The sequence below is a fragment of the Lactuca virosa genome, chromosome 2 (assembly GCF_052849685.1).
Source record: "Lactuca virosa cultivar CGN04683 chromosome 2, Lactuca_virosa_CGN04683_v6, whole genome shotgun sequence".
Lineage (NCBI taxonomy): Eukaryota > Viridiplantae > Streptophyta > Magnoliopsida > Asterales > Asteraceae > Lactuca > Lactuca virosa.
The window spans coordinates 212,134,936-212,203,629 of NC_136427.1; the positions used below are offsets into that span (position 1 = coordinate 212,134,936).

At 38.4% G+C, this 68,694-nt stretch overlaps 5 protein-coding genes and 1 non-coding gene across 6 annotated transcripts; 5 read left to right on the top strand and 1 right to left on the bottom strand.

Moving 5' to 3' along the window:
• Nucleotides 1-400: 400 nt before the first annotated feature.
• LOC145160137 (uncharacterized) lies at nucleotides 401-7,611 on the top strand. Its single transcript, XM_079079245.1, has 10 exons — nucleotides 401-1,059; nucleotides 1,244-1,323; nucleotides 2,406-2,593; nucleotides 2,684-3,557; nucleotides 3,652-3,779; nucleotides 3,860-3,919; nucleotides 4,007-4,057; nucleotides 4,176-4,246; nucleotides 4,460-4,611; nucleotides 4,685-7,611. Exons 1-10 carry the CDS (start codon nucleotides 767-769, stop codon nucleotides 7,342-7,344), a joined length of 4,557 nt encoding a protein of 1,518 aa, XP_078935371.1. The 5' UTR covers nucleotides 401-766; the 3' UTR covers nucleotides 7,345-7,611.
• Nucleotides 7,612-8,301: 690 nt separating this feature from the next.
• On the top strand, nucleotides 8,302-12,186 carry LOC145160138 (transmembrane and coiled-coil domain-containing protein STS1-like). Its single transcript, XM_079079246.1, has 15 exons — nucleotides 8,302-8,658; nucleotides 8,812-8,890; nucleotides 8,988-9,551; nucleotides 9,631-9,796; nucleotides 9,885-10,037; nucleotides 10,130-10,227; nucleotides 10,491-10,582; nucleotides 10,647-10,717; nucleotides 10,813-10,948; nucleotides 11,035-11,094; nucleotides 11,167-11,246; nucleotides 11,334-11,410; nucleotides 11,487-11,557; nucleotides 11,677-11,734; nucleotides 11,839-12,186. The coding sequence occupies exons 1-15, from the start codon at nucleotides 8,441-8,443 to the stop codon at nucleotides 11,959-11,961; spliced, it is 2,046 nt and encodes a 681-aa protein (XP_078935372.1). The 5' UTR covers nucleotides 8,302-8,440; the 3' UTR covers nucleotides 11,962-12,186.
• Nucleotides 12,187-26,001: 13,815 nt separating this feature from the next.
• On the top strand, nucleotides 26,002-28,230 carry LOC145160139 (altered inheritance of mitochondria protein). The gene is made up of 5 exons (XM_079079247.1): nucleotides 26,002-26,337; nucleotides 26,986-27,155; nucleotides 27,236-27,308; nucleotides 27,712-27,787; nucleotides 27,887-28,230. The coding sequence occupies exons 1-5, from the start codon at nucleotides 26,127-26,129 to the stop codon at nucleotides 28,005-28,007; spliced, it is 651 nt and encodes a 216-aa protein (XP_078935373.1). The 5' UTR covers nucleotides 26,002-26,126; the 3' UTR covers nucleotides 28,008-28,230.
• Nucleotides 28,231-29,535: 1,305 nt separating this feature from the next.
• On the top strand, nucleotides 29,536-29,608 carry TRNAK-CUU (transfer RNA lysine (anticodon CUU)). The gene has a single exon. It is a non-coding gene; the product is annotated as a tRNA-Lys (tRNA).
• Nucleotides 29,609-29,735: 127 nt separating this feature from the next.
• Nucleotides 29,736-31,501, top strand: LOC145160140 (coiled-coil 90B-like protein (DUF1640)). Its single transcript, XM_079079248.1, has 7 exons — nucleotides 29,736-30,203; nucleotides 30,325-30,456; nucleotides 30,548-30,607; nucleotides 30,704-30,780; nucleotides 30,899-30,955; nucleotides 31,070-31,136; nucleotides 31,230-31,501. The coding sequence occupies exons 1-7, from the start codon at nucleotides 29,967-29,969 to the stop codon at nucleotides 31,347-31,349; spliced, it is 750 nt and encodes a 249-aa protein (XP_078935374.1). The 5' UTR covers nucleotides 29,736-29,966; the 3' UTR covers nucleotides 31,350-31,501.
• Nucleotides 31,502-35,550: 4,049 nt separating this feature from the next.
• GATA6 (GATA transcription factor 6) lies at nucleotides 35,551-37,030 on the bottom strand. The gene is made up of 3 exons (XM_079079249.1): nucleotides 36,920-37,030; nucleotides 36,505-36,826; nucleotides 35,551-36,428 (listed from the first exon to the last, which is right to left on the bottom strand). The coding sequence occupies exons 2-3, from the start codon at nucleotides 36,808-36,810 to the stop codon at nucleotides 35,784-35,786; spliced, it is 951 nt and encodes a 316-aa protein (XP_078935375.1). The 5' UTR covers nucleotides 36,811-36,826; nucleotides 36,920-37,030; the 3' UTR covers nucleotides 35,551-35,783.
• Between the last annotated feature and the right edge of the window lie 31,664 nt (nucleotides 37,031-68,694).

The window sequence follows — 68,694 nt, forward strand, 5'->3', positions numbered from 1 at the left end:
TATATACTTATGGATTTACTTGATGTTGATGTATTTTCATTGTTCAAAGAAGAAACACGTTCGCGAAAATATGTTGCCCTCCCTCCTAGAGGTTAAGAGTTCAAGTCTCATTGGAGACATAGTTGATATTATGATTAGTTTAGGAGTGGTGTAGATTTGCCATTCTAAAAAAAAAAATTTAACCTAAATTGTTTCACGAAATTAATTTTCGTGTCAGGAAAAAAACCAACCCGCGGATTCACATTTAACATGGTTATTTATTTATTTTCTTATATTACATATATATTAATATTAATATTATTGATATTTTAGTGAGTAACTCTTTTTTATACGGTATAATGGAACCGGATTGGGTGTTTTAGAATCTGTGTACTCATAATTCCTTTTTTAAAGAAAAAAAAAATCTGTCCACGTGTTGCCGAGTATCGGAAAGAATCCCCGGAGCTCCGATCGACGTTCTCTCTTTAGTCTCTAGTCAGATAAAGTCGTATCTCCGATAGGTAAAACCCACCCTGCCCAACATCTACACTCTCACAAGTCACAATTAGTCCCAAGCACTCTCTTTTTGGGGTTTCGTAAATCTCCCAACTTCGCCCTTGGAAAACGACCCACTAATCACGTACTTCCCCCAATCCATTTCTATGCATCTACGCAACCAGACCTCCTACGACACCACCACTACGCGATTTCAAGCTCTAGGGTTTTCATTATCTCTGCTAATGGTCAACCGATGAACTGATTTTTAGCTTAGGTCATTCAATTTTCCATGATGGAAGTTCAAAATTCGGGAGCTGAGAGTCAAAGCCTTGACCGGAGTCAACCGATTCAGAAAACTGATGGAGGACAGGTGGGTGTCGTTGCAGATGGTGGCGGTGGAGGAGTGAAGGTTGAGGTAGGTAATGCCGTTGGAGGAGCTCAAGTGGTGAAGAGGAAGCGAGGGCGGCCGCCTAGGGCTCAGGCGAACCAGCCGTCTGCTAAGAAGATTAAAGAAGAGGATGAGGATGAAGACGTTTGTTTTATTTGCTTCGATGGTGGGAGTCTCGTGCTGTGCGATCGCCGGTTTGTGCTCATATCTTTTGCTTCATCCATACAGCTGTTATGTTCGTGTTCTTTGGGGATTTGATAAATGTCTGCATTTGTTGCACTACATGAGATGATGGGATTAGTACTTTCATTCAAAGAATTAACTTTTGTCAATCGATGATAAGATGAAGATTAGTTATGCTTTATCTGTTGGGTGCAGGGGCTGTCCAAAGGCATACCATCCGGCCTGTATCAAGCGCGATGAAGCATTTTTTCAAACCAAAGCTAAATGGAATTGCGGTATGTTTGCTGTTCATGTTTGTTACACTATTCTCTTTGTAATTCTTTGCATTTCCTTCATTATCAAAAGTTGCCCCCTCTCAATGGTACATCACGTCTTGTAGCTTTAAGGTTATGCTATTGCTAACACCCTTCGTCCTAGGGTAGTTGTAAGTTGTAACACTGTATTACCACTTATACTTTTAACCAGGAGCATTCCTTCCATGTATTTTAATCCCCTGTTGTCATATAATACTAGTAAACATGCAAGAGCACTCTTGTAAATTGCTTAACATATATTATACTGTCCTAAAAAGGAATGAACTAACTTATGGAATTAACAATAGTTATCACTATTGAGCTGTGGAGAAGGCATACTAATTAAAGCTCATCAAGGCTGACCTAAATTCAATTTCCATTCTCACACGCCTACTTCTTGAGGATGAAGAGTTTGCCTAAACATGTCATATCTATTGTAATGTTTTTCTCCATCAATATTGTGGTATTGGTCTAGCAAACCCGAATTGTGCATCTCTTTTTTGAGACTACCATTATCTGCTTGACATCATGAGATGCAAAAATTCTATACAGCAACAACAATACCTAAAATCCAATGTGAATGAGATAAGGGCCTAAGGGGCAGGTTAGTTGTATGCAGACCTCTGCTATATAAATTTGTGGGGGGGGGGGGGGGTAAGCGTATACAAGCAATAAAGCATAAATTAGGTGTACGTATAATAAACCATAAAGCAGGAACTAACAATAAGGCTAAGATAAAAGGGGGTAAATATTCTATGAAAGGCATAACCCTATATGAAAGTAACTGTGACATGTACTACTCCACCACCATGATTTTAAACCTCCACAACCTCCTATTGAAGATCATGCCTTTGGAAAGTGCCAATTCCTTCATGTTTAACCCCATGCTATACCCGGATTTGGTATCCTGTCCAACAATGTTCTACTGTATGTCCACAACAACAACAGATTTTAATGTAAATGATGCTTTTCCATGAATTAAAATTACATGTTGGGCAAGGTAGATATGAATTAGGTATCAAGGGGTAGATATAATTTAATCATTCAATCTTTATTCTTTTTAGGTTGGCATATCTGTAGCGTATGTGAGAAGACATCATATCATATGTGCTACACGTGTACTTATTCATTGTGCAAAGGGTGCAGTAAAAAGGCTGACTTTATGTGTGTGAGAGGTGATAAAGGCTTTTGTACAATATGCATGAAAACAATCACGCTCATTGAAAATAGCGCACAAGGGAAGGAAGTAAAGGTATGCAAAATCATACTTTTTCAAGATTCTTGATTTTACAGTGAAAAATCAAGATTCTTGCTTATATGTTTTCATCTGCAAGTTTTCCAGGTGGATTTTGATGACAAGACTAGTTGGGAGTATCTTTTCAAGGTATACTGGAACTACTTAAAAGGAAAGCTATCTCTAACTTTTAGTGAGATTATAGCAGCTCAAAGTCCATGGGAAAGATCCGAAACAATCCCTTCAATCGAATCAACTTCACACATCAGTGCCAGTGGTAGAAGAAGCATTACATTAGATACATCTTTTGGAAATCACGAGGCTAATAATATTTCCAAAAGTAGCAAAACATCTGAGCAAACTAATGAACCCACAAAAGAAACTCCATCTGTAGTTGAATCCAAAGAGTGGGCAAGCAAAGAGTTACTAGATTTTATTTCACACATGAAAAATGGTGACGTGTCCGTTTTATCTCAGTTTGATGTCCAGGCACTTTTGCTAGATTACATAAAAAGAAATAATCTGCGGGACCCACGAAAGAAAACCCAAATCATATGTGATACGAGGTTAAAGAATCTGTTTGGTAAACCACGTGTTGGTCATATTGAAATGTTAAAGCTTCTGGAATTACATTTTTTTCTAAAAGAGGATGATAGTTCACAGAAGAATTCAATTGAGAATAATACTGTATCTGTAAAACAAGTGGATGCAGATTGCAAGCCTGATAATATGGTGATGGTGAGTAACAAGGAACGTAGAAGTCACAGGAAGGCTGAACAACGTGTAACACAGAATAAATTGGATGAATATGCTTCGATTGATGTGCATAATATGAATTTGATATACCTGAGGCGTAATTTGATGGAGAAAATGTTTGAAGATAGTGAAAAGTTTCATGAAAAGGTTGTTGGATCGATTGTGCAAATTAGGATATCGGGTAGTGATCAGAAGGATGATATGTACAGGCTTGTGCAAGTAGTAGGTAATGCAATGGAATTTTTTTAATTTATCATCATTTGTGGGAATTATTATTACCATCTTTTATCACCTAAAAATTACAATATTGTATTTATTAGGTACGACTAAGGCGGATGTACCCTATAAAGTTGGTGATAAATTAGTTGATGTTATGCTTGAAGTATCAAATTTAGACAAGAAGGAGACTGTGCCAATTGATACAATTTCAAATCAAGAATTATCCGAGGTGACTAATTAGTTCTTCATAATAATTAATAACTAGTTTATGGTTTTTTTTTTCTTTGATAATTAGCGGGGTTTTTTTAGGATGAATGCAGACGGCTGAGAGAGAGTATAAGATGTGGACTTGTGAGATGTTTTACTGTAGTAAGTTTTTATGCCAATTTTTATTTTAAATTTTGTACCCTGTGTTGATTATGATGATGACAAGTTTTGTGGCTGTGGTTGTGGTAGGGTGAGATACAAGAAAAGGCAATGGCTCTTCAGTCACTTCTGGTTGATGATGTGAGTTATTTGGCTTCAAGATAAAAATGTGATTGCCTATTTATGGTAGAAATGTACCTGTTACCATATTTTTATTTGTTGCTTTAATTAATTGGTTTTCTTATTTTGTATAATTTAGAGAATGGAAGCCGAGATGTTGCGGCTTAATCATCTTCGGGATCGAGCAAGTGAAAAACGGCAGAAAAAGGGATATCCTTTGGTCTATTGAAATTTATTTTTGTTTATTTATTACTAAATGTATTTTTGGTATATTAATAAAAAAGAGGAAGAATGGAATTGAATTATAGGAATGATAAAATCCATCAAACATGGAATTTGAAGGATTCCGATGGAACGGAATCTCGAAAAATTCCAATTCCGTTGGAATGCCCAAAAGTGTTGGAATTCCTTGACAAATTCCACCCTTAGAGAATGTGTACAGAAACTCCAACTTCTAAAGACACCTGAGGAGCGTGAACGCAGATTACGTGAAGTCCCAGAGGTTCATACTGATCCAAAAATGAATCCTGATTATGAATCCGATGACACCGAAGAGTATTTCAACAACGAACACGGTTTGTTATTCAACACCTTTCTACAGTTTCATTTCCTTCCTACTTTGACTAACAATGTCATCAAAATCTCCAGGAGAACATCAGAAGCCCAAGTTTTCTTGGGTCACTGCCACAAACACAATCTCTCCTCAAAAGAGAGCCGAAGATCAAAATCAACCCAAAGACATGGGAACCCCCAACGTTGAGGAGGATTCCATCAAGTCTACGGAGACATCGGAAATGGAAAAAGACATGATGGAATCAAATCGCTCAGTGGAATCACCAAAAGAGGCCAATTGTAACGGTTCAACAATCCCGGAATCCAATCCCGAACCTCCTGTGAGCTCGTCGCTACCCACCATTGTAGTACCGGAATTCAAGATTGAAACTCCTGTGAGGTCATCGGTACCCACCATTGTAGTACCGGAATCCAACATTGAAACTCCTGTGAGGTCATCGGTACCCACCATTGTTGTACCGGAATTCAAGATTGAAACTCCTATGAGGTCATTGGTACCCACCATTGTTGTACCGGAATCCAAGATTGAAACTCCTGTGAGGTCATTGTTACCCACCATTGCACCGGAATCCAAGATTGAAACTCCTGTGAGCTCATCGGTACCTGCCATTGTAGTACTGGAATCCAAGATTGAAACTCCTGTGAGGTCATCAGTACCCACCATTGTATCGGAATCCAAGATTGAAACTCGTGTTAGCTCATCACTACCCACTATTGAACCGGAATCAACACATTCTTCATTTCTGTCCATGTTGGAAGTCCCATCTCCCAATGATGACATGTGGCACTACCGGGACCCGAGTGGAAACGTCCAAGGCCCGTTTTCTATGGTACAGTTGCAGCAATGGAATATCCGTGGATACTTTCCCAATGATATGAGGGTATGGGCAGGTCGAGAGGCCGATTCTGTACTTCTAAACGATGTATTGCAACAACAGTTTAATAATCCCTACAATGACCCATGGTCCGGGAATGTAGCTAGCAATGAAAAAGTCAATAATCAAATCGAGGAAGTCAATGTTCCGGAAACTTCATATGCTATGGACTCGGTCAATCTAGAAAAGTTACCCGAGTCTGATGATAATAATTACAATTTGAACTGTAACCCCCCGAATATGCCCATTTCAAGCCCGAGCCCAAGCCCAAGCCCAAGCCCGAAGGGGCTGGATACTGATATCAATCAGCATGTTTCTCAAGTTTTTCCTGTTGCAGATGAAGCCCTTGTGGATTTGCAAAGTCAATTGTTGAAGAAGGAAAGTCATGAAAATGAAAAAGACAAACAACAATCTGCACAACCTTCCGGAAACCCAAACCCAAACCCAAACCCGACCCCGAACCCGCCTACGTGGAGTACTGCTTTAAGTTTAGTGATTGGTGGGGCCCAATTACCCGAAACAAGCGATGAATGGGGTCGATATCCTCCTAAGCCCGAGGATTGGGGGTCGGCCCGGGTATCGGTTTCTCCTTTAAAGCCTCTAGAAGTATTGGATCATCAAGTTGGTAGTACTAATATGGATCAAATTATGCATCATCATTCATCGCCTCCCCAATCATCACAACCGTATCACAGTTTGCCAGCATGGCATGGACTTGGTGTTGGTGAAACCATTGAGTTTGCCACGTTGGCGGAGGAATCCGTTTCCGATCTTTTGGCGGAAGTTGATGCAATGGAATCCCGGAATGGAGTCCCGTCTCCGACATCTAGAAGGAATAGTTTTCTTGAAGATTTGTTTAATGGTTCCATGGATGATTTCAGCCCTACTGATCAAGATACAGATATGCATTTACATCGTCAATCACATCACTTCTCATTTGGCCTTGAGACTAAATCCATCGGAGCTGTTGCTATTCCAACCACAAATTCCGATCATATGGGGTTTAAATGGGCTGAGATGGGCGGTTCTGAGCTCCCACCGCCACCGCCACCGCAACCACCACCGCCTCGCCAAGACATGATCGATTTAAACGATTCCACTAGGGCTGAAACTGACGAGGGAGAAAGAGATGATCTAGTTGAAGAAAAGTCAAGAAATGGTATACTTCCACTGCCGCCACCGCCACCGCCACCGCCACTGTCTCCGCCGCCTCCACCGCCAGAATCACGTGGAGGAAGGAAGTCGAAAGGCGTTGTATCAGGTTGGCCGGGTGAACGGATAAAAGCGGTGGCAGCAAGGAAATTTAGTGGGTTTCCGGACGTGGAGGAGGAAGAAGGTGAGTTTATCCAGCCGGATGCACCACCACCACCACCACCGCCACAATCACAACCGCCGCTGCTTCCGCTGCCACTGCCGCTGACGATGGGATTTGACGTTGTGGATTCACGAAGAATGGGGTCAGAAAAGTATACAGGAAGAGCATCTCAGGGAGCCACCAGCGGAAGTAGATCCTCCCATAGCCGGAGTGTGAATGTAGGGCGGGAGTCCTCCTCCCACCATAGGAGGTCTAGTGGAGGGGACAGATATAACAACAGTACCAGCAACAGTAACAGTATCAGTAAAAGTATCAGTCCAAGAGAGAGGACACATCATGGTGAGGATTCAGGACATGGTAGAAGCAGTAGTAGAGCTTCATGGGGTAGGCAGTCTTCATTCAGTAGTGGCGGCAGTGGTGGCGGTGGCGCTGGTGGTTATTCAAGGGCGCCGCCATCGAAAGGGCAGCGTATATGTAAATTTTATGAGAGTGGGAGGTGCAAGAAGGGATCTTCATGCAGCTATCTACACCAACAAGAGAGGTAATATTTTGGATTTTGAGAGGAGGTGGTAATGATTGAAATGGTGACATGTGTTTTTTTGTATAATCAATATATAATGTAATAGTGATTATGGTGTCTGCTGTCTATATTTTGGGAGTTGTGACTCTTGCCTATGATTCAATTTACTCAAGTTAGTCACTTGTTGTACAACAAAATTGAGCCATTGATATCTTTGATTGATCTCAATGATGCTTTTGCATTCGATAATATCACCCAAACTATTGTACAGGTTTGGGTGGAAGCTTTTCTATGGTCTTTCTTTTGTGTTGTCTATTTAGATATCAGATATGTGACAAGTTTGATCAGTTTAACTTAGAATTGGGATTATATTGTATCTCCTACATATCAAATATATAAATAGAAAAATGAAACCAGCCAAAAGGATTGAAAGTTGCTTTCAAGTGTTTTAGCCAACTTTCTAAGTTCTAAATCCTTGACTTAAAACAGACTCACTAATTTTTTTGAGAAATGCTATCATTAATATCCCATTTGCTTTTTGGATCGTTTATCTTTTAATTGTAGTTAATAGATCAATAAATAATGTTTTTGATTCTCATGACACAAATGGGGTGGGGGTTTCAGCCGGGTAAAAATATATTATATCATATGTTCGTTTATTGATGGTGACATGATGTCGATTGAAATCAAGAATTATCCAATTGAAATCAACTCCAATAAATTAATGTAATAAGAGCGAAAGAAAAATTAATTGGCATATTGAGTAAATTAAAAGATAAGTGACTTTAGCAGTTAAGTATGATCTATCATGAACTTACAACTTTGAAATTGAAATTGAAATCAAAATGTAACAAAATAGTTAGTTCAAGTGTGGGTACTGGTTAGTATGATCTTCAAAGTTGGAGGACAAAAAATGCATATTAGGAAATAACAAGGGACTATTAATGTAACTCACTCATTCTCTGATTCTCTCAATCAAAACGGTGGATCACGAGTCTTTGCCAACGAGTTGAAAATCCAGAAAACAAAGAGAAAATCTAACCGATCGGTGCACCAAACTTCCGACCAAATCAGCCGACACACACTCAAGTTTGATCATCTGTTCGAGTTCCGGCGTCAAAATGCCTTCGACGTTAACCCAGACGCAGAGGTATGCCGCCGGAGCTTTATTCGGGTTGGCCCTAAACCAAACGCAAATTCACCAAACCTTTCCGTTAGGGTCCTCCTCCGATGAACTAACCGAAGAACGTGGTAGCAATGCAAGCAGTACCGATTCGGTCAGCGAAGATCCTCAGCTATGGGTCAACGAGTCATGTGGTCTGCTCCGCCCTATTTTCAGGTTTTAGTCCGACTTATTTTATCAAACATCATTCATACTGCAATTCTAATCGTAGCCACTGCTAAATTTTATCTGCTAATTAAGAGACAACAGTTGTACTATAAGTTCTTGTGATGGCGATTTGTTACAAATAACAAATTTTGTCAACAACAGGTTTCTAGATATCGACAAATCAGCTTGGTATGGCCTAGAGGAAACAGCTGGTTCTTCTCCAAGTCGCCATGTTGGAGCTGTATGTAACTTTATAACACACGAAATACTTTAAACACAATCACCTTAACAACCATACTCTTCCCTTACTTATGACAGCCATTATTGATAATTTACAGTTCTTAAGATTACTCGGGGAAGAAAGTAGTGATGTTTCTTCAGAAGTATCAGACCAGGAACTTGCTTTATCCAATGCAGTCGATGCCATGGTGGCAAGTATAGAAATAACTCCCGAGGATTATAAATGGAGAAAAGAGAAGCAACGTGCATATGCACATGATTGGCAGGAGAAGTTTGCCAGTAGCGATTCAAAATCTGAACTTGAAAACAAGATGAAAACAGAAGAGGAAAAAGATTGCAATTCCCATTCAACATCTGAACTTGAAAACAAGATGAAAACAGAAGAGGAAAAAGATTGCAATTCCCCTAAAATTGAACAGGAGACTAAAGAAGTGGCTATTGCATCCAACAGTGTCACTGTAGAACAGCCTATTGAAGAGGTGAAGATGCTTGGTTATGGAAGAAAAGTAACAGTCCTATATGAGCTTCTTTCAGCTTGTCTGGCAGATTTACCCGAAGATAATAACAGTAAATCTAAGAGACAGAAAAAAGGTTATGATGCTAGACATCGTGCGGCTTTACGGTTGTTAACAGCATGGTTTGACCTCAAATGGATCAAAGTGGTTAGTTAGTTTTTCTTTTCCTAAAATCATTCTTTTGACTTCTGTTCCACATTCCAAGAGGGCGTTTTTGTCATTTCAGGAAGCGATTGAGATTATAGTGGCTTTATCTGCAATGGCTATATTGAAACAAGAAGAAGCAAAGGAAGAGGAGCAAGCACCAAAAAGCATGTGGGCTAAGTGGAGACGTGGAGGTATTATTGGAGCTGCTGCTTTAACTGGTGGAACTTTAATGGCGATTACTGGTGGTATAGTTATAGTTATAATATCCCAAACTTTTTAATTCTTTTAGTAAATTAATGTTATCTGTATAATGGAAAATTATATTTTGAACAGGTTTAGCAGCTCCAGCAATTGCTGCAGGATTTAGTGCTATAGCACCAACATTGGGTGCAATTATACCAGTGATTGGAGCTGGTGGTTTTGCTGCTGTTGCTACAGCTGCAGGAAGTGTTGCAGGTTCTGTTGCAGTGGCTGCTTCATTTGGAGGTGAATAAAGAATAAAGATTTAAGAATCACATATCTTTTTTTATTTTCTTTTCCTGAAATAATAAGTAAATCTGTAAATGTGATTGTTATAGCTGCTGGAGCTGGGCTTACAGGGACAAAAATGGCTAGAAGGACAGGAAGTATTGATGAATTTGAGTTCAAAACCATAGGGGACAATCATAACCAAGGCGTGAGTTATTTATTTATTTATTTATTTTTTATAAATATCTTTTGGGTTTGTGTCATATAATATGTGACCATTAAAGGTTACAATGACCAAATAAATACAAAATCATCAAGCTAAGTGGCAAACTCACCTTGTTTGAAAGAATGGTCAAAAGGGTAAATGGGTAAAACTATAAGGGTCATATTATATGACATAAAGCCTTTGTTTTTAGTTCCCTAGTGTATATTGTAATGATATTTTGTCATAAACCTTGTGTTAAGTAACAGAGGTTGGCAGTTGAGATATTGGTGTCAGGATTTGTCTTTGAGGAGCAAGATTTTATAAGGCCTTGGGAAGATCAACTTGATAACATGGAAAGGTGTGATGAAGATCAATTTTTTACAAACTTTTTGGTTGATGATTTAATAGCATTATTTCTTCAGGTATGCATTGCAATGGGAATCTAAGCATTTGATTGCTGTAAGCACTGCAATTCAGGACTGGCTTTCATCAAGTAATTAATTATTCAACCTTCGAAATTAACTGAACATAAAAATTAAATAGTTAGGTTATTTTAATTTTTTGATATGATAATATGATATGGTCCAGGTCTTGCAATGGAGTTGATGAGACAAGGTGCAATGCTGACTGTATTAAGCTCTCTTTTAGCAGCTTTAGCCTGGCCTGCAACTTTACTTTCATTAACCAGTTTTATTGACAGCAAATGGACAATCGCTGTCAACAGGTTTTCATTTTTATAATTTTATATTATTATTATTATTATTTTTTAAATTCCACATTACAAGTTTACAACTTTCAGTTTCCTTCCAGATCTGACAAGGCTGGAAAGCTGCTTGCTGAAGTGTTGATCAAGGGATTGCAAGGCAACAGGTTAGGTTTACTAGATTATAAAATTTATAAACTTGGAATAAAAGATTGTAAATTTGTAATTATAAATTTCAGGCCTGTGACACTAATAGGTTTCTCACTTGGAGCACGTGCTATCTTCAAATGTCTTCAACATCTAGCAGAAACTGGACATGGTAATTGCTAATTCCATGGAATCAGGTTTCTTGTTTGTAGTGGATCTTTTGGTATTATTAAATATTAATTAAAATTTCCATTTCCAGATGGACTTGTGGAAAGAGTAGTTCTACTTGGTGCACCTGTTTCTATACAAGGTGAAAATTGGGGAGCTGTAAGAAAGGTATATATATTATATAATATATTGTTGAACTTAAAATATGGAAAATTATATTTAATAAAACTTTTTTGTTTTTTAGGTAGTGTCTGGGAGATTGATAAATGCTTACTCCACAAACGATTGGATGTTAGGAGTAGCCTTTCGTGCTAGGTATATATTGTTGAATCATTTAAATTTATAATATGGAAATTATTATTACTATCAATAAATATTTAAAAATACATATCAAACCTGGAATTTAATTATATGGTTAAACAACAACACTACAGTCTCCTGACACAAGGATTAGCTGGAATTCAGGCTGTGGATATTCCTGGAATTGAGAATGTGAGTTTGCAGGATTTGGTTAATTTATTAATATTATATTATATTTGTTTCTTATAAATATAAAATGATAATTAAGTTTTGTTTTGTGTTGTATGAGTTAACAGGTTGATGTTACAGAACTGATAGATGGGCATTCATCTTATTTATGGGCTACACAGGAGATACTTGATCGTTTGGAATTAGAAACTTATTACCCGGTTTTTAAAATAAATCGCAACATAACTTAAGTTAAGGTGGGATTCCTAAATGTACAGTTCTTGCGTTCTTGGTAGATATATATGTCCACAAAAGTTTTTATGTAAAGTATCATTTTTGTTTTGTTGATAGAATGTTTAATTAAATATATACTTTAATGCTTTAAGAGCATTGTAATAAGAACAAAATAATCATAAGTTTAGATAAGGAATAATCGGAATGAGCAACGCTTGCTAACAAAGGATTGAATTCAACAATTTGTGCCCTTTGAACTAATTGGACCGAGTATTCTAAATCTATGGTTATAAATCGGTGAATCATTGTTGAGGAAGTCTGTTTACATTGAAGGTTTTTAAATACACACATAGCAAAATATTTGAAGAAAATACAATACCGAGGTTAAGCCCAAGAAGATCAAGAACACACTTGATTTTTTCACACCTTGATCCTATAAAAATGTAAAAAACCAACTCATCAATCCTCGCAAAGAATGCTGTCCCCTAAGAATTTGTGTGTTTTAGGATCACCAACAATTTTTTTATGTCATTGGATGATGTCTTTTATAGAGAGTAAAACTCATGACTCACATGATAGAATCGTTTCAGTTACATAGCATGCGTCAGAGAATATTTCCTTTGTACTATCAAATATGAGGATGTCACCTTACAAGATCTTATGGAGAAGGCCAACGATGGATCTTTCTATAGATGAAGATCTTACGATAGATGAAGCTATTACTTGACTCGTAAGATCTTCAAACTTGCAATAATCATCTGGCTGATCATGAATAAACAAAGTTAAGATATGACAATCCGACTTACAAATTGTCACCAACTAGTCTAGAAAGACATTCTTTCTTATGTAATCAAATGAGTTAGAGACCAACAATTTCTAACTTCTTCGTCTCTTAACGAAACTCTTTGTGTAGAAATGAAGGCTATGTGTTACTAATGCTAAAATGTATGTTTACATTACTATTCCTCACATTTCAGTTGAAGTGAGTGTCATAAAGTAGTTCTTAGGATGAACTTAAAGTTAGAAGTAATGGTTTTGTAAATATAGAGGTGTTTTAGAAGAAGATGACACAAAACATATGCAACATCCCAAAATTTTAAGACCAAAAATTTCATTTTTAGTTTAATAATTTATAAAACCAACGGTATAAAAACATCCATAAAAACATCCCATGTCAAAACCAAAGTGTCAATAATCAAAACATGTTATCATAAAACAATATCATAGTGTAATCCCAAAGATCTCATGTGCGGAAAACATAGTGTGATGCGCTGCGATCACCAACTCATTTCCTTTGAAAACGAAGTACCTGAAACCAAAACTGAAAACCGTAAGCACGAAGCTTAGTGAGTTTCCCTCATCATACCACATACCATACAATAAACATATTGCCAGACATATCTGGGTGCCAAGCTTACCCTGCTGAGCATATCTGGGTGCTCAACCTACCCTTGTCAGGCATACCGGGGTGCCCGACCTACCCCTGTCAAGCATATCTAGGTGCTCGATCTACCCTGCCAGGCATATCTGGGTGCCCGACCTACCCTCCGGTTTATTTCAACCGGTTACGGGGACTATTTCATCCCTACCACTACCACATAATAACATAGCATAACATACTGTCAAACATATCTGGATGCCCAACCTACGCTGTCGGTCCTTACAACCGATACTGGGGTCTATCCACCCCTCCTACCACTATCACATAATATCATAACATAACATACTGTCAGACATATCTGGGTGCCCGACCTGCCCTGTCGGTTTATCTTAATTGGATCCGGGGACTACTCCCCTGTTGGATTAGGTGTCTAAGCCCATAACTATAATTGGTATGTACTTGAATTGACAGCAGCACAGTCCTTTTGGGTTGCCCTCAACCTAGCAACTGGACAAGGAAATTATGAAAGGAGAGATATTAATTTATAAGATTAATAAATTAATATATATATATAAATGATTTATTAATATGTTAATGGATTAATATATTAATTAGAAATCATTATGTTTAATTAATTGTTAGCCAGAAATTAATCAGAATTGATTTTGGGGTTAAAAGAATTAATTATAAGGTGCAGGGACTAGTTTGCAATTATCTAATAGTTGAGTGGAAGGCTCTAGAACCCCCTTGGAAGAGGGTGGACGAAATCTTTAGGGGAAACCCTAATAATTTCGTCCATAGGGGCTTGGATAAGGCCCTTGGGTTTGCTTAGGCCCTAAGCAAAGGATAACTAGGGTTTCCCTTAAACCCTAGATCCCTCAGCTATATAAGGAGCCTCCTGGTTCATGTTTTTGGTGACTCTTTCTTTTGAAGAAACCCTAAGGCCGAGATTTTGCATACTCCCTCTCCTCTCTCTCTTCTACTTTCCTTCTTGCTAGTTTGGGTGTGACTCCATTAGAGGCATTACACTTGTGGTGCTAAAGCTTCCAAGAAGATCAAGATCAAGATCAAGATCAAGGGAATATCAATTGTTTGCTATAACAATTGAAAGGTATGTAAACCCTAAACCCTAGTTTACTATTTTCGATAATAGCCTCTCTCCTCTAGGGTTCTTGTATTGCAATTCAAAGTTGTATGTTCAATAGTTAAAACATAGATCCAAAGTAGGTTGCATGTGAACTTAGGAATTGTTTTTCTAGTTTATTTGTTTTACCTAAAACCCTATAGTGGTATCAGAGCCATTGTTGTTTTAAATTGAATTGCTACAATTGTTGAATTGCAAATTAGGGTTTATAGCTATTAAACCCTAAAGGCCAAAGTTTCGATTTCTAGGGTTTTGGATCAAAGGGTTTTTTCGAAAACCCTAGCCTCCAAAGAACCCTAATCGAAATTAGGGTTAGGGTTTTGAAAACCCTAGCCTCCTCCCTTATGAATTTCAAAATATGCTAAGAGGATAACTAGGGTTTCTTGTTTTTGGATAATTGTTACTTAATTAGATTAATTGGATAATTATCCTTACCCTATTTTTCGAAATTAGAGGGATAAGGATTAGGATTAAATTAATTGATTAATTTAATTAGATAATCCTTACAAGATTTAATAATTTGATTAATAGTTAATTAATAGATAAATATTAAATCTAGTTAATTGGTTTATTTAAATTTGAATTTAATAGCTTAAATTTCGAAATTTATATAAACCCTTGAAGTTTTAAAATGTTTTAAAACACACCTTATATATATATTATAATTAAAAGTTTAATATTATATATGTATAAGAACATGGTCAGTCAAATCGCTAGTATGCCTCATTCACGAAGCTAATCTATAAGGGGGTATAAGGAAACTGCCTATAAAATGGTAGTTGAATGGGTGTCCACTCTCACCCACCGCTTCCTTGATTAGTGGAGGGTCGTTAGCAGAACGGATTTGATAGGACAACTACTTCTCATTAAAAGTATAATGATATTAAAGAAAGTACTAGAACATTATTTTCAAAATCCCAACTCTAGTTACTTTAGGAAAAATGTGAAAAGTATGCTAATCCATGAAATTGCACATTATGCTTTATTGGTCGTTAGTGGAGCGTGTGTGGTTAACCAGCACACTAAAAGGCACTAATAAAGAGTAGTAATGGGTATCTCATAATTGTCATTTTGATGGAGCGTGTGTGGTTTACCAGCACATCAATAGTTAATGATAAAGACAATGAGGTTACCAAGCACATTTGCATGGTTATTCACATCTTGTTTGTGATCCTCGGCATCCCAGTCACAAATAGAAGAGCATAATCTGAGATTAAAACATGCCATTGAATAGTTTCAATGTATCTCAAAAGAATTAGGAATTTCACTTCGTTTGTTTCGTCTAATGGTGGAATTGGTGAATCGTCATTCACCTACCTTTATGAAATTTGCACTTGGATCTCGGCATCCCATTTCTAAGTTGTGAATCTTCATAGTTGGATCCTAACCTTGATATTATATCTTTGGGTTATTCTATTAAGGTATCTTGAAATCTAACTAAAACTTTCTTTCTTTTCAGATGTCTACTCCTGGAAACACTTCTGCTTCATCCTCCTCCAACCAGAACTTCTCTTTGCTCAATATCTGCTCCAAAGTCGTTATGGATGGCTCAAACTATAACGATTGGATGCGCAACATCAAGATGGCTCTTCGTTTCGAGAACAAAGAATATGTTCTTGAAAAGGAGCTCAAAGAGCTTGATGAGAATGAAGCTACTCCTGAAGATCTTGCTGCCTACAAGAAACATTACGATGATGCTACCAAAGTGGCATGCATCATGGTGGCAACTATGTCCCCAGAACTGCAGAGGTACTATGAGGACTACTGGCCTTTCGAGATGAACAAGGACCTTATGGAAAAGTACCATAAGCGAGCTCGTCAAGAAAAGTTCGAAGTAGTCAAGTCACTCATGGCTTGCAAGATGAAGGATGGGGAGTCGGTAGTGTCACATGTGCAAAGAATGCAACGCTACATAGAGCGTTTGGTCAAGCTCAATATTCACTTTGATGAGGAATTGGCCATTGACATGGTCTTGAACTCACTTCCTGAATGTTATGGTCAGTTTATTCTAACTTACCATTTGAACAATACTGAGCAGACCTTGGCCCAATTGCACAACTTGTTGCAGACAGCTGAGGCAGGGATGAAAGGTAAAAGTATACCCTCCACACCTGCTAGTGCCCCTGTTTTGGCTATTGGACAGGGAAAGGGGAAAAAGAGGAAAGGTCCTCCCAAGCAAAACTGGAAGAGCAAGGCTCAAGCTGGGTCATCTAGTAATGGCCCAAAGGCTAAGCCCAATGGTTCCACTCCCCATGTTTCTGATCCAAAAGAGGCAGTTTGCTTTTACTGCAACCAAAAGGGGCATTGGAAGAGATCTTGCCCACAGTATCTGCAAGATATCAAGGATGGCAAAGTGAAGCCATCTTCGGCAGGTATTTACACTATTTCTGCTAATAACTCATTATCTTCTCGTTCATGGGTCCTTGATACAGGATGTGGTTTTCATATCTGTTCTGATTTACAGGGTCTAAAGGAAAGTGAGGAGATAGAGCGAGGAAGGATAAACCTGATCATGGGAAACAGAAAGTCTTCACCAGTAACCAAGATCGGAGTTTATCAGCTTCTGCTTAGTAATGATGTTAGATTAGATTTAATAAATTGTTGCTATTCGTCTGAGATGACGAGAAACATTATTTCATTTCATGCATTGTTCAGACAAGGTTTTACATATTCTTTTAATGATTTGAATGGTTCAATTTCTGTTTATAAGAATGGTGTTTTTATGTTTGAAGCTTTGCCTTGTAATGGTGTGTATGAAACAGTGACTTGTGTTGATAGCCTAGGAAATAGTGTACTTAATATTGACTTGTCTAATAGTGTAGACAAGGCATGCTTGTGGCATTGTCGTCTTGGACACATTAACAAGAAACGCATAGCCCAACTCCAAAAGGATGGAGTGTTGGAATCATTTGACCTAAAGTCAGATGATATGTGTGAGTCTTGTCTTTTGGGAAAGATGACAAAATCACCATTCACAGGGTCTTGTGAAAGAGGTGAAGGTCTGTTGGATCTCATACACACGGATGTGTGTGGACCCTTCAGATCAACTACAAGAGATGCTAATCGATTCTATGTGACCTTCACTGACGATTATAGCAGATATGGATATATCTACTTGATCAAGCATAAGTCAGAAACTTTTGAAAAGTTCAAAGAGTTTAAGCATGAAGTCGAAAATCAATTGGGCAGAAAGATAAAGATACTTAGATCCGATAGAGGCGGGGAGTATCTTAGTATCGAGTTTAACGACTATCTGAAAGAATGTGGGATAGTCTCACAATTGACTCCTCCTAGGACACCACAGTTAAATGGTGTAGCTGAGAGGCGCAATCGAACCTTGTTAGACATGGTTCGTTCTATGATGAGTCGGGCTTCGCTTCCTATTCACTTCTGGGGGTATGCCTTAGAGACAGCCGCCCACATCCTCAATCTTGTCCCTACAAAGAAGGTTGCCAAAACACCTCACGAAATGTGGACAGGGAAAGTTCCCTCGTTAGCACATATTAAAGTCTGGGGTTGTGAAGCTTTCGTAAGACGAGAGACTCACGACAAGCTAGCAGCTAGAAGTGAGAAATGTGTTTTCATTGGTTACCCAAAGCAGTCTTTTGGATATTTGTTCTACAGGCCTAGTGAGAACGTGGTCTTTGTAGCACGAAGAGGAGTCTTTCTTGAAAGAGAGCTCATATTCAAAGAGGACAGTGGGAGCACTATTGACCTTGAAGAAATTCAAGAGTCAGCCAATGAAGGAACCTTAGATGAAACTAGCATTCAACCAGAGGAAACAGTTCCTGTTGAACCAATTGATAACTCATTACCTCTTAGAAGATCCACTAGGGTGAGTGTGCCACCTGAGTTGTATGGTTTTCATATTACTTCAGATGGTGACACATTCATAAGTGACAGAACACTGGTAAACTTAGATGAACCAGTCACTTATAAGGAAGCAATGGCAGGCCCAGAGGCTTCCAAGTGGAAAGAGGCAATGGACAGCGAGATTAAGTCCATGTATGACAACCAAGTTTGGAATTTGGTTGATAGTGCACCAGGTCGCAAGACAGTTGGGTGCAAATGGATCTTCAAGAAGAAGACAGACATGGATGGGAATGTGCACACATTCAAAGCTCGACTGGTTGCAAAAGGTTTCACTCAAACCCCAGGGGTTGACTATGATGAGACCTTCTCACCAGTAGCTAAGATTAAATCTATTAGGATATTGCTCGCCATAGCTGCCTTCCATGATTATGAAATCTGGCAGATGGATGTCAAAACTGCTTTCCTTAATGGGAAGTTGGCTGAAGATGTTTACATGAGTCAGCCAGAGGGTTTTGTTGATGCAAAGTTCCCCAATAGAGTGTGCAAGCTTGAGAAATCCATTTATGGATTGAAACAAGCATCTCGCAGTTGGAATCTTTGCTTCCATGAGAAAGTCAAAGAGTTTGGTTTCTCTAGAAGTGAAGATGAGTTTTGTGTGTATATCAAGGCTAGTGGGAGTATAGTAACTTTTCTGGTGTTATATGTCGATGACATATTACTCATTGGTAACGACGTTCCAACCTTGAAAGAGGTTAAGTCTTGGCTTGGAAAGTGTTTTGCAATGAAAGACCTTGGAGAAGCTGCCTATATTCTTGGGATTAGAATATTGAGAGATAGAAAGAAGAGACTAATTGGACTTAGTCAGAGCACATACTTGGATAAGGTACTAAAGAGGTTTAGTATGGAAAATTCCAAGAAGGGAGAGCTACCTATCCAGAGCAATACCAAATTGAGTAAGACTCAATGCCCGAGTACAGATGTTGAAATAGATGACATGAGTCGTGTACCTTATGCTTCCGCTGTCGGATCGATCATGTACGCTATGACATGTACTCGTCCTGATGTGGCATTTGCTTTGAGCATGGTCAGTCGCTATCAGGGAAACCCAGGTAGAGCTCATTGGATAGCAGTTAAGAATATACTCAAGTATTTGCGAAGGACAAAGGACTGGGTTCTTGTGCTTGGTGGCAGTGATACTTTGAGAGTAGATGGTTACAGTGATGCCAGCTTTCAGACGGATAGAGATAACTTCCGTTCTCAGTCGGGCTGGGTATTTTTACTGAATGGAGGAGCAGTTACTTGGAAGAGTTCCAAGCAAAATACGGTGGCTGATTCTACTTGTGAATCAGAGTACATTGCAGCAAGTGAAGCGTCGAAAGAAGCAGCTTGGTTGAGGAACTTCATCGGGGATCTCGGAGTTGTTCCAACCATCCAGGAGCCTATGGAACTGTTCTGCGATAATGAAGGAGCGGTTGCCTTGACAAAGGAACCGAGAGATCATGGTAAGACCAGACATATCGACAGAAAGTACCATTTCATTAGACATAGAGTTGAAGAAGGCCATCTTATAGTAAAGAGGGTGTCATCTGAAGATAACCCAGCAGATCCCCTCACAAAGGGTCTGAGTAGGGCTAAGCATATTCAGCATGCTCGGAGCATAGGACTGAAAGATGATATTAGTTTTAGTAGTTAGATTAGTTTTTGAAACTTGTAACAAAGTAAATGTAATTGACTTTTGGTGATTAAATAATAAAGTATTATTTATAAGTTTGGCTACTACCTTTTGTCAATTGTTTATTACTGTGTTTCATATTTTGCATGTTTTACTTCCTGAATAATGAGATTATTCAAACTCCACAGTCGCTCGTACTCTTGGAAGTAAGTAGTGAATTAAGACTGTCATGAATTGGATTGCAGATTGTCTAAGGATAGACATGGCAATAGAATTGCTGCAATGTTCATGAGTACTCAGAAATTGAGATTTGAGTATTGGATAAACCCACGCTCAGAGTATTACTTCATGGAATTCATCACGAGTAATACTGAGACGATAATATCTTATAATCTTGAAACGAAGATATATGAGTTGTAATTTACAAGTCGGTTGTGCATTGGTGATACGAAAACGCATCAGTAACTTGGTGTTATAAAACGTATTGTCATGCATAATTTGATGAGTAAAAGATACAAGCATATGAGTCAACGTTTATTCGTTCCTTTTTCCCTAACAGGAAAAGCGATATCTGTGGGCCCCTCGATGATTTGGTGTTGACTTATGTGCTGGGCCCAGCCAGGACTAAATTGATGTGTTCGATTAGAAGTCCTACATCATCACAAATCAGGAATCGGGAAACATAGATTCTGGACAAACAAATTGATTACATTCCATGTCTTTTGTCTGGGGATATCAAGCAGAACGAAGGGTTATATGATCACTTATCTTAGGACACGTAACTGACTGGGTCAGAGTTCGGCAGCAGCTTTTGGAAGCTACAATTTGCTGGTCAAATTTAGAAGGCATACTAGCAATTATAGTTACAGACTTATCCAAGTGGGAGACTGTTGGATTAGGTGTCTAAGCCCATAACTATAATTGGTATGTACTTGAATTGACAGCAGCACAGTCCTTTTGGGTTGCCCTCAACCTAGCAACTGGACAAGGAAATTATGAAAGGAGAGATATTAATTTATAAGATTAATAAATTAATATATATATATAAATGATTTATTAATATGTTAATGGATTAATATATTAATTAGAAATCATTATGTTTAATTAATTGTTAGCCAGAAATTAATCAGAATTGATTTTGGGGTTAAAAGAATTAATTATAAGGTGCAGGGACTAGTTTGCAATTATCTAATAGTTGAGTGGAAGGCTCTAGAACCCCCTTGGAAGAGGGTGGACGAAATCTTTAGGGGAAACCCTAATAATTTCGTCCATAGGGGCTTGGATAAGGCCCTTGGGTTTGCTTAGGCCCTAAGCAAAGGATAACTAGGGTTTCCCTTAAACCCTAGATCCCTCAGCTATATAAGGAGCCTCCTGGTTCATGTTTTTGGTGACTCTTTCTTTTGAAAAAACCCTAAGGCCGAGATTTTGCATACTCCCTCTCCTCTCTCTCTTCTACTTTCCTTCTTGCTAGTTTGGGTGTGACTCCATTAGAGGCATTACACTTGTGGTGCTAAAGCTTCCAAGAAGATCAAGATCAAGATCAAGATCAAGGGAATATCAATTGTTTGCTATAACAATTGAAAGGTATGTAAACCCTAAACCCTAGTTTACTATTTTCGATAATAGCCTCTCTCCTCTAGGGTTCTTGTATTGCAATTCAAAGTTGTATGTTCAATAGTTAAAACATAGATCCAAAGTAGGTTGCATGTGAACTTAGGAATTGTTTTTCTAGTTTATTTGTTTTACCTAAAACCCTATATCCCCTACCTACCACTATCACATAATCACATAGCATACTAGCACATAAGCAATGACGTAGCTAAATGTATTCAAGGTAGGTCCTAGGACCTACCTAAATTCTAATATATTATAGAAATTATATATAAACTTATATTAGGACCTACCTTATCCTATTGAAAAATATAAAGGACCTATCTAATTTCGTATGAGGAACCACGTAACTTTTTGTTCTAGATTCGCCACTGCACATAAAGCATAACAGATAGTGGCATACTAGACAATTATCACAAAAACAATCATCTCAACTATAATCACCTACTAGTGGGCCGACATTGGTGCCTTCGATCCACTTCTACTGGAAGGTAACTCACCTCATGCTGCTGAACTTCACTGCAAGAAATCCTTAGCTGTTGTCCTGGCAACTCTTCGAGCTGTCAATACCAACCAATTTAGCAATTGGGTTCTATATTATGATTCATAATCCATACTTGGGTAAAATGACCATTTTACCCCTGGCCCACAAGATACTTAGCTAAGGCCCAAATCCACGAAACCAATCAAGTCCAAAACTCCAAAATCCATAAGAGCCCACTAATGACCCAATTTTCCAAATTGGTCCCCAACCCTTACATGGGACTACCCTCTAGCATCCATTCCGTACTTCATGACCCTCTAAGGGTCAACCTTGGTCAAAGTCAACGTCAAAGTCAACATTCTGGTCAAAGTCAACATCCTGGTTGACTCAACTCGCCGCGTTGGTCCATCAACTCGTCGAGTTCTTGATCCATGAAACTCTGGAAATCTCGATCCTACTCGTCGAGTTTCTTTCATGAACTCGTCGAGTTCCCTTCAATAGAATCGGGACTTTTCGTTTGAACTTGTCGAGTCCTTCCTTGGACTCATCGAGTCCTCAACTCTTCAAACTCAAAACCATGGCCAACTCACTGAGTCATCTCCTAGACTCAACGAGTTTGCTCAGTAACAGAAAAGATTGGGGGACCACGACCCAACTCGTCGAGTCGTATGAACAACTCGTCGAGTCCCCTTTGTCTTAATCCATTAAGTCGCTTTCTGTTGAGTTCAACACTTCCAAACCATAGATCTGGTCCCCAAAGGCTGGAATACCACGTAAAGTTGCTAACTTTACGTCCATGCATGGTGTCAAGAAGCTAAAACACCAAAACTAAGTTCCAAAAGAAATCTAAGGCATGGAGAAGGGCCAAAACTCAATAAAGTTGGCAACTTTGAGTCTCATAAGGCCATGGACGACCAGATCTGAAGTCATAACCCCAAAACATGCTTGCATCCATGAATGGTTCCACAACAAACTACTAAAAGCCCTAAACTCCTCCATGGAAAGATCTAGCAAATGAATAGTCAAGGTATAGACTTTATACCTTAATATGGCTACCTTAATAGAGAAACCCCTGGATCCAAAGCTTCCTCCTTCAACCAAGCACCTTCAACTTCAACTCCTTCAATCAATCACCAAGGAATTACTCTATTTTCACTTCTACACACTCAAGAGGCTCAAACTCACGAATTAGGGTTTACTGGATTGAGGGAGGCTGCAAGGAGGTGTTAAGGACCTTAAATAGGGTACAAACCCTGAAAATTAGGGTTTCACTCTAGCAGTCCTACTCGTCGAGTTGGGGCTCCCCAACTCGTCGAGTAGGTATCTTAACCCGCGTCCAAATTCCCATTTCTACTCGACGAGTTTGGGGCCTCCAACTCGTCGAGTCCTTTAGCAAAAATGAGAATTCTTATATAAAATACCTACTAGGAACCGGGCGTTACAACATAAGTATGTTGCCATAATCGGTGGCGAAGGCAGAGCAAATACCTTTTGGTTATGTTTTTAGTTTGTCAAGGACAACTTTCACAAAGTGTTCCAACATGCTTCACTCTAATAACATTTATAACCCAAGTCACTATTACAAGCATTCATAAACCAAGTTTACAAAACTATAAGGGTTACACCTGACTGGAGGCTACATTACTACATTATATATATACCTCTCATTTACGTTATTTTTATAGGATTTTGGGTTCTACATTATATATATATATATATATATATATATATATATATATATATATATATATATATATTCCAGTAATTTTTAATAGTTGGTTTTGGATTATTACCAAAAGAATTAATCTTATTTAATCTTGAAAAATCATTTGTAAGCTGATTTATATCATCATTATCATTTATGAATTGTTGAGTAAGATTATCTAAATTTAATTCACTTTCATTATTACTTTCGTCAGATTCGTCAAAAGAGTCATTATTTGTTTTTAACATATTTATAGATACGTTTTTTGAAATACGAAAATTAGTAAGTCTTTTTTCTAATTCATCGATTAAATCTTTATTTCCAAGATTAAAATTTCCATTTATTTGATGAGGAATAAAGCTGACATTACTAGAGCTTGCTACATTATTATAGAATTTTTTTGTTTCAATTTTATTTTCTTTTGATAACTGTAAATTTATAGTGTGTTATCAAATTGACGTGTTATCAAATTGTGTTAGTATTTATTCAACTGTTATCAAATTTATACACTGTGTGAGTACATCAATTATCAAAAATATTATCAAATCTTCTGCAGAGATAAGATGCTAAATTATTACACGAAAACAAACAACTTTTACAAAGATGAAAGAAGATGCTCCATTATCGCAAAAGAAGATTTTCCATTATCAAAAAATGACAAAATATGATGCCAATTTGTCAAAAGCTTTAGAGTTTTGTCTGCCACATCTACACTCCGACAAATGCAAGTTGATTCAATAATTCTCAAGATTGATCCGGCAATCCTTCGGTTTCCCGTCTCAAGATATTTCAAGACTCCAAGACTCCTATATATTGAGGAGATATGTTTTAATTAGGATCATCTCTGGGTTCTCTAAAATTTTCTCTCATTTAATTTCTCTCAAATGTTTAGTTCATGTCTAAGAAAAGTGTTCTCCTATCTACTTCTAGATGTTCAAAATCTTTAGATTTTCAAATCATACTTGCTCCAGACGGATGCTCTGATTGTAATTTAAAAGAAGGTAATATATAAAGAATTTTATTCAATTGAACATCAAATTCTTAATATTGTTCAAGAAATGACCATGGCAGCTAATGCTTACAAGTCTCACAATAATACTCAACTTCAAATTGTTAATATTATTATTTCTGGGTTTACTGGTACTCTTAAAGGTTGGTGAGATTTCTATATTACACCAGAAGAAAAGAATTTTATTATGACTGCCAAGAAAACCGTTATAAAACAAGAAAATAATTTACCTATTCAAACTCAAGAGGATGATATGGTTAATACTTTAATTTTTGCTATAATCAAAAACTTTGTAGGAGATCCTACTACTTTTCAAGAAAGAACTTCTGAAATTTTAATGAACTTACATTGTAGAAAATTAACTGATTTCAGATGGTACAAAGATAATTATCTCGTTAAAGTTTTTTCAAGACCTGATTGTAAAGAATCTTATTGGAAAGAACGTGTATATATATATATATATATATATATATATATATATATATATATATATATATATATATATATATATATATATATATATATATATATATATATATATATATATATATATATATACCTCTCATTTACATTATTTTTATGAGATTTTAGGTTCTGTTTGTTGTATTGTGGATTTTTTTTCTATGAAGGTTCATAATTTTTTCTATTTTTAGGGTTTCAACATATATTATTATATATTATTATGTTCAATTTTCTTTATTAATTTTCATATAATGGGTTGTTTGGAATCTGTGAGACCATTGTTCCAACAAATGTCTTTAACTATCTTCTATTGTTTTAGTAAATTATTTATTTGTTTATATTCTTTTTAACATGATCAATTAAAAAACACAGAAGAAAAGAAACTAAAAAACACAGTAGAAAAGAAACTAAAAATTGGTAATAATAAATATAGAAGAAAAAAACTTAATATAAAATTAAGTCAAAATTTGCAAAATAATGGGTTGCGGCACAGCTTGTGGCTCGTTTATCCGTTACGTCCACCACTCAGCCCTTATGGTCATGGAGGTTCGCCTGCAGTGACTCCAGGACATGAGGCAAAGCCTCATGTTTGCAGCGGGGATTAGTCGGTTCGCGAAAGCTGGCCCGGAAACCCTTGTTAGGGAAGTTGCCTTTCCAAAAAAAAAAAAAAATTGTTCTAATTAAAGAATTTTGGAAATTACATAAAAATGCAAAAGGTGTGATTGGTACCTCCCAAATATACAAAACTGTGAGGGCGAACCCCATTTTTGGTTCCTATGTTTAGAATTTGTTTGAGCAAGAACCTTGTCGTCGTCATCTTCAACGAAAGTCATCTGAAGCGGAGCAAAATCAGCGGTAGGAGAGATTTTGCATTCATCTGCGAGATTAGGGAGTGAAACAGATGGGAGAAGGAGGCGAAGAAGCGAAAGGGGCAAACGAAGGAAACCCTAACTCCAAAGATCATGATAATCAAACTAATCTACAGCTGTTAAACGAGAAAGGCGCTTCCAGAAAGGGTAAATCATGCAAAGGATGTTTATACTATTCATCAACGCTAAAATCCAATTCCCGTAACCCTGTTTGCGTCGGCATCACCCGTTCCCTTCCCAAAGGTACTCTTTTCCTCTCTCTCAGATGTATTCTGAATGCGCTGGAATTCGGATTATTGATATGTTAAGTATCGATTCCTGATATATCATATGATTTTGTGATCTTGGGTTGAGTGCATAGAATTCACTTTGTAAGTAAATCCAGACAAGTCATCAGTTCATGTCATTAGGTCAAAATTTGAAGGAAAAATAGTTGCTTTACGGATGTATTCTAATGGGAATTGTTATTAATAGAACTAATGTTGGTGTCAGATTGAAAGGAAATCAATATCAATTGCTAGTGCAACTGTGAAAGCATATTAAGATAGAATATGGATAAGAGAATTTGCACATCCTTATACACTTCATATGTCATGTTAGGCTGCTGCTAATTGTGAAGGATTTAAGTTTTTTTAGACATGGTGTTATATATGTACTTATTTTCAATTGACAGTTTGACACTATATGCATATACTTGATGGTAAATTTGATCTCAACTATGTCTATGTGGCTATGGCTATGAGGCTATCACATTGTCTCACAAGTCCCATGTCTTTGTGTACATCATAGCTCATTGATATAACTTTCAAAATGTGTTTATTATAGTTTTCAAGATTGAATATTTTTAGTTTAAAGAAAGATTGGATCCTGAATTTAAACTTTTATGACTAGTACCTCGCTACTATGTTGGAGAATCTGAGATGGAAGCTTCCAAAGAGGGAAGAAGCCTTGCTGATTTTAGATATGGTTGTGTTGGTTACTCTGTTTATTCGGATATGAAAAATCAAAATGGTGATTCACAAGATACACAAAAGGAGTTGCCAGTTTGTGTTGGAATCGAGGTTCTCTCTCTCTCTCTCTCTCTCTCTCACACACACACACACACACTAACAAGCTCACTTACATCATCAACTGCTTGCAGGTTCTTGTGGATAGAAAAGTCACCAATGCCAACTCGGCTCCTACTCATGCTCATGCTCATAATCATAATAAAGGTAAATTATTTGATTAGCTGATGGGTAATGATGTCTATCTGGATAAAGTGTTGGTCTGTTTCTTTTCTAGACTGAATAAACTGTCTGAATGAGACTAAATGACTATTTTATCCTTACATTACAATAAACCATTTTCACAAGTTCCATTAATCTTAACAATCATCAATTTTAACGTGAGGGAAATTTGGAGGAAAAAAGGGTTGGTGTCTTAATACATTAAGTTAGGTTTTTTTTTGGCATAACCTATTAGATTAAGTAAAAAAGAAACATCCATGCATAGCTATTGCACATGATCTCTTATTAGATGCCATGTTTTTTATTTTGAATGTCAAACTTGTATTTTCTAATTATTATTATTTTTTATATGTAACAAAACTAATGGAATGTTGTTTTTTGTTTGAAGATAACCATGCAATCCCACAACCACGAGTAAACAGGCCTGCTGCTCAATCTACATCATCAGATGATTTCTTTAGTAGGCAAGTAAAAAAGTTGCATTTTTAGTTTTGAGGTAAAATAAGCCTAATTATTTATTAAACTCTGTAGTAATTTATTGTTTTGTTTTTTTATACAACCAGATTTACGCGAAATGCAAATGTAGTTGCATCAGGGGTAGCAAAGAATGTGCGCAAAGTTGGGAATCAAATAAAGGAAAGTGTTGATGACATTTTGTATCCTTATCGAAGAAGACCAAAGTAATAAAAATAAAATAAATGGAAATTATTTATCCATACAGACTGAAGCCATTAAATCAAGTTTACCATGAGGTCAACAATGGTAATAAAGAAGATCAAGAATCATGAATCAAAGATGCAAAAAGTTTCATTGGTTCTCATAATGTGTTAAAACTAAAATATGCATCATACTACTATTTTTGTACACTTACTCATAATTTGCAGAAATGAGCTCCATCTTTACGAAATCAGATGAGAAGTTAGAATTTGTTTGATTGCTAATAAAAGATATTTTTTTTTTCCCTTTATTGCAAGGAGTGTTTCACCTTCTAACTATCATGTTTGATTAATCAATTATCATGTTTGAAGACTTAAAAAGAAAACCTTTAATATCTCGGACAATGACATTTTGGCATTTTGGCATCATCAAGCATCTGCCTTTATTGTACCTTTTGGTCATGGAATTGTTTTTATAAGTCTGATAACTACAAAAAAGGTTTTCAAGGTCCCATTTACTTGATATATTATCAATTTACAGATATATGCTTAAATCCTAAACGTAAATGATATTTTTGTAGCAAATGAAAGATAGGTAATTGTTTGGTAAATATATGGTGTTTGTTTTACATCAGTATGACTTTTTAGAACATTCTATTCAATTTTTGCTGTGAAATAATCTATGCTATTGTAAAAATACAGGAAATATGCTTTATTGTACCTTTTGATCGTGGAGTGTGTTTGGTAGACTAGTTGAATAATTAGCTAATAGTTAGATAATCTAATAGCATTTGATAAAAACTAGTTAAAAATCTAGATGACAAATATAAAATGAAATTTATACATATAATTTAAAAAAAAAAAAACAACATATAAAAGATACTTGGAAAACTTTCTGGAAAAAACTCGATAAACTTATCAATAAGCTATTTTAAATAGTTTAAAAAAAACTAGATTATAAACTATTTTATTTGACAAACCTAATGACATGATAAATATTGGATAGAGGTTGAAGTATTTTTATGTTTGAATTTGCAATAATATAGATAATCATTTTTTTTAATTATTTAAGAAACAAATAAATGAAATGAACAAACATGAAATTGTTATATATTATTCAAGTATTATATTTATATCATATTTATCTATAAATTATTGCTAATTGCGTTTTCGTCTTCATTTTCTTTGATATTGTGTCTCAGTTATAAATTTAATATTTATGGTTAATCATTTGTGAGAAATGTGCTAATGTTGTAACTTGTAATCATCTTACAACCACCAAATATTTCCATTTGTGTACTTTGATAGAGTTGTAAGAGTCTTTGTTAAGGTTAAGTTTGTTTAAGAGATATGTAATCTTGTTCATCTAATTCCTTGTAGACTTGTAAAGCTTAGATTAAAAAGTATTTGTGAACAGTTTGATCTTCGATTCAAATCTCAACTTCAAGTTTTGCCATGTAAAAATATTATAAAAAATACAAGAAGTTACCAAAGTAAAAGTATCAAATAAATCTAAGTTTAGTTTAGCAATTTAAAAGTTTAGAAGAGGACAAGAAGCCCGTCTAGCTCAGTTGGTAGAGCGCAAGGCTCTTAACCTTGTGGTCGTGGGTTCGAGCCCCACGGTGGGCGTTTCTTTTTTCCCTTCCACGACGGTGGCGCGTGCCTTCATTGACAAAGCTTTTACCAAAAACGTGTACGGATGGGGACTTCATCGAACAACCACGGTTACCAAATACGAAAAAATAAAAAACGTTTAAAATCAGCCCTCAATCTTAATCGTTAATCCCCTCCTCCACGGTTCCCAAGACAAACGATAAAAACAAACCTAATCTAAATTTTCAATCCGAAATCGATTTCATTTCTTTTCAATCAGGATTCTTTGATTTGGGTTTTGATTCATTCCTTCTTTTTTTGATCGAGGAGAATCTGGTCTTCAATAGATTGTTGTTTGGAGGAAGTTATTAGTTCCGTTTCAGATTATTCGTTAATGGCCGCTTATGCGGCCTGTATCCGGGCCGGAACGAAATTAAGATCCGCCCAGGCCATTAATTCATCGGTTCTTAGAGGCGCCTTCGTTCCCACCACCCCCATCTCATCTTCATCTTCATCGTCATTATCTTCTTCTCATTGTGATCCGGTTTATAGCAGATTTGATTTCAGGCAGATTTCTCAACTTGTTCAATCCAACGGCAAACGCCTGTTCCTTGTTGATACTCTAGCGCTTGTAAGTTTAGTTTCCCTTTCCTGAATTAGGTTAATTAATGATGTATTTCGTATGCTCCAAGATGTAGCTTTTTGTTTTTCTTTTCGAATGTGAAATGTGTTAATGGGTGACTAGTTATTAGGTTAGAAGATTAGAAGGACAAGGCGTGCCCTCGAAACAAGCCGAAGCGATTACATCTGCAATCACCGAGGTTTTGAACGATAGTTTGGAAAATGTTGCTGAATCTTTCGTCTCCAAGGGTGAAATGCAAAGGGTTTGTTTCTATTCGTTAACAATTAGGATTCCTTAATTTTTCTTGATTGAACTCATACTTGTTGCCGATCTGCACTATGTTTATTCTATAGATTGAGATGACTCAAGATGGTAATTTGGGGAAATTCAAATCTCAAGTACAAAGCTCTCAGGTAATCATCAAGTTTGATCCTTTTGCAATATTCAATGTTTTTGTTCACCCCATATGAATGAAGTTCAAGTAATCATCAAGTTTGATCCTTTTGCAGGAAAATCATTTCTCATTGTTGCAACGTGAGACTGAAAAACTAAGGAATGATATAGAAAAAATGCGTAGTGAGTTGAGGTATGCAATAATGAACTATCTACAATTCCACTACTTTTTGCAGTTTGTTAATCATGTTCAAAACTTCACATTTCTAAATCTTGTTTGTAAGAAATTACTGATTTTGATTGTTACCCAGGTACGAGATTGATAAAGTCACTGCTGGGCAACGCCTGGATTTGAATCTTGAAAGGGGGTATAACTGTTTTCTTAATTTTTTTTGCTAATTATATTGTTTGTCTTTGTGTACATTTTATGAAAAATGAGAATTAAGAAATGTGATATATATATGAGTGATGAATAAATACAGGAGAATTCGTGATGAGCTTGCAAACCAAAACCAAGAAACTGCAAACCTCACAAACAAACTTGATCGAGTGAGTAAAAATAACTAAATTAAATATTGCTGTTTTATCAAAAGATTATTAAAGATTGTAATTTTTGGGATTGTTTTATGAAATTAAAATTAGGAAATTCATTCGTTGAGAGCCCAGTTGGAAGCAGCAAAATATGATGTGATAAAGTACTGCATAGGTACCCTTGTATCGATTTCTGCTGTTGGTTTGGCTGTGTTACGTATACTCATGTAAACTCTAATCTTTGCTAATTGTAATGATCGTAGAGAAAGAAAGAAAAACGTTAATTTAGTTTCATGCGTTTTTATATTCTTTGTGATCAATGAATGAAAATGTAACATATTTATTTATATACTAATTTTAACCATAGCGACTGATTCTTCTCATTTTATCCAGCACTTGTTTTACCATCTTGATGTAATATTATCGTTGTTTGTTTTGTACTTCCCTAGAGGTGTACATTGTATTTGGCTAGTTTAAAATTTAAGTAACATATTTGTCTATCAATTATCAAATGATTATGTAAGATCAATACGGTATGATGACTTCATCAAACAAAATTAAAGTAAGTAGCACTAAATTAATATATATTTTTTTTATATAAAGAAAAAGTATTTAACAATAATATTATATGAATTTAATATATTACAACATATTAAATTAAAATAAGTTGTACTGTATCTGGAGTAGATATTTTGTAATTGTCATGCGTTAAATATTGAAATCATGGTATACTAGTTTATTATTTAGCATAGGAGGTTAAAACAATCAAACTAATTAGTCAAAAATTATAAAAGTTTTGAGGGTTAAATCAATTTTATAATTTAACGAGGTATATATCAATCTAATACCATAAATTATATGTATCAAAATGGTTACCTAATTAAATTATAAAATTGGATATAAATGTGAGTTTAATAGGAATATATATATATATATATATATATATATATATATATATATATATATATATATATATATATATATATATATATATATATATATATATATATATATATATATATGAACTTTAAAATGATATAAGACATAATATTTAATCTTTGCAAGAACATGTATAAAATTTCCCCATGATAAAAATCATTTATGGGATTCTAAATAACCGACCTCCAAAAAAAAATTTCATTAAAAATACGCTCGTGTGTATATATATATATATATATATATATATATATATATATATATATATATATATATATATATATATATATATATTGCTTGGATGGGTTTTCTATAAAAATTGACCGTTTCTAAAAAAAGTTTATATTTTTTGTTTAACTTTATCAAACTAATTGATATAAAATTTTAATTTAGGGGAAAGGACGAGGGATAAAATTTTGTGCTTTATATAGTTTCAGACTTTCACCGCATCAAGTTGTACATAATTACTGTTTCGTCCTTCTACGTTTTGAACATCTTCATATGCTAAATCCACAAAACCATCGTCATCACCTTGTAAATTCCTCAACTCGTTTCTTCTTCATTCGTCTCCGACTGTCTTCGAGTCTCCCGACGACTTCTCATGAACATCTTAATATCCTAATCTACAAAACCATCGACGTAACTTTGTAAATTCCTCCACCCCTTTCTTCTTCATTCTTCTCCGACTGTCTTCGTTTGAGTCTGGCGACGACTTCTCGTCCAAGAATATAGGAATTCGATTTCTCTCACCAAAAACCTCCTGCGCTCTATTGCCGCCACCGAACGCCTGCAACCAAGCGCTTGTACCCTGTCGTGTGAGAAATTTCGGTATGTTGTTGGTTGTTTCAGACAAATTGATTGAAATTTCAACAAAAATAACAAAATATGCAAGCTTTTCCAAAATGAGGAACACTATGTTTTTTTTAATGGTATGACGAAGAACTTCCCAATTCTTACAAGGAAAATTTGAACGTATGAAACAACAAATGAATCCACCCCTCCATCCAAGTGTTGATGTGATCTAATATGTTATTTCTCATTAGGGTTATCATATCTTATTTTTGTTTTTTATAAACCATTCTGGTGTATGAAAAGTTAGTACTTCTTCTCAAAAGGTTGGGTGTAGTAGATCAAAATATTATGAATAAAATAGACTTAACAAAACTATAGTAGGTACTTAATAGTTCGATTTCAATCTCTAAAGGTTAGTGCATTACAACTAATAACTGGGCACTTACTGAAAATGAAAACACTAATTTGTTAATTTACCACTTCATTCATAGCCTCAATAGGAACATCTGCACTTACCCTTTCCTTCACAACCTCACTTTCATTTAGCTCTTCATTCGTAACCCCACATTCATTTACCCTTGGTATACCATCTTGTATTATTTGACTTTCTTGGTTAGCATTGTAACATCCCAAATTTCAGTGTAGGATGTTGGCACATGTTAATGTAATGAATGATACGTGTTTGTACTAATGGAAAGACCAAGGCCTGCGTGTCATGTGAAATGGGGACGAAATCATGGTTTTACCTAAAAACAGTCAATGATCAAGTTTAAGTGTTAATTATGTTAAAACAAGTCACCTTATGGTTCATAATGAAATATGCATGTTTACAACCAATACTTATGCAAGGAATGGTGAACATGACAAAGTATGTGCTTATAGTTGCTCAAAATACTCGTTCCGAAACAAGGAGACATGCCTTGTGAACAGTCTTTGAAATAAGCACAATCTTTGAAACAAGCAGTGACTCGGGGCGAAGTATCGAATTGAGGAATGGAAAGTATTCAACCTCAAGGTATATAGTCTCCACTTGATGGGACAGAACTAGCAAGGATCCGGTTCCACGGGAATGAATTTTTGAACCATATTTATAGTTTTGAAATAATACTTTTGGTTTAAAGGTATTTTAGTACTAAAACAATTTGAAACTACATTACTTGTAAAAAGATATTTTGATTAAATGTAAAGATAATGCGTCATTTTGTAATTGGAAAAGCTTTTCAGATTAAAAATGATTTATAAACTCATTACTTTAAAGAATAAAGAAAGGATATTTCTAAATATAACTTCGAATAAAAATCCATGTACTTACGAGATATTTCAAATGTCTTAAGTATTATCCTCTAAACGACATGTGTGTCAGATACCAAGTCAAGTTGAAGTCTGTATTGTGTGTAGATAGCTTCGTTGAAGGACTTAATAAATCGTGAATTAGCAAGAGTGGAACACTAGAGTTTATATATAGTTATCTGTGTAAATTTTATGTAGTGCTTCCCTACGGTTTCTGATTGTAATACACGTTCGATTTATTGTATCGTAAAATTTAAAAGCGAAAATATAGACCGTATATTTCGCTGGACATTGACATTATTGCAAATGATGTCATTTATTTGCTAATTCCCTTTGTATAAAGTGTGGGTGTTACAACATTGAGTTCAAACACATTTTCCTTTCCATGTTTAAAAGTAATTATCTGGAAATAAATTGTACCTTTCTACAACTTGACCCAACTTTGATAGTTAGACCTTATCCCCTACTTTTCCAAAGTCTAGTGCTTATCCCAGCGTTCCCTTTTTGTCTGGGTTGTTCACATGCACATGGCCTCCTAATCTTTTCTTCTGGTTTGTTGGTGGTACTTTTGTTGAGTTCTTGCATGTTCCCTTATTATGCCATTCAAAACAAGTTTTGCAACTTCTTATTATACCAAGTCCCCTAATTAGGTTTTCTTTTAACAAAGTGCTTTCTTGGCATTCTTCTGAGTGGAAGTGGTTTGGTATATGTTGTGGGCTAAAAACAACTACAATTTAATTGCTTAATGTTCTCCTTGTAAGTGTCTGTGAACATTGACTTACTAACGTAATTACTTACAAACACTGAAACACATTAGGTTGTTGATTTGCATTATTCATGGCTATACATGCATGCAAGGAATTCCATATATTAAAGACATTTGACTCACCTACCACACACCATAACCTGCAATGCATAAATGAAGAATAAGGAAAAGCAATTCATTATCAAATGAAGATGGATTAAAGTTTAGCATAAGGAATATATATTGATAATGTATCTAATAAAACTGTAAATGTAATTGTATATAAGTATTTATAAATGTTAGAATAAAAGGTTAATAAGGATAAGTTTGTAGTTTACCACCTATTTACAAAATAACTGGAATTAAATCCCATTATATTTATTTTAACCAAGTAGATGATAAAATTTCAATTCCTCTAAATTACAAATTCACTAAATTCCAATTTCTTACATAAATTTCAATGCCTTTCAGAAAAGTATGTCAACCAAACACCCTTTATTTGTCTAGTCGAATGTATTGATATATGTATTCGGTTCGGTTTGATTAATTTGGCATTTCCACATATTTTTCCAAATCGACAGGTTAACTGTGTGGTGCCAAACCCAAACCCAAACCCAAACCCAAACCCAAACTTTTAATTTTTATTTTTGTAATTTTTTTATAAAATAGTTTATATAAGAAAAATACTATGATTCAAAAACGGAATTACTCAAAGGGGATGAAATATGAATACTAATTCACTAAACTACCATACACTGAAAGACTCCTAATCGAATAGAACCATAGAAGTGCCACAACTACCTACAACAACAAAACCATGGAAAACAGCGGTTCACTTAAACCGGGTTCGCATCTATCCTACTTCCTACTTCCTACCTTGTTCTGATGTTCTCTACTCCTCGTCAGATGCTTCTTCCCGAACTGGCAACCGGAGGAGGTGGACCTCCTTCCTCTTCCTCCTTCTTCTGCCGCATTTCCAGAACTTTCCGGTGGTTATTAGAGTGAACTTCGCTGGAATAATTCGGGCTACCCGCCGGTCGATACTCTGGAAAAAGCCGACCCGACTTGAACCGGACCCCGCATGCATTACACAAAGTTTTGGCGCCTAGTGGACCGGCTCGCCACTGTGGAGTTTTCTGAACGAGGCAATGACTGCAACGCCGAGGCTGCTGCGGCCAGCCGAACCCCGCCGTATCAGCAGTCGCCACCGGTTTTTTCTTCTTCTGCCTCTTAACCGTCGGCGGTCTCCCCAAAATTTCCTGCGTGGGTAACAGAGCGTTTGAAGTACAGGACGAAGAGGAGGAACATGAATTTGAGGAATCCGTCAACGACGACGACAACCGGAGTGACCAAACACAGCCGCCGGTACGACTCCGCTTGCTTCTCGCTTTTTTCTGAACCAAATTCCTAAATGAAGGGTTTACAGCGACAAGATTTACAGTTTCTGTCTCCGGTTTCCTCTCCGAGCATGTTAAGAAGTAGTCGCCGCCGGAAAATGAGTCTTCGACGAATTGTGACACCCATTCAAGGTCAGCCACATCATCTACCTGTTACAAAAGGTTCAATTTTCAAATCCAACAATCTTTAATTCACCAAAATAAAAATAGGTTAATTAATTCGCACCGGAAAACAAAGTTCCGTGTCGGAGACGATGGTGGTGGCTTTGTCCTCTTTGTTCACTATTTTCACCGGAGAAAGAGAGGAGATTTTGTCGTTTTTGGAATCATCTGTGTGTTTCAGAACTTGGGAATTATCATCTTCTTCGAGAAAACTGCCGTCTGAGGAGAAATCCAGTAAACCGTCTACGAAGAAATCGTCGCCGGAGACACCATTCACGGCCCAGAACTCATCGGAAAACGACGGTGTAAAGTGGTTTAATTTAACACCTGTAGAACTGGTTTTTGATGCTTCTTCAACACAGTACTCCATTTGCTTCTTTTTTCAACTATAATACACCCATTAAAACATTCAGAAACTGAATAAAGGAAGCATATAAATATGTTATATGTAATGTAAGAATTATCGAAACAGAAATAACCTGCATAACAAAAGGTTGGGAGAAGGGGGAAATAAATGGAGGTTTATTATGATTTGATGTTATCAAGGATAAGAAGGAGGAAGTAGTTGCGTTATTAGTTAGTAACCCCACATGCATGGAAAAAAAACAACTGAGTTGATCGTTTTATCTTGAATTATTTTGTATTATTAAATTGATAAAATTATCAAAATATATTATTACCCTTTCATAAATTTTATCAACTTAAAAATTAAATACTGTTTATATTACATAGAGCATCATCATCTCAAGAAGTACGGACAAAAAAACTCAAATACCCATTAATTTCAACAAAACAGTTGATTTACAACAAAATTATATGACATGGCTTTAACTTTTGCCAATTTCGAAACATCTCATTTCTCATTTCTCGATACATAAAATTCAAAATTTAATTGGCCCACTGCTTTTTGACAAATTTGCAAAAATAGTTGACTTCGTATTGGCAGGGCCACCACCATCTCCGCCGCATTAATTACCTTTCTTCGAAATTTGGATGTCCCTCCCGCCCTAAATACATTTTTTAGAAATCCAGAATTTAATCGTATCATATATTCGAAAAAGAATTTAAACAGCATCCTCAAGATCCATGTCGTTATGTAATAACTGAACTACACAACATTACAAATCAGATCAAATAACTGAATAAGTACATCTAAGCAGTAAGCGCATTACGCTACAAGAAAGTTGGATTTTAGCCACAGCCTGCTAGTGTGGTAATAAAATTTAGCCACGCAAAAAAATACAAATGAATTTTAATTTTTTTTAAATAATTTTTATTCGGTGAAAAAGGATGACATCATTTGGTGACCACCTTGGATGCCCTACGTATATGTACATTTCTTTTCTTATTAAATCTCATCACTCTCTCATGTTTCATCTTAATTTGTCTTCCTCCCCTAGCCTCTCTTCAATGGCAATCACAAAGCTATCTTCTACACCAATGCTCTCCTCTTACTACCAACCTCTCCTTTATATGTCTCTCTTAATGGCCAGTTGCTAATCCTCCTACCCCGTATTATACATAGTTTACAATATGGTATCTTTAATCTATGATTTGATTAATTTAAGGATGCTACATGAATGTTTTTATATGATTAAATAGTGTTTGAAACCTAAAAAGCAATATAAATCATTAATATTGGTGTTGGAAGCGTTGAAGTATGATTAGCAAAGTATGTTGTTGTTTTTGGACAAAAGTGATTACTTGTTGTTTCCATCAGGCATGGAGAACTTCTCCCTAAGCCATGTACTATATCTTGAGGAAAATCACAAAAAAAAAAAAAAAAAAAAAAATCATAACTTAGCCTTAAGGAATTGAAGAAGAATTCGGTTGCTTATTGTTACCCTAGGGTTAAGTATTGAGTGTTTGATAGTTAAAATGTGTTAAACAAGTTTAATAACATTAATTTGTTAATCAGGGGTGGATTAGTGATAATGACTTTTGAATATGGTTACTTAGGTGATACTTGATATCTCGTTTCATCTATTGAAATGGTTTGGAAGGTCTACTACACTTGTGAGATGGGTTCATTATCCAAGAAAACAAGTTCATATTAAACATTATACTTTGAACTTTCTTATTCGAAATACTATATGCATATACAATGCAAATTACTATATGTAATACTTGTGCATTCACCAAATGATTTTTGTAAAGTGTTTTTAAGATGGGGACAAACTACTTGTTTTGAAATAAGATTCATATTATGACCATGTGAGACTCGAGATTTTTTTAGAAGCCCACATAAAGCTAATATTTAGAAGATATTTTATTTGAAACTTAAGATGTATATAAGGATATTTATTTTACATTTGTCTATTGATTATTTTGTTACACTCATGTATATCTTGACACTTTAAATTTTTTAAGATTTAAGGAGTTGACCGTTTGAAACATTTTCAACTAATTGTTTTTTAAATGATTCCATTTTATGAAATTTACTTTATATAAATTTTTTATTTCAAATAGCTCATAGTAAAGAACATTTCACTGAAATTTGTTGTGTTCCAATCCAGCCATCTAGTTGTGTTAGTCCGGTTGCATTCTAGCCCGACCCTTTAATGGGGTACACTACTACATATATATTAGTAATTGGAGAAAAACTAGTAGTTTTTCGGTTATCAAAAGTGTTTAAATTTCTAATTATGTATTTCAAATTAAATTAGTTTTAGACTCTATAATTTTTTTTTGGTAAGTTTTGTCATTATTATAGATTTTTTCCTATTTATAACTGGCCTTATCAATCAAAACGTAAATTGGTTTTTGTTAGCTGTATCTTTAAGATATATATGAATTTTTCTTTACATGTAATGTAAGACCATAAAACAAAAATATCTCATTTCGTTTTTTATGGGTCAATGTAAAGGTAACAAAAGAATATATGAAATGATTCGTTTTTGTACAAAAAACCGCATCATAGACTAACTACAGAATTTAGCATTGAGATATTATTTGTTTCCCGTTCTAAAAAAAAGTTATATTTGTTGTGTTAATGGACATTTTTTTTATTACTACACTAAAGTATATCTTGTACAATAGATGATTGCATATAGAGTTTTTGTCGAACATTAATTGGTCAAGACTTGTGAACCATAACATATGACTAATGTCTACTAATAATAGAGAAATTAAACATCCTCCTACTTTTATTTCTACAAATCCTTCTACCCAATGAAATGATGGTATGTGTCATATTTGTATGCTAAAATATCATTAATTGAACATTAAATGTTACATATGTCACTATTTAATCGGGTAGGAAGATTTGTAGGAACAATAAGTAAGAGGATATTTAATTTCTCATATTAATATTTGCAAAGTATATCTTGTACAATAGATGATTGCATATAGAGTTTTTGTCGAACTTTAATTGGTCAAGACTTGTTAACCATAACATATGACTAATGTCTACTAATATTAATACTTGCAAGATTTGATCTCCGTTGCAGTATGGAGATGCTATTGACATAATTATGATAATCCAAATATAAGATTCACAATCGCTTTCATTGCAAATAAAAAAAAATCATGAAATTTGGGAGGAAAAATGTGTCTAAAGAATTCTTGAAGCACAAAGGGTAATACAGGAGTAGTGGGACAATTCATGATTATAGAAACAAAAAAGCCAAAGGGAAAGGAACAAAGCAAGGCATGCCTTGGAAGCAAAGAGTACATAACAGCCAAATTACTTGTTAGTTGTTGTCCCCGTCCTATATCCATTTAAATGTAAAAAAGTAATAATGTTTCATAATAGTGTAACTACATACATATGTTACTACGCAACAATTTATAAATGATGTAATATTTAGGTGATTGATATGAAAGCTCGTACAATCATTACTTTGGACCATCGTTGAGAGATTGAGCCATGATATGAGCGTGAAATTGATGTGGCGATTTCTTGAAAATGATCATGCTTTGTGGGTTTGGGTTATGAAAGCAATCCGCGGTGACGATTGTCTTTTGATCAATAATTTGGTTGGGGTGCATCAAAATAGATGTTAGTCTAATATTATTCGTGTCTCTAATAATTGCATAATAAAAGTGTAAGGACCCGATTTTTTATCAGAGTTTTACAATAAACATTCAAAAAAAAGAGTTTCAAAATTTTTACATCCTAGAATACATTCGGGTTTACAATATATCTTAATCATAATTTAATGCAACAAAAATACATCAAATAAAAATCTGCATCTAGTCTGAGTCCTTGGTGCTACTACCTCCTCTCTTACTACGGCTACTAAAGTACGACTACTACATGAACCTGCAACACATGTACAAACATCAGACAACAAATTTGGTGAGTTATAAACAACTATATTCTTATATTCTCATATTTTATCACTCTATTCCTCTATTCTCATCTTCCCATACCATTTTCTTTTCTCTTTAAGACCCACATGGTCTAGTCACATAAAATAACTACATCGATCATGTAGAGTGACAACATAACTCTAACCTTACATGTGTACAATCATCTGAACTCAGACCTCTCACTTTGATCCATCGCGGATCCTTTAGCCACATTTCATTTCATGAATCCCTCGCGAATTTCAATGATCCCTTACGGATCCACTACATATAATCCCTTACGGATCCTCTACATATAATCCCTTGCGGATTACAATGATCCCCTACGGACCATCTACATATAATCCCCCGCGGATTACAATGATCCCTTACGGATCCTCTACCCATAATTCCTTGTGGATTACAATGATCCCTTATGAATCTTCTATGTATAATCCCTCATGGATTACAATGATCCCTCATGGATCCTCTATGTATAATCCCTTGTGGATTACAATGATCCCTCACGGATCCTCTACGTATAATCCCTCGCGGATTACATTGATCCCTTGTGGATTACAATGATCCCTTGCGGATCCTCTACGTATAATCCATCGCAGATTACAATGATCCCCAACGGATCCACTACTTATAATCCCTCACTGAGTACTTTGACTGACTATCTTTTCCTTTCACTTTCTACTCCTTTACTCAATGTATATATATATATATATATATATATATATATATATATATATATCTTATTCTCTTTCTTTTTCTCTATCTCTCCATATTTCTATCTCTCCTCATCCTATCTAGATCTCCATCTCTTCTCATTATCTCTCTATTTGTCACACCCCGAAACCAGAATGGCGGAACCGTTCCGGAGTGGAGGACGTCATGTTTAGCATCACAACCAGTGTATAATAGCAATCATAGTAAACACAACCAAACATTGCATACATGAAAATTTAATAAGTTTACATCGGTTTTAAATATTATTCGAATACATCAAAAGTATAAGGAAAATATAAAGACATAATCTTATTCGCTCCGACTTCTTCACAATGCTCGAAAGGTACCTATCTACTGATTCCCTGAGAATACAAGCAGTTTTGAAAGAATATCAGCAAAAAGCTGGTGAGTTCATAATCATTTAGTTTTAGAGAAAAACGTTCTTTGATCCTTTTTGAAAAGTGTTCCTCAAGAAAATCTCATATTTTATTATGAAAAGTATGTTTGAAAACCCATTCCTTCCATGACTTCCCGGTTCATACTTGGTACGCACAATCCTAGGGAGTCCTGGAATGAATGTGAATATCCGTTAGTAGAGTAGTAAACTATCAGTTTTAGAAATGTCGGTGTTATCCTGGGAAAATCCTATATTTTCCTTAAAAACAAGTTATCCGTCCTAGAGGTAGAGATACAAGTTTAGAAATCCCTGATTACTATCAGTATATAAGAAAGTAGTTTTATTACTTAAAATAAAACAATTGAAGAGTAGAGTCCGTAAACCAAGGTTAGTTTATACTTATTTGCGAGTCGTATAACCATACTTGATATGACCTAGAGACCTTTATAACGTTCTTCAGGCGTTTAAGCTAAATGACATTTGTCCACCACATGCATGCCTGCCTAACTGTAGCTAGCAGTTCTGGTGTGGGATTGTCAGTCCCGAATAGATCTATTCACAAATCTCACGCTCTCCCTCCAGGAGACTCTGGTTATACTAAGATAGGATTTAGCCCTGTACACCTAAGGGTACAGTATTGAAGTAGAGCCTCACAATTCTGTATAATCTAATTTACGATCTAGAAACAGTATAAAACCATAATTATCCTTGAATAATTGTACCTTATACTCCTGAGAAAATACATAACATAAACTAAATCTGCCATAGTTTATATATATTCATCCATGAAATTTGATTTGGTAAAAACTGCCTAGAGGGTTATCTCAAATTATACCCATTATAGTTTATTAGAATTGTTATGGAAAATGCTTTTTAAAAACCTTTCTGAAAGCTATGAAGTTAGAATTCCAAAATAAAAGTTTCCTTTATGCTCAACATATTACAAAAAGGGATAAAATATCCGAATATGTTATTAAACGTGGAAATCGTTGGACTGTATTAATAAGTTAAAACTTAATAAAATACTTTGAGTTTGGCTTGTATTCCCCCCTGAAAACATTAAAAACACGGAAAATGTAGGGGTATGAAATCACCTTGAACAAGTGGTTTGATTGAAGGATCGATACGGAAAGCCGAATGTTCAAGTGAAGCCTTGAACACGATTTGATCCTAATTAACATGTAATGACACATAAAGGAGTCAAATGAAGGTATTTCACCACTAGGTGTGATGGAGAACCACTCTAGGGACTTGGAACTACTTGCACTAAGTGTTAGGACCTTAAAGGATTGCATGAGGGAGGTGTATGGCCACCTTAAAGGTGTGTGCGGCCATGGGTGTGCGGCCCAAGGGGTGTGCGGCCATACACTCATGATGAGAGGTGTCTTTGTGGTGTTTCAAGGTCCATACTTGCATCCATGAAGTGTTCTAGGTCTATACTCAATTGTAGTGCAAGTTAAGGGTCCTAGAAGTGGGTTTACGACCCTAGGATGAGTGTGTGGTCGCACACGGGAGTGTGCTGCCGCACACAAGGAGTGTGCTACCGCACAAGGGTGTGTGCGGCCGTACACAGGTGTGTGCGGTCGTACACCCTACATGATGATGTCCAAAATGCCAATTCTAAGGTGTAGCAAAACTAGGGTCATGTCCAACTCGAATATGGAACTCAAACTCTCACTTTGGAGGGTATTTTAAGAGTGTGCGGCCACCTTATGGAGGTGTGCGGCCGCACTCACTTCCAAACACGAAGAACATGATGAATATTGCACACTTAAGGCTTAGATAGAGTGGTCTTTCATGGCTATCAAGTTAGAGGATGAGTTACTCACGTTCTTGAAGCTTTGGAGGGTTTGTGGTTGAAGAAGCTTGAGAGGAAAGGTGTTGTGTGTTGCCAAGGTGTTAAAGGAATGAAAGGAAAGGGGGCTACCCTTTATATAGGGGTAAGTATGCTGCCTAAAAGTGAGTGTGCGGCCAAGATGTGAGTGTGCGGCCGCACACCCATGTGTACGGCCGTACACTCCCCCTAAGGGTGTGTATGGCCCGGTTTTGACACTATACGACTTGCTGACTCATTCCTAAACTCAACCTTGGTCATACTCAAGCTTAGAACACTTAAATGAACCCTTAAACATCACAAGAAGTCAACAAAACAAGTTTATCATTGATTGGATTGACCAAGTGTACAAAATAGAAGTTCCGGGTTATCACACTATCACCAACCCTTCTCATTTTCTCTCTATCTCTAACTCCTCTCATGCTCTCCATCTCTATCTTTTCTCATTATCTCTCTACTCTAACTTTTCTTATTCTCTCTCTCTATATATCTATCTCATTTCATTCTCTTTATCTCTAACTCTTTTCTTTCTTTTTGTCTCTAACTCTTCACCTTCTCCATATCTGTATATCTTCTTGTTCTCTCTATCTCTAACTCTTCTCCTTCTCCCTGTCTCTAACTCTTCACTTTTTCTCTATCTCTATCTCTAACTCTTCTCGTTCTCTCTGTCTCTAAGGTGTTGTTTGTTTTTTTTGAGGCAAAATGGTTGCAGTCTGCAGACCACATCTGTAGACCTCTGCAGTAGAAGATGTGGACCAAACGTCTGCAATCTGAAAAAAGATGACTGTTTGTTTTTTTAACATCTGCGGACTACTAAAATAAACTGAAATCTAAATGAACTGATTTTTTTAAACTTCAAAGTGTTTTTTTAATATTTTTATGACTTTGTTATAAATAATTAACAAATCTATATCAACTTTTATGTATTATTGTATAAAAAATAAAAATAAAAATAGTATGAATTAACGTATATATTTGATAAAAACCAACAACTTTGGTTGCAAAGTTATAACTAAACATTATAATTAAGGATCAAAGAAATTGATACATAAATGGATGGAAATAAACTTCGATTTTTTCAATTAAATCCATTAAAAACGTAACATAAATATTTTCTCGAGAAATTGACGATAGTGTATTAAGTAATGTTTTACAAAATTTAGCAAAAAAATATAAGAATATATTATGATTTTTTTTTTCGTATTTATATAAACAACTTCAACGACTATTATTGTAATAAATCTTTATTTATAAATTTGTCAAAAATATCATGTTTGTATCGTCGAACGTTTTTTTTTAAGTTTTGTGATTTTTTTTTCAAATTGTTTATCATTAATAAAGTTGGAAAAAATATAAATTAAAAAAAAACTTAAAAAAATATAGATATATGTGTTTTTTTAGGCTAGAAGATGTTTGAATATGTTAGAAGACACTTGTCCACATCTGCGCCAAGAAGAGGGCGCGCATGCAACTTTTATGTATTATTGTATAAAAAATAAAAATAAAAATGGTATGAATTAACGTATATATTTTATAAAGATCAACAACTTTGGTTGCAAAGTTATAACTAACCATTATAATTAAGGATCAAAGAAATTGATACATAAATGGATGGAAATAAACTTCGATTTTTTCAATTAAATCCATTAAAAACGTAGCATAAATATTTTCTCGAGAAATTGACGATATTGTATTAAATATTTTACAAATTTAGCAAAAAAATATAAGAATATATTATGATTTTTTTTTTTCGTATTTATATAAACAACTTCAACAACTATTATTGTAATAAATCTTTATTTATAAATTTGTCAAAAATATCATGTTTGTATCGTCGAACGTTTTTTTTTTAAGTTTTGTAATTTTTTTTTCAAATTGTTTATCATTAATAAAGTTGGAAAAAATATAAATTAAAAAAAAACTTAAAAAAAATATAGATATATTTGTTTTTTTAAGCTAGAAGATGTCTGAAGATGTTAGAAGACTCTGGTCCACATCTGCGCCAAGAAGAGGGTGCGCAGACATTTTTAGGTCTGCAGTCTTAAAAAAAACAAACAGTCCGCGAAAGCTAATGTATGTGCGTGGTCTGCGCCGCGCAGACAGAAGAGGTCACGCAGATCTGCAGACAAAAAACAAACACCACCTAACTCTTTACCTAGTTTTCCGCACTACTTGGCACATAAACATTCTACATATCATTTCATTAAGAAATCTCCTACTATCAATCAAGCACTTAATTTCTTAAGTACTTAAACTAAACATTCATTTAATAACTTTTAGGTATTTAACATAATACCACTAACATATTGTAACATCCCGATGAATAGGTATTTCCAATTTTAACCCTAAGTATGAAGATTATTTGCATTTAGCCCTTGTGTATGAGAAGTGTTGCAAAATAGCCCATAGTGGCATTTTTGTAAATTCTGGGCGGAGCTCACGTACATTGGACGTACATAGAGTACGCTGGGCGTACGTGCCAAAACCTCAAACCCTAATTTTGAGAGTTTGGACCCTATTTAAGCATCATTAAGTCCCCAACTTGCCTTCTTTCATCAGCCTCCAACCCACTTTCGTCCTCAAGCAAATCCTAATCCATCTTAGAGCATTCTTGAGCATTTGTGTGTGTTTTACTAATCTTAAAGTAAAGAGGAAGAAGAAAAGATCATCTTGGAGGAGTGGGACTCTTTGGATCCAGAATAGCAACATTATTTGGTATCATTTGGAGGTAAAAAGCTCTGAACTTGATGAAGTTATGCTTATATCTAGTTTGACCATGAAGTTTGTGTTCTTTTGGTCCCATTAGTTTGGTATTTTGAGTATGAGCTACTCCAATTCATTTACGTTGTCCTTTCAGATGTTTTGGAGTGTTTAGAAGCATAAAAATATGGTATTGGTCATTATTTCCCTTCCATGCATGTCTTAATGGGCTAAGAGGATAGAGTTTTTGGTATTTAGCACTTAATGGCCATGCAAGACCATAAAGTTGGAAACTTTATGGTCAAGGACAACATTTGGGGTCTAGATCTGTAATTTAGACGTAAGGGCTTAAGCATTAAGCTCTTAATGAGATGGAAAATGAGCTAGGCACGTATGTTGGGCGTACTAAGTGGTACGATACGCGTACGCGGTCAAGCCCCCATTTTTGGGCAATGCTCGTGTACGCCACGCGTACAGGCTGAGTACACCCAACGTACTCAGGTGAGTTGACTCGGTTGACTTTTTGACTTTTGGATGTGAATAGGGTTTGACCAAGTTTGACCTACGGGTATTTTGGGTATTTTGAGTTATGTTTGAGCTTGGTCACTATTTGATTAATAGGTGATGGGTAGAGCTGAGATTCGGAGCTGAGACCTATTCAGTTATTTGTTCGGACTGAGAGGTGAGTTTTCCTCGCTGTACTTGTTCGTCGAAGACACCAAGGCCGAACCAGTGGATTGATATCCTGATATATATTGATTGATGATATGTTGAGTATGTGGTAGATCTGTATGATTATATGATGGCTGCAGATATGCATTAGACTGGTAGATATATAGGACTGCCTGTGATTACTAGCTGTATGATTATCTATCCGTTGAATATGTTTTTAATCTGTTATATGTCGACATGTTATGTTAGGGTTGAGACTACTATTTTGTGTTATCAGTCAACAGACCGGGGCAATCCAACCGGGAGGTTGTGACCAAGGTATTTCAACCGGAAGGTTGTGGGCCAATGTAGTCCAACCGGGAGGTTGTGGACCAGTATGTGATATGCATGGCAACCCAACTGGGAGGTTGTGGGCCAGTGTAATCCAACCGGGAGATTGCGGACACATCATGCAAGATTGTATATGTTATGTGTTGTGTAGTAGTACTTTGGGGGAACTCACTAACATTTGGCTTACAATTTTAGTTTATTGTTTCAGGTACTTCAGATGATCGCGGGAAAGCGAAGGCGTGATCGTGCACATCTTCCTGTTTTTATGATATTGGATCTTAGGAAAACTCTGATTACGATTATACTTTTGAAACAATGGTTTTGTAAACACTTTATGGTTAAAATGGGTTGTTTTTGAAAATTTTAAATTTCTATGATTTTTAGGATGTTTCAAGTTGGTATCAGAGCCTTGGTTTGAGAGAATTAGATGAACATTCATGTGAATCTAGACTCAAACTAGGGAACTGTAAAAGTTTTAAAATGGTTTTCAAAAGTAATCAAGGAAGGATGCGATGTGTATGATCAGCCGGAGCAAGAAAGTATACCCCAAGTTACCCCACTGTTATTTGATATGATGTTTATGATAGAATAGCATACTAGTGACAGGCTAGGGATCTTCAAGAATTGCATGATAAAATTCCCTGATGTATGATGTATGATAGCCTAGGGTTACTTCATGTATGAAATTGACATCATTACTGTAGTTGCTCAGTGTATGCATCAACTAAGATTTTATAGCCTGAGAATGTTTAGTTTAGCCTTATTTCCTGTTTTTTGTTTGGTTGTTGGCTTAGGGTAGAATCAAATATTCGACTATCTATAGCATCCAGTGTTATGTATGATTAGCATATGCGAGTGTTGCAGGGTTGGTGGAAGTTTCATGGATGAGTATATGTGTGAGCAGTCGGTCAGAGGAGAAATGTTTAATCACTCTCGAGAGAGTGAGGATAGGATGTATGTGTATCCTAGTTGTTGTATTTGTTTTGGACGGTTGTGATGATCCTTGAGACAAATACGGGTAGGTATGGAATGTAGTATGGGCTCATACTACTGAAAGCACAGGACCCGTACACATATCAAGGAAGTCACAAACCCAAAGGGTTTAGTCTCGTCTCGTGATTGTGGCAATGTGTATTGTGGCATTTCTGACATATTCTGGTTTATTTTCAATATGGTGTTTACGAGAGTATTTGGTTCCGGGTCTGGAGCGATGTAACACCGGGTTCATGGTATGATTTTATTTAAGTTTCTATCTTAATTTTGCCACGAACTCGGCGAGTCTGCGTCCCGACTCGCCGAGTAGCAGCAGGGTGGACACGGGTTTTGAGCGGTGAACTCGGCGAGTCGATGCATGGACTCGGCGAGTCCACCTGTTTGAATGAAACTCTATTTTCAGACATTGCACCCTATTTTACCCATTCTAAAACACCCATTTCGTCCCATTCTCTTCCAGAAGAACTGTAGAGCGAAACCCTAGCCCATTTTGATCCTTGTGAGTGACTTTGGCTTGGTGAAGGAAGTTTGAAGCTTAGAAGAAGAAGGAGGAAGTTGGAGGGTGCAAGGAAGTGTGGTAGATCCGAAATCTACCCTGGAAGAAGCTCCTAACCAGGTAAGAAAGCTCCTTCTTGATCCTTAGTAAAATAGATTCCCTTTTGTCCCTTATATGTGGAATGCAAGCCCTTAAACCTCCCAAACTCCGTGTGTTTATGCCCTAGGAGCTTAGATTTATGGTTTGGAACCATTGCATGTCTCAAATTTGGCCAGAATGGGTGAAGAGTCGAAGGGTACTCGGCGAGTGCCAAAGTGCACTCGGCGAGTTCCATGAAGATGGCCTTAGACTCGGCGAGTTGGATAAGCAACTCGGCGAGTCCTATGAAGATTGTCTGGTACTCGGCGAGTCGTTCCTCAAACTCGGCGTGTCCTTTGAATATAGCCTTGAACTCGACGAGTTGTTCTTCCAACTCGGTGAGTCATATGATCAGTCACTAGGATAAGAATGGTTTAAGCGTAGGAGGTCCAACCCACCGTAGTCGCACGTGGAATTAGCAATTTAACGTGTAGCTATAGTCCCAGAATCTCCAAATCTCCAGGGTTGATGTTCCGATGGAAGATTGGAGCGATTTGTGAGATCTGTTCGTCGGACTCGGCGAGTCACCCCCTTGGACTCGGCGAGTCCAGTCGCGGGTTTGTTAGTTGACCCCGTCTAGCGAGTCAGGCTGACTCAGTGAGTGGGAACAGGGACCCGATGAGTCAGAGTCGGGCTAGATAAAGAAGGACTCGGCGAGTCGCCATATGGACTCGGCGAGTCCAGTCAATCAGAAGGTTGACTTTGACCAAGGAGTTGACTTTGACCAGTCATTTGACCTTAGGGGTATTTATGAGTACCTAATCCATGTTTACGGATTTATAGCCGGAGGGATTACCGGTGCGGCAGCCAGGCGTAGTCTGAGCAGGTTTTTCAGCAGCTACTCTCGAGGTGAGTTTCCTTCCAGTAGGGACGGGTCTAAGGCACCAAGGCCGGCCCGTATAGACGATATGTTAGTATCAGAGTGTGGGCGGAGCCCGTATCTCATAGCTGAGTTTGATTGTGTTATATGCCAGTATGATAGAATTGCTTATACTTGTTGTCTGTGTGATACTTGTATGTTATGGTTTAGTAGCGGAGTGTGGGCGAGGCCCGTATCTCCATGGATAGCAGAGTGTGGGCGAGGCTCGTACCTCTCAGAAAGTAAAGTGTGGGCGAGGCCCGTATCTCTATGGGTGTGGGCGAGGCCCGTATCCCTTAGTTACTCATTATATGATTGTATGGTATGTGGCATTATGGGGGAACTCACTAAGCTTTGTGCTTACGTTTTATAGTTTTGTTTTCAGGTATCTCTTCAGCTAGGGAAAGGGAGCTGGCGCGGTAGCGGCATATCACACACACTCTTGTTTCCGCACTATGGATTTTCTGGGATGTACTCTGAATATTTAACTATGATGTTACCGGTTCTGAGACATAAATTAATATTATGAATGTTTTGTAACGATGTTTTTATGAATTAACCTAATTTAAAAATGAAATTTTTAGCTGGTATTTTTCGGGATGTTACAAGTTGGTATCAGAGCCCTGGTTTGAGGGATTCGGACACACCTTCGGGGGTGTCTGGACTCAAATCGAGGGATTAAAAGATTTTTATAAAGAAATGATTTTCTAAAGACTAAGTAAAATGGGTTTCTAAAAAAAGAAAAAAAAAGGTGTGTGATGTGCGCGACCGGCCGAGCTCAAGTAAGTTTTCCCCAAAGTACCCATACAAGTTTACGTTATGATTATCAGTTTCAGTTTCAGTTTCAGTAGAACAGCATGCTAGAATAGGACTAAGGATCTAGGAATGATGCCTTATGTGCCTGCTTTATGTGTTTCGGCTTTTTGAGAATTGCATGCTAGTACAGATCAGTCAGTATGATAGCCAGGGTAGTATGTACTTGATTATGTGTACTCAATGCCCGAATGATGCTTGCTTTGTGCTATTAGGAGTTCTAGTCGTCTTTCACTAACTAGTGAACGAATATGCTAAGTTACATATTGCAAGGATTAAATAATTTCAGAAGGTTGGGTCTAGCCCTATTTCGCAGCTCTCGTTTGAGTCCAACCGTTGTAGGGTAGGACCTCTCATTCGAATAATTATCTAGTCTGAGTGATATGTAATAGTATTCGCGAGCTAGTTAGGGAAAGAAAGCAGGGACCTCTTGTGCAGCTGATGGCAGAGAGTGGGATGTCGATTACTTAGGGCGAGAGTAGCACGAGATTTCTCGTTATGAGGATAGATTTGCTTGAGTAGTTTCCTGTGTCCGAATGCTGCTTGCTTCGTGCTTAGTGGGGCTCGGAGTGATGGGAGTTAGCCATTATGTGAATACGTCACGTCACATGTGATCAGAGTTGAATAATCTAAGAGTGTTGGATTTGGACCTATTGCGTAGCTCTCGTTTGAGTCTAACCGTTATAGGGACGAGTCTCTTACTCGAAGGATTATCTGAGCCTCGTCACATGTGATGGTATTCAGGTGATGGCTTATTGGCATTACAAGGAGGCCTTCAGCAGCTGAGGACTGGTTTGGGTAGAGTCAGAGATTTCCCTAGGGCAAGCCTAGGGCGAGAGTAGCACGAGAACCGCAGTATTAGTAGAAAGGACTTGGTTGAGTTGAGGCAATTCTTGAGGAAAGTACGGATAGACGTGGAAGGTAGTATGGGCCCGTACTACTGAAAGCGGAGGATCCGTACTCGATTCAAGAGGGGCCAAGACGAAACCAAGGAAATTGTGGAGTATGTGTGAGAACCCTCAACATCAATGAGTATTCTGACAGTTATTGTGATATGTTTTCAGCATGGTGACGTTGCGCGAGATATCAGTTGGCAGTTCAGGTGCCGGGGAGGGATCTGGCTCTGACTCTGGAGCCGGGAAGCTTGATGGTCGGATGAGAGAGTTTATTTCAACAGAAATTATGCGCAACATCATTGATCAGACTCCTGTGATCTTCGGTTCGATCAAGGAGGCCGTCGTGGAGCTTTTGGACAGTCGTTTTGAGGCCTTTAGGGCCGGATTAGTTCCAGGGCAGTTTGGGGCTCGTCAAGAGCCCGATTCTTGTGGATTCCAAGGATCCATCAGGGAGGGGGATCCCATTCTTAGCTCTTTCCATCAGGGGTCGGGAGTGAGTGGGACATCCTGTCCCCAGGAGAGTCAATTTCAGGATTGGATTGTTGAAGAGGTTTCGCGGGCCCTCCGCGAAGAGCTACCAGACACCATTGGGCGTGTCACTGATAGAGTGGTCGTCAGGATGGAAAGGCGGGCCTCAGCTATCCAGGCGATAGGTGAAAGAGTCACTGTGACACGGGAACAGGAGATTGGTTCAGATAGTCAGCTAAGGAAGAGAAGGCGGTATTCCGGCCTAGTTCAGCAAGATGGGCAGATAGACACTGCCGTAGCTGGTGTCAGGGACCCACAGGGTCGAGATGGTTGCACGAGGAAGGAGGGAGCACGGGATGACGTGCGCAGCAAGTCTAAGTGCGGCAGATGCGGATGGAGGGGTCATAGACGCCAAGAATGCACAATAGAAGTAGAGTTATGCCATCGTTGCCATCAGCCTGGTCATGTCAGGGCAAATTGCCCCGCTCAGCGGATGGGACAGCCTCAGTATTATCGTAGGCCTCGGAAGGAAGGAGGATTCGGGGGTTCTTTAGAGAAGGTTGCGGGTATGAATCTTCCTCTCCCTATCAGCTTATGTTATGATTTTATTGTTATAGTTCTGCATCAGTAAGGATAATAATATTTCGGAATTTTATGGCCTGCTTATGATTGAGTTATATGCCATCTGCATACCTTGGATACTAGAACAATAGTTGAGGACATTCCCTGTAGAGTAGGTTACTTCGGATGCAGTATTAGTAGCAAGTATGAATAGGACTCGGTAGTGTCTCACTATTTTCAAGAAGGTGTTATTTGTATTTAGATCGGTTATATTCTCAGCAGTGGTAAGCTTGAGTTCCCAGTAGGGTAACCAGAGGACGATAGGATAGTAGTTCGAAGATGTTTCCCCTTAAGCGCAGGTTCTCAGGATGCAGTCAATGAAGCAGGAACAATCGGGGATTTAAAAGGTGCTCGACTAGTTGACAAGGCTGGTTTAGGTCTGATGATGGGTTAGTTGAAGAGTCAGCAGAGATAAATGTTGATTGTCAGCGGATCGAGCCTTTAAATGATAGGAAGGATGGGGAATCCTTTCCAAGACTGAGGAGCATCACGAGAAGCACCTGAGGGAGGTGCTAGAGACTTTGAGGAGGGAGAGAATTTTGCAAGGTTCTTCAATTGTGAGTTCTGGTTGCGCGGGGTGCAATTTCTTGGGCACCTTGTCAATCAGAAGGATATTCAAGTCAATCCGGCCAAGTAGAGGTCGTGATGCAGTGGGAGATTCCGAGGTCTCCAATTGAGATTCGGAACTTCCTGGGTCTAGCGGGTTATTACAGGAGCTTTATTCGGAATTTTAGAAGTTGTATGATCTTTTAGATTAGCTGGTATTGCAACCCCAGCAATGGTAAGCGTGGGTTCTAGGAGATTGGTTATGGGTGATCGGAAGGATTGAGAATCCTTCCAGTATTGTGTGTTGTGGAACGTTAGTTGAATCAAGTGGGGGAGAATCATCCAAGGATTCAGAAGTAGGAACAGTCTTGAAACTGGGATAAGTTTCGCGTGCTTGTGTGGAAGGAAGACAGCCCAAGCGGCTGTATGGTTAGAGGATAGTGCGAGAAGGAAGTTCGGAAAAACTTGCCAATAAGGAGATCGTTTTCCCGTAATATTTGCTAGCAGCCAGATAGTGCTAGAGTGTTGTAAGTCTGCGGGTGTAGCCGCAGCATTCACTAACAGTCAGATAGTGTTAGAGTGTTGTAAGTCTGCGGGTGTAGCCGTAGCATTCACTGGCAGCAGATAGTGCTTGAGTGATGTAAGTTTGTGGGTGTAGCCGCAGCCTTCACTTGGTTGGTAGATAGCGTGAGCGCGTTGTTAGGACGCGGAAGGAACAGTAGTACCCACCAGTTCGGGTGTAGCAATAAGGATATGGAAATCCACGTATTGGATTTCGGAATTACCTCGAAGGATTAGATCGGGTTGAGTCAGTGATACGACTGCAGGAATGCCACTGCAGTTGTGGCGTTAGGGAAGCAATGGACTATATAAGATTGCTTGTGATATAGGGCTACCATCGGTTAGGAGGCAATCACTTTTAGCCTGTATTTGGTGACGTCAGGATTCGACGAACGAACCCGATCGGTTGGATCGGGAGGTTGTTAGAGTCTCAGTGGCATGGGAATTAGTGGCAACTAGTTCTAGAGAAGGAATTTGTTCAGAAGTCGTGTGAGGTGACTAAGTGGGAGTCCTTCGGGTCCGCAACCGGGCCGGAACCCGGTATTTCAGATAATTGGTGAACGAACTGAGACCAGGGAGGTCTCGTTAGATTTTGGAAAGCAACCATGTGGCAGCATACTGCTTCAGGCAGTTCAGTGTTCGGGCAGTTTCAGCGTTTGGGCGATGTTAGTAATTGTGCCCTAAGTGCAAGTTCGGGCAGGATAGCTGGTTTATTAGAAAGTAACAAGTCACTCACAGCGGAACTAGCTGAGCATTGGCCAAGCATAAGCGATCTATAGGGATATTCGGGTCACTTCCAGGTTTTGGAAGAAATTCCACGACGAGTTGGATACTCGTCTGCATTTTAGTACCGCCTTTCACCCGCAGACGGATGGCCAGAGCGAGCGGACCATCCAGACTCTGGAGGACATGCTGCGGGCGTGTGTTTTAGACTCCGGTGGTAGCTGGGATACCTATCTTCCTTTAGCCGAGTTTTCATACAATAACAGCTATCACGCGAGTATTGACTGTCCTCCCTTCGAGATGTTGTACGGGAGGAAGTGCAGGACCCCGATATGTTGGGGCGAGGTTGGACAGAGAGTCATGGGGAGCACCGAAGTAGTGCTCCAGACGACAGAGAAGATTCAGCAGGTCCGGAGCAGGCTTCAGACTGCTCAGAGTCGGCAGAAGAGTTATGCCGATAGGCGCCGATCAGACCTGGAGTTCCAGGTCGGGGATATGGTTCTCCTGAAAGTGTCGCCGTGGAAGGGCGTCATCCGATTCAGGAAACGGGGCAAGTTGGGTCCCAGGTATATTGGACCGCTTAGGGTTGCAGCCCGGGTGGGCAAGGTGGAATATCAGCGGGACCTGCCAGCCGAACTCAGTCAGATCCACAGCACTTTCCACGTCTCCCAGCTGCGGAAGTGCCTGGTGGACGATTCAGCAGTGGTACCTTTGGAGGACATCCAGGTTGATGACAGCCTGAATTATATCGAGCGGCCTGTGCCTATCCTAGACCAGAAGTCGAAGGAACTGAGGAACAAAAGGGTGGAGCTGGTGAAGGTGCAATGGCAGCATCGGAAGGGCTCGGAATGGACTTGGGAGCCCGCGGATGAGATGATGGAGCATTATCCGGAGCTGTTCCGGAAAGGAGCGGCAGACTTCGAGGACGAAGTCTAAAATAAGTGGGGGAGATTTGTAACACCGGGTTCATGGTATGATTTTATTTAAGTTTCTATCTTAATTTTGCCACGAACTCGGCGAGTCTGCGTCCCGACTCGCCGAGTAGCAGCAGGGTGGACACGGGTTTTGAGCGGTGAACTCGGCGAGTCGATGCATGGACTCGGCGAGTCCACCTGTTTGAATGAAACTCTATTTTCAGACATTGCACCCTATTTTACCCATTCTAAAACACCCATTTCGTCCCATTCTCTTCCAGAAGAACTGTAGAGCGAAACCCTAGCCCATTTTGATCCTTGTGAGTGACTTTGGCTTGGTGAAGGAAGTTTGAAGCTTAGAAGAAGAAGGAGGAAGTTGGAGGGTGCAAGGAAGTGTGGTAGATCCGAAATCTACCCTGGAAGAAGCTCCTAACCAGGTAAGAAAGCTCCTTCTTGATCCTTAGTAAAATAGATTCCCTTTTGTCCCTTATATGTGGAATGCAAGCCCTTAAACCTCCCAAACTCCGTGTGTTTATGCCCTAGGAGCTTAGATTTATGGTTTGGAACCATTGCATGTCTCAAATTTGGCCAGAATGGGTGAAGAGTCGAAGGGTACTCGGCGAGTGCCAAAGTGCACTCGGCGAGTTCCATGAAGATGACCTTAGACTCGGCGAGTTGGATAAGCAACTCGGCGAGTCCTATGAAGATTGTCTGGTACTCGGCGAGTCGTTCCTCAAACTCGACGTGTCCTTTGAATATAGCCTTGAACTCGACGAGTTGTTCTTCCAACTCGGCGAGTCATATGATCAGTCACTAGGATAAGAAGGGTTTAAGCGTAGGAGGTCCAACCCACCGTAGTCGCACGTGGAATTAGCAATTTAACGTGTAGCTATAGTCCCAGAATCTCCAAATCTCCAGGGTTGATGTTCCGATGGAAGATTGGAGCGATTTGTGAGATCTGTTCGTCGGACTCGGCGAGTCACCCCCTTGGACTCGGCGAGTCCAGTCGCGGGTTTGTTAGTTGACCCCGTCTAGCGAATCAGGCTGACTCAGTGAGTGGGAACAGGGACCCGATGAGTCAGAGTCGGGCTAGATAAAGAAGGACTCGGTGAGTCGCCATATGGACTCGGCGAGTCCAGTCAATCAGAAGGTTGACTTTGACCAAGGAGTTGACTTTGACCAGTCATTTGACCTTAGGGGTATTTATGAGTACCTAATCCATGTTTACGGATTTATAGCCGGAGGGATTACCGGTGCGGCAGCCAGGCGTAGTCTGAGCAGGTTTTTCAGCAGCTACTCTCGAGGTGAGTTTCCTTCCAGTAGGGACGGGTCTAAGGCACCAAGGCCGGCCCGTATAGACGATATGTTAGTATCGGAGTGTGGGCGGAGCCCGTATCTCATAGCTGAGTTTGATTGTGTTATATGCCAGTATGATAGAATTGCTTATACTTGTTGTCTGTGTGATACTTGTATGTTATGGTTTAGTAGCGGAGTGTGGGCGAGGCCCGTATCTCCATGGATAGCAGAGTGTGGGCGAGGCCCGTACCTCTCAGAAAGTAAAGTGTGGGCGAGGCCCGTATCTCTATGGGTGTGGGCGAGGCCCGTATCCCTTAGTTACTCATTATATGATTGTATGGTATGTGGCATTATGGGGGAACTCACTAAGCTTTGTGCTTACGTTTTATAGTTTTGTTTTCAGGTATCTCTTCAGCTAGGGAAAGGGAGCTGGCGCGGTAGTGGCATATCACACACACTCTTGTTTCCGCACTATGGATTTTCTGGGATGTACTCTGAATATTTAACTATGATGTTACCGGTTCTCAGACATAAATTAATATTATGAATGTTTTGTAACGATGTTTTTATGAATTAACCTAATTTAAAAATGAAATTTTTAGCTGGTATTTTTCGAGATGTTACAAGCGAGCGGCCAGGATATGCCAGGGTTGACTGATGATCGAATACGGGATATCATCGCCAATGAGGTGGCTGCTGTTGTCTAGAGGTCTATACCGGAGATGTTTGGGTCTATCAAGACCGCCATGATTGAGCTCTTTGATGATCGATACGCTTCTCTTTCTGATGTCGTTGCTGCAGCTACTGCGGCCATTTCTACTACATGGATTCGAGGGGAGAGAGCTTTCCAGTATCGAGACTTCGACAATATGAATCCCCCAGATTTTGATGGGGTCATGTGTAACGCCTTGTTCCAAATCGCTTTCCTAATTCGGTACTGTGGCCTGAAGATGGGTTATCATAAGGCTTAGGGCCTTTGGAAAGAGATCTAGACCTATTTAGGTACGGATAATGTAATTGAGGTGATCCGGGAGTTGGGTTGTGTCGTGGAGCCAAGGGGGTATATCTGTAAAGTGACAGTTCGAGCTCTTTATGAATTTTAGATTTTCGTTCGGAAGGTTTTTAGGTGAGGATAATTTGATAGATGTGTAGAGCTTCTCGCCACCTTTCCGTGGATATAAAGGACGTCAAAAACGGAGTTGAAACGAAGAAGTTATGGTCGTTTGAAGTTGGAATAGTTCGGGTGAGTGATCGTTGACTTTTTGACCAAGTTCATTTAAGGCTCACGTCGTGAGCATTAAGGGCTCACGACGTGAGGAGCGCCTGATGCACCAAAACCCTAATTTTCGGGTATTTAAAGGTATAAGATGATTAGGGTTGCTTCTCCTCAGCTTCTTTCACTCCCAAGACCTCTTGAAACCCTAATCTCAGCTCCACATTGAAGTTCTTGGTTATTTTGGTGTTATTCAAGAGATTTTAGAGGCTTTGAAGCTCATTAAGTAGAAGAAGATCATTGGTGGTGCATTGGTTAGCTTCTTGGGTTCATCATCAGCTAGTTGTGGAGCTTTTGGACCTTTGTAAGTCTTCAAGTTCATGCCTTTCCTTTCCTTGCTTGCTAGATCTAAGTTTCCATGCATCTTATGGCTTGTAATGTTGGTTAGCATGCATGGAGTCCATAAAGTTGGCAACTTTATGGATCATGGTGGTATCTTAAGCCTTATAAGTCTCAGATCTGGATTTTGGTCATGGTTTTGGACTCCAAGTTTGAGTCTTGGACCTTTTTACTCCATTTTGACCCAAGTTGGTGTTTATGGCATGTATTGGACATATGTGACTAAAAAGCTTTGATTTTTATGGTCCTTGAGGTCAAGGAAGACCCTATAAACTGTCCCATGTTAAGGCTTAATGGATTAAGAGCTTAATGCTCATTTTTTGTCAGATCTGGACTCACGATGTGATGAATGAAGCCTCACGATGTGAGTACGTATTCGAGGAAGTTCCTGGACTGAAACCACGACCTCACGACGTGAGCATGAAGAGCTCATGACGTGAGCATTCCCTGTGCAAGTTTTGGACTATTTGATTGTGGGTTAGCTTGGTATTGGACTTGTCTTTTGGTTTGGGCTCATAAAGGACTAAGGATTTTAGAGTAATGGACTTCTGGTTGGGCTTGCCCTAATGGGCCTTGGATGATGAATTGGGCCTTAGTGTGCCCAATGTAGTTAGGCCTTGATTGGGCCCAATGGGCTTGGACTGTTGGGCCATCGGAAAATCATTGGTTTAGAAAAGTAATTGGCCTTTGGGGAAAGACCCATGTAAGGGTTTGGGCCCAATTTAGAAAATTGGGCCATTGATGGATTTTTATGGATTTGATAGTTTTGGGCCTTGGTTATGAATCTTGTTGGGCCAGGGGTGAAACGACCATTTCACCCCAAGTAAGGATTATTAGGTTTTGACTAAGTGTTATTTCGGTACTGATAGCTTGGGGAGCCGAAGGATCAGCAGTTCATGGAATTGCCAGTTAACAGCCAGAGGATTATCTGCGGGACTTCATCAGTGCGAGGTGAGTTTCCTCTTGTTTGTATGGGTCTACGGCCACAATGCCGGCCCATTTACTTTATGCATGATAGGAAGGCCCAGGGGTTAGTCCTTGGTCTAAGCTATGTTATATGTTCCGGATTACGATCCGATGTTGGGCAAGCCCGAGGAATGTTTGTATTCTTTGTGTATTTGTGATTCTTGCATATGTCTGTTTGTATGTTTCCGGACTTCGGTCCGATGTCTGGGTAAGCCCAAGGAATGTTTATATGCTTCCGGACTTCGGTCCGATGTCGGGCGGGGCCCGAGGAAGGTTTATTTGTATGTTATTTCGGACTAAGGTCCGATGCCGGGGCAAGCCCGATGAATGTTTGCATGATAGATTATACTTGTTGTCTGTGTGATACTTGTATGTGCCTGGTAGAGAGGTGAGTGTGGGCGAGGTCCCGTATCTCATCACTAGCTGAGTATGGACGGGGTTCCGTGACTCATCGGTAGCAGGACAGGGGCGAGGCCCAAGTTAGGCGAGGCCTTAGGACAGGAAATACATTTAGAGTATGTTTTCTTTATGTTCTAGTATGATTATATGATATTGTTGTATGTGTATAGTGGGCGGGGCCCAGAGACAGGTGGGGCCTAAGAGAAACAGATATGTATACCGAGCGTAGCTCGATGCCAGGCGGGGCCCGTGCCGGATTCGTCCGATGTCGGGCGGGGCCCGATGTAGCGGGCGGGGGCCCAGTATATGTGCTTATGTGTATGGTATGTGGTAGGTTGGGGAACTCACTAAGCTTCGTGCTTATGGCTTTCAGTTTTGGTTTCAGGTACTTTCAGTTGCAAAGAGAAGAGCTCGGGATGACTGCATTGCACACACCAAGATGTACTAGCATGGGATGTTTTGAAACTCTGATAACAATGTTTGAGATATTATAACTTATGTTTTGATGAAATGGTTTGATAAATGTGGTTTTATTAATGATTTAAAATGAAATTTTTGGACCGTATTTTTGGGATGTTTCATCAGGGACCCGATTGTAGTGATGAGGTGGCTATATGATGTGGATGATTGTTTCTTCACATGCTCTTTCCCTGCTGACCAGCAGGTCAAGTGCGCCCTAAACCTTCTCCGGTCAAGGGATAAGGATTGGTGGAGATTGGTGACTGGCTCTTACACTCCTGAGTAGAGAGTTGTGTTACTTGGGAGCAGTTCTCGGAGATGTTTCACTCAAGGTATGTTCCCTTGGTGGAGAGGGAGTGGTTGGATTAGGAGTATCTGGATCTGAGACAGGGGATTGAGACAGTGACGGAGATCACCAAGATGTTTATTGAGAGAGCTCTTTTCTGCCTCGAATTTGCTGCTTCTGAGCAGGCTCAGATGACCCAATACTTGAGCATGATCAAGAAGGATATTAGGCGGTTTGTATTCACCCAATTCTATGGTTCCCTCGCCGAGCTTCAGGAGACCGCAAAGAGGCGATAGATTGAGATAGAGCTTTAGTCGAGAGAGTTGATGGAGGTTCTTGTTCAGTATCAGCCTACGGCGAATCGGTTCAAGCCTGCTGATTCGAGATCTGGGGGACACTTTACGAAGGACTTTCGTCAGCAGTCTCCTCCGTCGAGTTGATCGAGGATTACGAGTTGATGGAGGTTCTTTTGGGAAGTGCAGCAAGGTTCATGAGGGTGTTTTTTGGTCTTCTTTTTCTGCATGTTGCAATTGCGGCCGGGAAGGACACTTTACGAAGGACATTCGTCAGCAGTCTCCTCCGTCGAGTAGTAGGATCTGTTATCATTGTGAGCAGGTGGGCCATGTGAAGGCCCAATGTCTCTTACTTGCCGCTAGACCTATGCAGGCGCCAACTACTGCTACCCCGAGGATTACGAATGGACGCCAGGGTAGGGCAGAGCCCCCTAGGGCTCGAGGTCGTGCATTCTAGCTCGCTGCAGAGGAGGCCAGGGCAACGTCGGACGTCGTTACTGGTTCAATTCTAATAGCGACATTACAAAAATGGTTCGTCTATAAGAAAATTTTACAGTAATGATTCAGATTTAATAACGAATTACATAAATGGTTTCCGTGTTAGAGAGCATTACGTAAAAGGTGCAAACATCCCCACTATTTTTGGTCTTATTGTTGCCAACAAAAGTAACTAGTGCCATACCCGTCCGATGGACAGGTTGATAAATGTATAAACATCTAAAATAAGAGGACCAAATACCAAAATAAGATCCACAGCATGGGCAAAATGTCACACCCCCAAACCGGAACGGCGGAAACGTTCGGGGGTGGTTGACGTCATGCGTAATATCACAACAGTTGTATCATAGCAAGCATAGTAAACACAACCAAACATTGAATACATATATGAAAAAGGTTTACATTGTCTTAATACGTAGTTTTGTTCTTATCAAAAGTAAAATGGAAAGACGTGACTCTAACGCGCCGACTTCTCCAAAATCCTGGAAGTACCTGTCTACTAATTCCCTGAGAATACAAGCAGTTTTGAAAGAATATCAACATAAAGCTGGTGAGTTCATAAGCATTTAGTTTTGGTGGAAAATGTTCTTTGAATCCTTTTGAAAAGTGTTCCTCAAGAAAATCCTATATTTTCTTATAAAAAAAACGTGTTTGAAAACCCATTCCTTCCATGACTTCTCGGTTCATACTAGATATACACAATACAAGGAGTCATGGAATGAATATGAATATCCATTAGTAGAATAATAAATCATCAATTTTTAGAATGTCGGTGTTATCCTGGGAAAATCCTATATTTTCCCTAATAACATGTTATCCGTCCTAGAGGTAGAGATGCAAGTTTAGAAATCCCTGATTACTATCAGTATATATATGAAAGTAGTTTTATTACTCAAAATAAAACAAATGAAGAGTAGAGTCCATAAAACCAAAGTTAGTTCATACTTATTTGCGAGTCGTATAACCATACTAGATATGACCTAGAGACCTTTATAACGTTCTTCAGGCGTTTAAGCTAAATGACATTTGTCCACCACAAGCATGCCTGCCTAACTGTAGCTAGCAGTTCTGGTGTGGGATTTTCAGTCCCGAATAGATCTATTCATAAATCTCACGCTCTCCCTCCAGGAGACTCTGGTTATACTTAGATAGGATTTAGCCCTGTACACCTAAGGGTACAGTATTGAAGTAGAGCCTCACAATTCTGTATAATCTAGTTTACTAGCGAGAAACAGTATAAAACAATAATTAACCTTGAATAATAGTACTTTATACTCCTGAGAAAATATATAACATAAACAAAATCTGCCATAGTTTATACATATTTATTCATGAAATCTGATTTGGTGAAAACTGACTAGAGGGTTATCCCAAACTATACCCATTATAGTTTAATAGAATTGATATGAAAATGCTTTGTAAAAACCTTTCTGAAAGCTATGAAATTAGATTTCCAATATAAAAGTTTCCATCATGCTCAACATATTAAAAAGGGATAAAATATCCGAATATGTTATTAAACGTAGAAATCGTTGGATTGTATTAATAAGTTTAAAACTTAATAAAATACTTTGAGTTTGGCTTGTATTCCCCCCCTGAAAACATTAAAAACACGGAAAATGTAGGGGTATGAACTCACCTGTAGTGAGTGGTTCTGACGTCTGGTTGGAAGAGGAGTGCAGAGTGTCAGGTGTAACCTTGAGCACACAATGATCCTAATAGACACATATAGACATGTATGTGTATGAATTTAGTGTATAGACGACTAAATAAGAAGGGTAACACCCTTATTGGCTAGGAAACTCTAAGATTTATGGGATACAATCACATATGATTGCATAACTAGGGTATATGGCCACCCTATAGAGTTTACAGTCAAAGAGGTATGACCATTGGAGTTCACGGTCCAAGTGTTCACGGTATCAGGTGTTTACGGTCTTAGTGTTTACGGTCCAATGACCTTACGGTCATGGAGTTCACGGTCCAATGACCTTACAGTCATGGAGTTCACGGTCTAAGGAGATTCAACCGTAAACTCATCAATCTTGCACAAATGATGGTTTTCAAGGGCTTCATTCAAAGGCATCGGATTCTAGGGACCATGCTTACCCTTAAGAAGGGTAAAGGCTATAAGAACACCCTTTATAAGGGTTTACGGTCTATGAAGATTCATAGGACCGTAAACTCTTTTGTTCAAGCAAAAAGTGATGATCTTAAGTCCAAAATGAAGGATTTTAACTCGATTCATGAAGGGGAAGATGATACTTATGGTTTTTTTTTAAGGCAAAGAAGGTGTTTTCGGTCCAAAACACAACCGTGTTCTTGAGGATCTTGAAGATAACTTGAAGATCTTGGAGGAAACTCGATGAAGGTAGAGAGAGAGTAGAGAGAGAAAGCCTTTGAAGTGTTTAAAGTGTGAAATGAAGGCCAAATACTCTATATATAGGGTAGAGTTCTCGGTCAAAAAGGGGGGTCCACCTGACCGTAAACGGGGTTACGGTCTACACGAGTTTACGGTCGTAAACTCGTCCTGACCGTGAACTCGGTGATTTTTGAGTGAAGGTTCGAGTTTTTTCGCGATTCTGGTTCATTCCAACTCGTATAAAATACATATTATTTATTTAAAACGTAAAGTGTTTCTCAAACTAAGAAATTTGACGGAATTTAATAAAACCCAAATTTTATCAATGGAAACTGGGTAAGGATAACGGAAAAAGTTTCTGGTTGTCACATCATCCCCCCGTTAGAGGGAATTTTGTCCCGAAATTCAAGAATAGAGTACAATCGTGAACTTAGAAAAGAAGAGGGTACTTCTGTTTTATTGAATCCTTGCGCTTCCAAGTGAATTCAGGTTCCCGCTTGGCATTTCAGTGGACCTTCACTATCGGGATGTGACGTTACTCCGTTCGATTGAATTCTTGTTCCATGATTTTGAATGATTCCCCCATGAAGCGTAGACTCTCGTCTAACTCGATATCGTCGAGGGGAACCACAAGTGTCTTATCGGACGAAAACTTCTTTTAGATTCAACATGTGGAAAACGGAATGGACGTTGCTAAGTTCTCGAGGTAACTGGAGTTTATATGCTACGGGACCAATCCTAGCAAGGATCTCGGACGGTCCAGCGTATCTTGGATTCAACTTTCTACGCTTTCCGAAGCGTATCATTCCTCTCCAGGGTGAGACCTTCAAAAAGAACACGTTCACCAATCTGGAACTCCAAGGGTTTTTGTCTCTTATTGGCGTAGCCCTTTCGTACGGTCCTTTTTAGTCGCCTCTCGGATGATTTCAGGACGGTCCAGCGTGTCGCCCACCTCAGCCCAGCACAGAGGGGATCTATACTTACGGCCATAGAGGGCTTCGAACGGCGCAGCCTTGATGCTGGAAAGGTCGTCGTTGTTGCAAGAAAGTTCCACTAAGGTAGATGAGTGTCCCACGATGTATCTACAATTGTCCGGATTGTTCCCTTACTTTTCCATTTCTTTGTGGATGATACTCTTCGCATGCATACTCTCGGGTTTCGAAGAGAGATGCATTTTCGAAGTTCACATCTAGTTTGTCGTTACGAGCGACGAGAGTTTTGCGATCGAACGATTTAAGACAAAAGGGTTTGGTATAACATAGACTCAGTCGAACTAAGCGAGATGACGTTGTAGAATCGCACGTTAAGTTAGTTTGGAAGGATCGTTTTGTTAGAACATTGATGCCCTAGATGAATGTCTCTGGTGTTTTCTGTGTTTGACTCAAAGTTAACAGGTACTACTAACACGAGGGTTCTGATGTTTTGAAACTATGAACTTTCATGAAATGGTTCTTACTAGATCTCTCTATGATCGTTTGGTGTACACAAGCCGTGTATAACTACAACTGACCCTAGCGTATTCACTAAGCTATCATAATTTGCTCATTAGGGCTTTAAACCTTATAAGGATTTCGTGATTTAATTTGGACGAGGAAGTAATCACGATTATGAGCAATTTTTGGGGTTTTCGAAAACGTACCAAAACATAGCAGGGTTCTTTGATTCTTCCTCATTCCCTGAGGTCAGACTCCTCCTGTTTCCTCATTGTTCTTCTCTGTTGGGCAGTCTATTTTGATATGTCCCATTTCGCCACATGTACAACACACTTGAACTATGCTAGCGTCGGTAGTGGAAGTGATGTGTTGAGTCGGGGTCTTTGCGAAGCGAGCTTCCTGGCCATCCTTAGCCCTTGGACAATTTCTTTTGAAATGTCCGGGTTCGCCACAATTATAGCAAACCTGGCCCATCTTTACACCAGTAATCGAGGTGTTTGGCTGTGCCGGTGCCCTGCAGTAACGAGTGGCGTGTCCTTGCCTGTTGCAGTTCTTACATCGCGATTTGCAACATTTTCCTACGTGGTGGAAGTTGCATTCCTCACAATTTGGAAGTTTTCCAGCATATCGCCGCACTGGCGTTGGCACTGGTCTGGCGGATGTTGTGGTTGAAGGAGTTATCACGAGTTGTTGTCTCTTGGCACGTTTCTGAGACAACTTGCGCTCCCTCTTGTTCCAGAATTTTCGTTTGGCGCTCTTAGGTTTGGGAGTTGGAGTGCCCTCCTGAATAAGCCCTTGTTGGTTTCCTGGTGTGTTGCTACAGTTCGAGGTGTGGAAACTGTTCCCATTCCCATTTAGGTTGTTAGCGTTAAGAACAGTTAGGGCGGCTGCTACGGCTGATGTGACAGTAATTTGGAACGTGGCTGAGTCCATTTGGAGTACTGGTATCTTACTGGTGGGTTGGTTACGTTCCTTCGGAGGCATGATCTGCTACATGTCAAGAGAAGAAGTTTGTGAGCAACAATGGTTGCCTCTGGATGTATCCTAAATGTTTATCTATGCATTGGGATTTCCCGTTTTTCTATCTGACTCTCATTGATTCGACCCACATCCCCATGATGTGGTCTTAGCAGGAATAGAAAATATCTGAACACAATAGAATTCACATACAATAAATTTACGAACTCCTGGTTGCTCAGCTCATTGAGCTGGTTGGATAACTTCCCCCATTTTCTCCGGCTCTAGATGATATGAAGGGTTAGCTATAAGGGTAGCTCCGGGGATCAAGTCGACACAGGATTCAACTTGATGCTCGGGATGGATTCCTGGAATGTCTTTGGGAAAGACATCAGGAAAGTTACAGAGTTCGTAGATGCTCTCGAGGTCTTTAACTTTTTGCGTCTCATCGACAACATGAGCCAGGAATGCATGGCATCCCTTTCGCAGATACTTCTGTGCTTTGGCGCAGGAAATGATACGAAGGTTCGAACAAATTTTATCACTATAACCAGTGAGGACTTCGTCAGATGGAAGGATTGAGACGAATCGTCCTTTCGAAGCAAAGGACATCAGCATGATTTGGGGCTCAACCATCTCATGTCGATTAGGACATCGAAGTTTTTCATGAAGACTGATATGAAATCGATGGGGAAAAGGAATGATCGTCTAAGTACATCCTATGATACATGTTTTGAAGACAAAACAGTGATAGGACCTTGATAAAGTTGCTTAATTTGCATGCTACCGATCTAAGGTATACTTTTGAAAATGATAATCTTTAACTGAAATATGATTGTTGCCATCATAACTGAAACTGAGATTACACATATTTCGGAAACCTTGACCTAAAAGTAGGTCTAAGTCATACTAATAGAGAGAAAATCTTGGCAACATGCTAGATAGAGATGTTTACGGAAAAGAGCTACTCAGAACATAGACATAAAAGTTATTCCGTAGACCAAAAAGGAAGGATGAGTAGAGTATCCCCCTATCGGCGACGGGTACTCCTCAAGTGAAACCTTAATTCGGCCAGTTGACGCTCCACACCAAGCAGGCGTCTCTCGTACTCAGTCTGGCGTGCGCGGAGCTCTATGACTTTGGCTCGGGTTGTAGCTAACTCTCGTTGCAGAGCTACATTGTGCCTTGCAGCTCTCGCATGAGCAATCTCGAGGCGACGAATGCGATTCGTGCTGGTGTCCGAATCTGCTTCGAGCTCCACAGTTCGCTGAAGGGTTGCCATACCTAGCTCCACATTGCGAGCCACACGTCGTATCAAGATTGGAAGAGCCCTGTCTGCGGGTCCTCCTTCGTTCAGATTGTAGAAGTTGCGGTTTCCGTTGTATGGGAGGGGTTGGTCTTGCTCGTGGCTCAACCTATTCAAACTCCCGACCCACATAGGCGTTGGACCTTGGAATTCAACTCGAGGGTTAGGGTTTGGCATTGGGGCCACTTGAGGTAGGTTCTCGACTTCGGGTTCCGAGTCAGTCTCTTCAGGAAATGGTTCGGCAAAGTCATCGTCCAAAGGAATTTCATGGTTCCCTTCTGGCTCTGGCTCGATCCATCCATCATCTCCTTGGTTGGGAAAGTATGGGTCGCCAGGAAGATGGAATCCAGCCATGCTATCTACGCGAGGTGATGGTAAATGAATAGTTAATAGGCATCGAATCCTATAATACTTCCAATGTATTATAGCTACATGATTGATCCTTGAATAATAGATTCTTGGGTAAGTTTCCGGCTTAGTCGTTATAGCATCCTAAAATACTCCTATAGTATTTTAATCCTTATGTTTGGCGCTAGAACTCCTCTGGTATCTAGGTAAGTTTTAGGCTTGCTGCAACACCACAGTCACTCCCATGCACATGTTGGTCATGTCTCGAATGAATATAGTTGATCAGACTATATTGATCCTAGACATGATTACATAACTGCCCAGGTTTAACCGTGATGTCCAACATCCAAATACTTTTGTTTTGTTCTACTTATGACACGGATTCTGGTACTCGGGTATACTTATATACTTTGTTATAAAAATACTTATATATTTGAAAGTATACCTTTAGTTTAGAGCACTTAGGCCCCTTAGTATTTATAGTTGTATACCATGTAAGGTTCGGTATACTTAGTTCGCTATAAACAAGGGCTCTGATACCAATCTGTCACACCCCCAAACCGGAACGGCGGAAACGTTCGGGGGTGGTTGACGTCATGCGTAATATCATAACAGTTGTATCATAGCAAGCATAGTAAACACAACCAAACATTGAATACATATATGAAAAAGGTTTACATTGTCTTAATACATAGTTTTGTTCTTATCAAAAGTAAAATGGAAAGACGTGACTCTAACGCACCGACTTCTCCAAAATCCTGGAAGTACCTGTCCACTAATTCCCTGAGAATACAAGCAGTTTTGAAAGAATATCAGTATAAAGCTGGTGAGTTCATAAGCATTTAGTTTTGGTGGAAAATGTTCTTTGAATCCTTTTGAAAAGTGTTCCTCAAGAAAATCCTATATTTTCTTATAAAAAAAACGTGTTTGAAAACCCATTCCTTCCATGACTTCTCGGTTCATACTAGATATGCACAATCCAAGGAGTCATGGAATGAATATGAATATCCATTAGTAGAATAATAAATCATCAGTTTTTAGAATGTCGGTGTT

Bases quoted from the DNA above. Each gene is read 5' to 3' on its own strand.
- LOC145160137 (XM_079079245.1), top strand. From the start codon at position 767: ATGATGGAAGTTCAAAATTCGGGAGCTGAGAGTCAAAGCCTTGACCGG. The intron at 1,060-1,243 runs GTTTGTGCTCAT...TGTTGGGTGCAG, and splicing joins CTCGTGCTGTGCGATCGCCG to GGGCTGTCCAAAGGCATACC. The intron at 3,780-3,859 runs GTGACTAATTAG...GGGTTTTTTTAG, and splicing joins CAAATCAAGAATTATCCGAG to GATGAATGCAGACGGCTGAG.
- LOC145160138 (XM_079079246.1), top strand. From the start codon at position 8,441: ATGCCTTCGACGTTAACCCAGACGCAGAGGTATGCCGCCGGAGCTTTA. The intron at 8,891-8,987 runs GTATGTAACTTT...GATAATTTACAG, and splicing joins CAAGTCGCCATGTTGGAGCT to TTCTTAAGATTACTCGGGGA. The intron at 10,949-11,034 runs GTTTTCATTTTT...GTTTCCTTCCAG, and splicing joins TGGACAATCGCTGTCAACAG to ATCTGACAAGGCTGGAAAGC.
- LOC145160139 (XM_079079247.1), top strand. From the start codon at position 26,127: ATGGGAGAAGGAGGCGAAGAAGCGAAAGGGGCAAACGAAGGAAACCCT. The intron at 26,338-26,985 runs GTACTCTTTTCC...TTTTATGACTAG, and splicing joins CACCCGTTCCCTTCCCAAAG to TACCTCGCTACTATGTTGGA. The intron at 27,156-27,235 runs GTTCTCTCTCTC...AACTGCTTGCAG, and splicing joins CAGTTTGTGTTGGAATCGAG to GTTCTTGTGGATAGAAAAGT.
- LOC145160140 (XM_079079248.1), top strand. From the start codon at position 29,967: ATGGCCGCTTATGCGGCCTGTATCCGGGCCGGAACGAAATTAAGATCC. The intron at 30,457-30,547 runs GTTTGTTTCTAT...TTTATTCTATAG, and splicing joins CCAAGGGTGAAATGCAAAGG to ATTGAGATGACTCAAGATGG. The intron at 30,781-30,898 runs GTATGCAATAAT...ATTGTTACCCAG, and splicing joins AAAATGCGTAGTGAGTTGAG to GTACGAGATTGATAAAGTCA.
- GATA6 (XM_079079249.1), bottom strand. From the start codon at position 36,810: ATGGAGTACTGTGTTGAAGAAGCATCAAAAACCAGTTCTACAGGTGTT. The intron at 36,429-36,504 runs GTGCGAATTAAT...CTTTTGTAACAG, and splicing joins ACACGGAACTTTGTTTTCCG to GTAGATGATGTGGCTGACCT.